At 43.4% G+C, this 72,089-nt stretch overlaps 1 protein-coding gene across 1 annotated transcript; it reads left to right on the top strand.

Moving 5' to 3' along the window:
- Positions 1-37,511: 37,511 nt before the first annotated feature.
- Positions 37,512-52,751, top strand: Mgst1 (microsomal glutathione S-transferase 1). Its single transcript, NM_134349.3, has 4 exons — positions 37,512-37,551; positions 43,745-43,901; positions 46,552-46,646; positions 52,143-52,751. The coding sequence occupies exons 2-4, from the start codon at positions 43,776-43,778 to the stop codon at positions 52,387-52,389; spliced, it is 468 nt and encodes a 155-aa protein (NP_599176.1). The 5' UTR covers positions 37,512-37,551; positions 43,745-43,775; the 3' UTR covers positions 52,390-52,751.
- Positions 52,752-72,089: the final 19,338 nt, after the last annotated feature.

Below are 72,089 nucleotides of genomic sequence, written 5' to 3' on the forward strand. Positions count from 1 at the left end.
GGGCAGCAAGATCTCTCAGGCAAATCCAGAGGTCATTGGTGGGGCTCGTTTACTAGCCTGCTTCCTCTTGGGAGCCCCTGTCTCAAAGTTTCACCTTGTAAGGTTGGACTTTCAGGCTCGCTGCCCCACCTGGTTGGGTTCTGGGAATGTGGAGTTTCCTCCTCACACTTGGAAGGACTTAACCACAGAGCTTTCCCCAACCCAGATTCTGTTTTTATTCCGAGCTTAACTTGAGTTGAAAGAACGCTGCCGAGGGGCACTGATATCCAGTGGCTCAACCCAATTAAAACAATTCAGACTGAGGTATTTGAAGAGTACTTCTGGGATTTTTTTCTTCTTTCAAGAGTCTTAAAGTTTGTTCTAATTCCTTAAGAAGGTATTTGGTTATTGAGAAATGCACAGCACACAAAAGTGAGTGAAAGTCATCCGAATAAAGAAGAACAAGGAAAACGAACAGCACAGAGGCCTGGAGGGAGGAAGAAGTGAGAGGTGATGAGACTTAGGACCCTCCCGGCCTCGTTTTCTCTCATACACCTTCCCAGTCATCAATACTGTTAGATTCATGTATCAGCTTATGTGGCAGTGATCAATTAATGTTTACTCTTGTGTTTTATTTTAGTCAAGTGAACATGGTCTTAGGGTTTCTATTGCTGTGATAAACACCATGACAAGAGTCTCCCTGGGGTGTGTGTTTGTCGGGACCCCTTTCAGCTTACATGTCTCAACCACACGCTGTCACTGAGAGAAGTCAGGGCAGGACATCACCTGGAGGCAGCGGCCACAGCCAAGGCCATGGAGGAGTAGTGTCTATTGGCTTGCTCCTCATAGCTTGCTAGGTCTGCTTTCTTACACAGCTCAGGAAGACCAGCCCAGGAATCACACCACCTACAGTAGGCCAGACCCTCCCACACCAGCCATCAAGAAAATATGCCACAGACTTGTGGATAGCCCAATGTTACAGAGGCATTTTCTTCTCTGAAGTTTCTTCCTCTCCAATAACTCTAGCTTGTGCCGAGTTGACATAAAGCTAGCCAGCATAAATATATCGCAGCTTATTTATTGCTATGCTGAGGGGCAGTGAAGTCATTTTCTGTGTGAGGCTGTTAGGGACAGCCTTGTGTACGACCCCTTCCCTCGAAGGTTAGTTTCTTTAGGGAATTTAGGCAGTGGTTAGGGGCTGTTCAGCTTCAGTGTGGCGTCTGTCTCTATACCACCACCCATCCTAACGTCAAGCTAAACTCTCACCCTGATCTGCAACTCTCTACGTTGTTGCCAGCAGTGTGCAAGAGGTCGACATATTTTGGCACTGCCATTTAAATTTTTCATAAACTAATTTCCCGGTGGTTTTTAATTTTGTGACTTTGTTTTCTTTTTTCTGATCACCACAAGGACAGGCAGCTTTTTTTACATCAACAGGGTCACTTGAGGTCAGCTACGAGATGCCCGTGTTTCCTATTTTATGAAATTGGATGCACACGCATGTGTGCGTGTGCCTGTGGTATGTGTTCCCATGTGTGTGCACATACATGTGCAGAGGTCAGAAGAGGGTGCCAGTGTCTGCTCTATCCCTCTCACAGACACAGGCATCTCATTGGAGCTAAGCTGGCAGTCAGCTAATCTCGGCGTGGCCTCTGTCTCCACAGGCCACAGCGCTGGTACTGACATCATACGTGGATTTTCACATGAGTTTTGTGGATTCGCCCTCGAGTCCTTAAGCCTGTGTACCTGACAAGCCGCATCTCCAGCCCTGAAAGATGACATTTTAGTCATGTTTCTGTTGAGTTGGGTTTTTTTTTCTTCCTCTGATTGACTCTGTGTAGCATTGCTTTAAGAAATACATATGGCAAATGATAGCATTCTTTTATTTGTCTTTTTAACTGTGTATTTTGAGATGAATTCATAGCTTCTTTTAAGTAAGGTGTTTTTAAATAAACACCGGCTATTATTCCTACTTTTATTTATTTTTTCATATAGTATATTTTAATTATATTCCCCTAATGCTTCCAAGAACTTCCCTACCACCTAACTTTGTTGTTTATCTGTGTCTTAAAAAACAAAAACAACCACAAAAAGCCACAAAACAACAAAAAATGAAAATCAAAAGTAACAAAAAAGAAAGAAAATTATCCCTATAATTAAATTATTCCTATAATCAAAATAAAAAAATACCAAAACAAAAGGAAACAAAACAAAAAGTGCACACATTCTGTGTTGCCTAACTGTCCCTGGGCTTGGGGCCTGCCCTGGAGTGTGGTTGATACCTCTAGTGGAAGTTACTGGAGAAAACTGATTTTTTCGTTTCGTTATGATAGTTTCTTTGGTAGAAGTGGGACTTTGTGTCCCTTTCCCCTTCACAGGGCTGGGGTCTTGTCTGGTTTGAACTCAAGCAGGTCTTGTGCATGGTAACAGTCTCTGTGACTTCATACGCATAGCAGACCTGTTGTGTCTAGAAGCCCAAGTCAGTCTTCAGTTTGTGTATGGTGAAGCAACCTCACATCATGGGGCTTGGGTTTTATTGCTAACATTTTCTTTCTGTACTTAGAGGTTTGAAAGGCTGTCTGTACCTTATCCTATGGTTGCTTAACTTGACCTTTTGTGTGTGTCCTACATCTAAAACTGGTAATTGATTTTTGTACGTGATAAGGGTTGAGCATTAAACCTGTTTATTGCCTTGTAGATACACAGTTATACTCTTCAGAGCCGAAGGGCAGGGGACAAGGAGACCAGGGTTAAACTGTTCCGACCCCTCCACTGATCTTTACTTTCTGCTCCAAATTATTTGCTTGAGATTATTTTAGAATTCAACGTTTGTCCTTTATTCTGCTTGGGTAATGCCAATAATATACTGTCCCATTACAGGATATGTGTGTGTGTGTGTGTGTGTGTGTGTGTGTGTGTGTGTGTGTGTGAGAGCTCATGTGGATGTGTGCATAAGGGTGTGCATGTGCACTTATGTGCATGTGTACGGGGAGGCAGAAGGCCAACCTTGGGTGTCAGCCAATATGATCTAGGCAATTGCTCAATTGAGGTTTCTTCTTCCAGATGACCCTAGGTTGTGTCAAGTTGACAATGAAAACTGGGCATACAGTCCACCTCTCATCGCGTTGACAAATAAAGACATCCTTGTTAAACTATAATAACCTTTCCTTCCCTGTGCTAATTCCTCATGTTGGTATTACAATACTAAACAGTCCAGCTTTTAAAAGCCTCACTGTCTTTATTTACAGCCCTTTAAAAGCTGTGTTCAACTGTGGGCTCCTGTAAAATTAAAAAAAAACAAAGACACATATTTTCCATATTCCAAAAGAGGAACCACCATAAGAAAACACTCAGACTTAAGCAGAAACATAACCCAACAGTGTAAATTAAATTATGTAGGCTAATGTTCAGTATCTTGGACTTGCTCCTGTTTTCCGAGCTTCAGAGGGCTTGATCTGGTATCTCTTAAATTTGTCATCCAGCGCTCATGGAATGAATCCTGTAGGTTCAAGCCACCTCTTAGTTCATATTTGCCACAGTCCTTGGCCTGGTGTCTGCCAGGCAAGGGACATGACACGAAATGTCATTTCTTCCTCTGCCTCTTTTCTCTACTAGTGGGGCTGCTTAGTAATTGTCAGCCCGGTGGAAGCTAGAGACACGTGGGAAGAGAGAAGCTCTGATGAAGAGTTGCCCAGATGGCAAGTCTGTGAGCAACTGTATTGTTTGATAACTGATGTGGGAGGCACTCTGGCCCCTGTTGGAAGTACCATTTTGTTAACAAAGGGATATGAAAGCTATCTGAGCATGGGCCAACCAGTAAGCCGACCACTGGTGTTCCTCCATGGTTCCTGCCTTCACGTCCCTCAACGACCTGGAAGTGTGAGATGAAATAAATCTCTCCCTAATCTAAGTTGCCTTTGGTGAAACTGTTCCATCCCAGCAACATAAGGGAAATAGAGATTGATGCCAGAAGTGGGGTTTCCTGTGGTGAACCTGACCATCTTGCTTAAAGAATATGCATACATCCTATACATTTTGGAGAAAAGAAATAGCTTTATATGGAAACAATGAAAATGACAGTCATGAAAGATTGATTTAAGGAGCAAACAGATCCCTTCCCATTTGCATGAAGTGAGGGGAGGCCGAAAGGTCGACCAGCTGTCCCATATTGTCTGGATGGCTCAGCTACACTCTGGAACCTCCCTAAGGGAGAAGGAAGGGTGCTCTGGAGGTAAATACAGAGGGTGAGTTCATTATGTAAATACAGTTGCAAGCCAGATGTTTATAACTGGTGTAAACCTTACTTGCCTGAAGCAATTGTACAATATTTTTGAGCTAGTTTTTAATGTCTTCAGGGGCTTTGCTCTCAAGTTCTAAAATTACTCCCTTTGCTCATAACACTGTAGGGGGGAAGAAAATAAATGCTTAGGATGGTCTCATGGTGAAGACATTTTGGTAAAGTGTGTTACAAGAAAACAGTAACAGAATAGCATGGATTAATCACTCCAGATAATGACTGTCCATGCAGTCTGGATAATGTTTTGTTTTTGTTTTTGTTTTTTTAAAAAGAGGAAAGATTTTGCTTTCTGGCATTCATCCTGAAGGTCACAAAGTGAAGAAAGGATATCGAGGAGCCCATTGTCAAAAAGTAAGTAGCCTTTCAGCCTCTAGGATCCCATAGAAACCAAAAGGACAAACATGACCTAAACTTGCTTTACCGAAGCTAATTTTCACATTGTGGTATTTAAGTCGAGTGTACGGGCACATGAACCCGTGGATAATCCCACAGGCTCTCTGGGATCTGCTATCCACCAACATCTTAGTTTTCTGCTTGGGGATTTGGGATCACAATTGCCAACCTGGGAAAACCACATCACTTACATGTGCTTAAGCCGTCGCTAATTAGTTCTTCTGACCCTTCTGTATACCAATAAATGGCCCATTTACAGAACATTAAAACGAAGTTCTTTCCATTAAAAATGATTTTCTTGCAAGTGAGCATGATCTAGGCTTAATGTGCAGTGTTAGTTAGCATGAGGTTGTCCTAATGTACAGGGGCTGCTTTCCAGTGTGAAGTGATTGGGGCCCTAATTAGGCTTCCTGGTTCAGTCAATTAACTGAGAGGAGGATGAAGGCACTCTACAGCAATCTAGATATTGCTTGCATTCTTAGTTTGTTTTTGGTCTATTACTTTTTGATCGAAAGAGCTGGAGACTAAAGTGAACGTGTGTAAGGAGGCTCAGAAAATGATGAGCCTAAAGTGGCAGTTTTATATCCCCCCATCAGGTCTATGTAAGGTTACATTTTTATATGCAAATGGGGCAGCCACTTCTTTTGGAGTCTGACACACTCCTCATCCTACCCAAAGCACTCTGGGTCCCTTGGTGCACACAGTAGGTGTCTAATGACTTGTCTAAGGAGACGCTAGGGCTTGTCTAGGGCTAATTGTTGTTACAGCACCAGGCCTGCTCTGCCCAATCACAGAACAGTGAGATGAGTAAAAGACAGAGAGCTAATTCATGTGGAGTGAGAGAGCCAGTCTCCACTCCTGCTTCCTGAGGACGAAGGGTGATTGTGGGGTAAAGAAAAAGGATGATATGAGGTGAAGGGAAATGAACTTACAAGTGAGAGAAAGCAAGACTGGTGTCAGCTTCGGGAATGGTCTCTGTGGCCCTTCATAGCAACCACACTCTGAAAGCCCAGAGTCAGCATATTCTGTGGAGGACATTTTGGTATTCAAAGTATGAGGGTCTGTCACTGGACACTTGCACAGGTGTGGGTGGTGGGTTGGTGGTTTCAAATCAGTTTGCACTCCCTTTGCGTTCTTGGAGGCAGTTTAGAGAGCCATGATGGTTGTGGCTCCAGACACCTGGAAGTCATTTCCAGCAAAGCTGATAGGTCAGCTAGGTGGCCTCTAAAATTCTGGATGAAAGCCAGTACCTAAATGTCAGTGCATTCAGACACTTCTAGCTTCCCTTTGGTTGGTTCCATATGAATTTTTATTCCCATGGATTTACATCTGGAATTCAACACTTCTGAAATATTATGACTTTTTCTCTCATTCAGTAGAGATAGAATGTGGGGCCTGAGGCATGGTAGGAAGTCTACTGGCTATATCACTAGCTCTTTTTTTAATTTCTTATTTATTTATTGATTGATTGATTGATTGATTGAGAATGGTTTTCACTAGCTTGTCTTAGCTGCCCTTGAACTTATTCTAAAGCCCTAGGGAATCTGAACACGATGATCCTCTGTGGGTTGTTGTTTATATACAGGTGAGGGCAGGCACAAGATAAGACCTGCGATTGGGCAGAGAAAAGGAGAGGCAGGCGCAGAGTTTTGGGGAGGCAAGAGAGATAGGGGGAGGAGGGAGAAGAACCAAGTTGGAGGAGGAGAAGGACAACCCAGATCTGTGTGGCTTTAAATGGCCATAGGTAGCTGTGAATATCTTATAAGGGCTGGATAATTACAGGAAAATTTGTTCGATATAGAGGGGCAGTTTATACCAATATCAGTTGGCTCTGAGTTCATTGTGTGGACGTTTTGTGGGGTGGGGATTTACTGATATAAATCTGACTGATAAATGACAAGAGTTTTGATTTTACCGGGTTGCTGGGAATGGGAGAAGCAAGAAAGCTTAGATGTAGGCAGTCTCTTCATGGGACTGGCATGGCAGCGACCTTCCATGGGAATTAGATGAGTGGCCACTCGTGGGGCTAGCCATGGAGGCTGAGAGACCGCCGGGGACCCAAGAGTAGCTGGCGCTAATGTGGCATGGTGACTGGAACCACTCCCCATTTGTTTATTATTGCTGCTACAATCCTCCTCCTTCAGCCACCCAAAAAGCTAAAGTATTAAGCCTCTATCACCTACTCTGATGGCACATAGGGAAGATGTGTTAAATACGCCTATACTTTTATTTTATTATATTTATTTTATTATGTTTTTATTACCTATCTTTGTGTGTGCCTGTAGTGAGATGTGGGTGCAGAAGAAGAGGAGTCTGTAGATGTGTTGAATCTCCGTGGAGTTGGCGTGCGAGCCATTGGGAGCTCACCGACATGAATGTTGGGGACTGAGCTGGACTGCTGGTATCCTGACAGTAACGATTGGTGACCCTCAGAGAACTACTTCTAAACAGGTCCACATCTGCCTTGTCCTAGTGGCTATCTTTCTCCCCTACATTTGGTCCTTGGGCTAGCAGGGAGGAAGCCTTATTTAAGCAGGTTTTGAAGAATCAAAGCCTACATACCAGAATAGCTTGTGACCCACTGCCTTAGGAAGCCACAGGAGCTCAGCACTGATGACCAGCCTGAGTGGGCAGTTAAAGCCTCCATCTTCTCCATTTGCAACTGAGTGGGGGGCAGGAAACCAAGCTGGGCAGGTGGGGCTTCACGGTCCTCATGAGATAGAATGGACAGCATCACCAGATCTGCTGCTCTTCTTCTCTTTTCCTGAGCAGAGTCTTGTGGTAAGACTGTCTAGTAGGAAGAGTCATTGTCTGAGCTTCCTAGCAAGGCTGCGGCCATTTCAGCAGCATATGAGCTCATACTTTGTTACCTCCCTCCCTTCCTCAGCTTTATTCGAACCTGCTCTTCCCAGCAAGGTGTTAGTACTCGCGCTTTACACTGAACTCTGATGTCCACAACACCCTGGCTAAGATACTGTCATTGAGTGTCTTTGAAGGTTTGACTCCAGGAGCCCTCATGAATAGTGGTTGGTAGCTGTACAATACTGTCTGGGAGAAGATTTCTGTATTCAGTTTGGAGGAAGATACTAACCCACACAGAACAGGTTAGTGTGTGGACACAGAGTCCTCCCGAACTCAGGTAGCTCTGGGCATCCAGATGCTGACATTCTGAAAGGATGTAGAAATGTGTGCCCTTGGAACTAGGGTGGTGGAGTCAGTAAATGAAAGGCTTGGATCAGCTTGCTGCTGTGTAAATTTTTTATACACAGATTTTTTTATAGCCATTTTCCAGCATAGGTGTGTTTCAGCAGCGAATGGAACACCTTCTGGAAAATAAATCACCCTGTAGCATTTATTCGAATGTCCCTTGCCCTAAAACATTTTAACAACCCTGTCATTTATTTCTTCCAAATCATCTATCATTTATCCTTTCCTGGCTGAGGCCGCATTTATCCACGGGCCTGGCTATGGTGTGCCATCAGAGACAACGGCTTGGCGGCTCTGGGTCCTGAAGGGTCTCTCCTGCCTTGTTTAAGTCCAGTGTTTAAACAAGAGTTTTCTGTTGTTGAAATAGAAACTGTCACCAGAATCCTATGGACCATTAACAAGTGAGGGAGAAGTGAAGCTAGGATCTGAGTGAAAAAGGGGATGGATGAGAGGGAGTGAGGAGTGAGGAGAGAGAGAGAGAAAGAGAGAGAGTGGGGGAGAGAGAGAGAGAGAGAGAGAGAGAGAGAGAGAGAGAGAGGAAAGACAAAGAGGAGGGAGAGAGACAGAGACAGAGATAGACAGAGAGACAGAGATAGACAGAGAGACAGAGGGAGGAAGGAGGGAGAGAAAGACAGAGAGGAGAGACAGAGACAGAGAGAGAAAGAGACAGAGAGATGAAGGAGGGAGAGAGGAGGGAAAAAGGGGGAGGGAGAGGGAGACGGAGAATGTCTCAAAGCATTATGGGTGTGGTAACAGCTTAGCTTCTGTGTCCACCACTGAATGTGGCCCATTCCCTGCCACGTGCACCCAGCTTCACTACCCATCTCTTGAACTCCAGCTCACGAGATCCTATTCGCTACAGACAGGAAACCGAGTAGGAGAACAGCAGATTCATCTAGATTTGCCATGTGTGTGAAGTGAAAAAAAAAAAAGGAAGATTGTTTTATTTGTGGCAGTGTGATTCTTTTACTTTTCTGTTGTTAGACGTGTATGCTATTTCCTCTACAAGCTTCATGACGTTAGATGCCAACTTTCTCTCCTGCTGTCTTTGTGTTGCAGGTGGCAAGGGACCAGGACAGAGGAGGCACTCAGGAAGTGTTTGTCTATTGAGTGAGTAAGGAGTAGAAAGGATTTAATAAGAATACACGTTACAGCCAATGCTGTCTGTCTGCCTACACATCCAGCATGAGTGGTCATGGAATGAGGTGACTAAGATCACTACATGGGAACGGTATGCAAGTTGGTGTGAGTGCCTCCAGGACATTGAACAGGAAGTAAATCTAAAGGACTTTCTGTTGTTGTGTTGTTGGTTTACCTTACTTAATTTGCAATTATATATCTGATATATGAATGTATTTACAAATAAATGTATAAATAAATCAATCGAATTCTCTATGTAGCTAAGGATGACCTTCAACTTCGGATTCTCTTTCTTCTTTCATCTAAGTTCTGGGATCACAGACATCACTGGACTCTATTAATACAGAGCTGCAGTTTGAATCCAGGGTGTCGGGGCGCTTACCAGTGAAGCCACATTCCATGGCCCAATACAAGGAGGCTGACAGCTGAATAAGTGGTATATAATGACAATAAAAATGACTTATTCGGTTCTTAGGATAACACTACAAAGTACAAGCAACCGTTAACATCACATATTCATAAATAGAAATATATTCAATTTATATTTAATTTAATTTATAAATTTATTATAAAATGTAATATGTTATGTGCATGTGCATATGAAAGAGAGACAGAGACAGAGACCGAGACAGAGAGACAGAGAGAGACAGAGAGAGAGACCTCACTGGCGCAGACCACATGTTTTACATGTCTGTACCCTCTTGCCCTATGACCACTGTGCACCTTGTGGTCCCTGAGACTCATACCAGGGCTGGTGAAGAAAGGAAGGTCCTAGGCTTAGCAGTAAAACCAACTACTGAGCTGAGAGAATATTCTAGAGATTAACAAGGGGAAAAAATCGTGGAAATTAAGCACAAATAGGGAGCTTGCTGGTAAATTAAAGAAGTGGAATATTTAATCCATGTAAGTAAAAAGCAGGTTAAGAATGAGTGTGTTTTCAGAGGAGTAGCATTCGAAAGCGAGAGGGTCATCTGACAAGAGAGGACAAATACACAATTAAACTGGCAAACAGAACCCGTCAGCGAAGAGGAATGAATCGCCAAGCTTCGAGGCTGCATGAGGGTAGCCTCTCTGGAGGCCATGCGATTTCCATTTCTCTGATTCCATATTTACCCAGCAGCCTTCAAATTTAAATTCAATTTTTCAGTGTTCCCTGACCTGGATAAGGAAGCAGTGAAAACCAACAACAACGGAAGCCCCCCAAATGTAAATAACCTGCCTGCTTTAAAGCAATAATTCTCATAGAAAACCACTAAATTTGCTCTCTCTTGCTGTCTTGAGAAAGGCTGCCTGGGGGGTAGCGCTATGCAGGGGCCCCTTCCTGCCTCAGAGGGCAGCACAAAAAAGGAGCAAAATAACATGGCTGTCCTCAGCTGTGTCTAAAGTCCTGGTTCCATAAACCTATAGAATTTTTTAGTTAAGAAAATTATATATATATACATATATATAAATTATATAATTCATTTCTATAGTTATATATAATTATGTATATAAATTTTGTTTATATAATTATATATCATTATTTATAATTATACATAAATATATGTTTTATAATTATATATGTCAATATCAGTGTGTGTGTATGTGTGTGTATGTATGTGTGTGTATGTATGTGTGTGTATGTGTGTGTGTATATATGTGTGTGTATGTGTGTATGTGTGTGTATGTGTGTATGTGTGTGTATGTGTGTGTGTATATATGTGTATGTGTGTTTGTGTGTGTGTGTGTATGTGTGTATGTGTGTGTATGTGTGTGTATATGTGTATGTGTGTGTATGTGTGTGTATATATGTGTATGTGTGTTTGTGTGTGTGTGTGTGTGTGTGTGTGGTGCTGCATGTATAGAGATGCCCATGGAAACCCCAGGAGGATCAGATCCCCTAGAACTGGAGTTACAGGTGGTTGTGAATTGCCCAACATAGGAGTGGGAAGCACACTCTCGTCCTCTGTGAGAGCAGCAGAGACTCTTCACACTGACTTACCTCTCCAGATCCATAAATCTTTTCTGTTGTGGCCTCGGGAAAACTTAAGACACTAGGTTTGTATGGTCTTGGAAATAACTTCAACATGGTTTGAGTTCCATCCACAAAATAATAAAATGCAGAAGACAGAAGGATGCTAAGCCTATTTTAAGGTCATTCCATTCTCTCCATCAAGGATGATGTAGTTTGATGGCCTCTTCTTACACCTCCTATCCATCCTCTCCTTCCAATCCTTCTATCTCCCCCACATGCATGCGTGCATGTGCACACACACAGACACACACACAGACACACACACACACACACGCACGCACACACACACATGCACACATGCACAGGCAAACACACACATGCACATATGCACAGGCACACACACAGACACAGACACAGACACACACACACACACACACAAGCACAAACTATACTAATGGTCTTCTGCAAACCATACTAATACACATCTTTCTAAGTTTTTATTTCTCCTATCATAGACTAGAGTCATTTGCATTGTCTGGAGTGAGGATGTTTAGGAGGAATACGATGTTAAAATGATTACAAAATAAACTCAAATAAACGTGTTTCCACCTGAATTATCTGCCTTGCTTATTAGCTTTAAAAAGAGATTTATTGGGGTTGGGGATTTAGCTCAGTGGTAGAGCCCTTGCCTAGGAAGCGCAAGGCCCTGGGTTCGGTCCCCAGCTCCAAAAAGAGGAAAAAAAAAGAGATTTATTTTATGTATATGAGTGCTCTACCTGACTGTACACCTGCATGCCAGAAGAAGACATCACAACACATCACAGTTGGTTGTGAGCCACCATGTGGTTGCTGGGATTTGAACTCAGGACCTCTGGAAGATCAACCAGTACTCTTAACTGCTATTTCTCCAGCCCTTGCTTGTTATCTCTTAATAGCAGAGGGTCTTTGGAATTACCCAATAAAATTTGGTGTATGGGCATCTCCTTGGGTTAGTCTTAAGGTGATAAAAAATCACATTGGTATGCCTGCAATTCTAATACTTGGAAGGCAAGGTAGGAGGGCCATGAGTTCAAGGCCAGCCTGGGCCATGCAGTGAGTTCCAGGCTGAACAGGGTTATATAGTGACACCTCTTTAAGAGAGACAACTTTAAAATATTGTATAGATCTTCCATATCAACTACGGAAAAGACAAGATAAACCCTAAAGCCAAGGGTATAGAGTTGATGCAGGGAGCCTCTAAGTGTTAGAGAGGAAATGAAGGCTTGCTGGCTGTCACCCTTCTGTGTGACCTTGTAACTCTGACTCTGACCCCTGGGCTTGCTAGGTGAGGCTTTGAATACTCCTTCAGTCAAGACTGAAATCAGCCTGAAATAAAGATGAAACCTGTTCTTCCCACCCCCTCTCTCCCCCATACCATTTTTCGTTCACAGTTAATGTCTACGTGGAGCGAACTCACTGCACTGGTTTTCCATTCCTACTCCCCAAAGCCTCCTCCAGAGTCATAAAAACATGAATAAGAGGAATTAGCAAATAGAAAACCCATGACTTTAGAGTATCTGGGGGTAAATGGGAATATAATTAGGCTGGTGCCGGATCATAATTACGAAAGGGCTATACCAGCCTTTACTCACTCTCTGCCAAGGTAACCTGGAGAAAGCCGACTGATTTCGGAGGGGAATTCCCATGTTAGCCCATAGCTCCAGGGCAGCCCCTTGCTCTCCTAGCCAGTGCTAATCTTCCAGGCCTCTTCTCAAAGAAAACTCACCAGTTCCCACCCCTGCTGCCTCCCAAATGCTCTCCTCATCCTGACACGATTGTGCTCTCCTCGTAGGGCAATGTTCATTTGGAAATGGGCTTCCAATCCTGTTGACACACCTCATTAGCCTAGCCCGAACTCTTAAGTCAGGGACTCTCATAAAGGTGTTGAGCACGGCAAAGAAACAAAAACAAACAAACAGACAAACAAACAATTGGAGAAAAGCTTCACATTGTGAGTCCGTTGTTCCAGGTGATTTCAAGGCGTGTCGCTATTGTTATGAATTTTTATTTCACTTTATTTTATTCCTTCATCTCAGGTTAAGAAGTCATCCATTTGTGGGCAGCAAGGATGCTACTAGAGATGGCTCTGCCCTCTGAATAAGAGGGAGGAGGCTTCTGTTCTCTCTCTCTCTGTCTCTCTGTCTCTGTCTCTGTCTCTCTCTCTCTGTCTCTCTCTCTGTCTCTCTCTCTCTCTCTCTCTCTCTCTCTCTCTCTCTCTCTCTCTCTCTCTAAGGCTCCCGACACCTTCCTACGTTGTCAGGTGTACATGCAGCTAAATCCATTTGAATGTTTTATTTTATCAGCTTCTGTGGAAGCTGTCCTTGGCAGCTTACTTTAGTGGTTTACCCAGCGGGCCATTTTTCAGTTGTCTGAGGGAATACATGTGCACAGAGCTGAAGCAGGTGTTTAAACCTTTGGCAGGACTTTGTCAGTTGGAAGAGGATCAACCCAGCTTGGGCCATGTCCTATGGTAGTAAATCTCCACCCTCTTGTAGCTTTCTCCCACTCAGGGCATTGATAATTTAAATAACAGGAGGAACTTCTAGAAGGTTCTATTGAGTCCGATGACTCCGAGGGCCTCAGAACCATTTAATGCATCAGTTCCCATTAAAAGACCTGAGGCAATCGCTTTTCTTTCTTCCTCTGCTTGCCCTCCACAGTTTCTTCCCCAAGGTCTCTCACACCGAAGAGAATTGCTTCATAAATTTGCTGTGTGCAACTAATAAGTGAAGCTTGCATTTTTCCAGACACATCGTTTAATGTTACACAATCAGCTCTTGCTAACATCAGAAATGGGAGAGAAATGCCGGGAGAGCAAAGCCGCCGAGAAGACACTCGTGACAGTTCAGATTGTCAAAGCTTGGTAGAAAGGAACACTATAATCATTGTCGATTGGCCAAGCGGGCAGCACCGGAAGGGCTTGCTCTCCCAGGGGACTCTGCTCACTTAACTCCTTTTAGGCTTTCTTTCTTATATATTATGGTTTGCAAAGTCCATCTTAAAGCCTTACTTGGATAACGTCATAGATTTTAGAGTCTGAAGGTTGTCCCACAGTCAACGCAGCGTCCCCTCCCTCCATGCCACGGAATTATTCTTAGTTTAGCTTTCAGTCTGTCCTTTCCCTTAGTGAACCACCGAGGCTTCATTCCGGTCCTTACTGCCGTTAATGATGCTTTGAGAGCACTCAGAGAACGATTCTCCTCTGGAATTGCACCATTACACCTGAAATAGGCCGTGGAGCGAGTAGCCCACCATGTGATCTGTACGGTCTGCGTCAAAACGTTCCGTGCAATCCCAGTATTGTGACAGTCTTTAGTTGTCCTTTTAAGATCTGGAGATGTTATGTTCTCTGCTAGTTTGTTTCAAACTCCTTGTTATGGAAAGAGGAGCCCCAGGCATTCTATCCGTTGATTTTCTAAACAGCCCTAGCTAAATAAAAAGAATTTCCCTCTTCCCAACATACAAATAACGACCGAAACGCAGTGCCCAGCTACTGATCAATATTCAACATTTCAGTCTTCAATAGCTAAGTAGAATTTTCTTCTTCTTCTTCTTCTTCTTCTTCTTCTTCTTCTTCTTCTTCTTCTTCTTCTTCTTCTTCTTCTTCTTCTTCTTCTTCTTCTTCTTCTTCTTCTTCTTCTTCTTCTTCTTCGTCGTCCCCGTCCCCATCCCCGTCTTCCTCTTCCTCTTTCTCATTATAATTATTATTATTATTGTTGTTGTTGTTGTTTATTGCTGGGGGTGAAACCCAAATGCTGCATTCCAGTATGACAGGGGACTGTTGTGTCACGGAGATACATCCCAGACCTCAGTCCTTTCTTTGGTTTGGTTTGGATTTTGTTCGTTTTAAAATATTTTATTGATGAGCTTAGTTTATCGCCACCTTCACAATGTGTAAAATGCATCCTTATCACTTCCTTATTACCCTCTTCTACCCCTGTCCTTCCCCTTTCCTCCAGTGAGCACTTTCCCCACAGGTCTTCATTTTGCTTGTGACCCGCTAATTTTATCCCGGACTCTCTGTGTGACCACTAGTTGGGAACTTTCTACTGGAGTCTAGCAGGTTCGCCAGTGGGCTCACAACTGAAGACACCGGCTGTTCTTCCCGCAGTACCTATCCGTAGTTAATAGTTGCTCATCTGGGAGGGGGCAAACTCCTCCCCAATCTGTGACTGACGGTTGATCAGTCCATTCCTGCGCAGAGCGTATCCAGGCAACCACAGATGCTGTGGTATCACGCTTACAGTAGTTCCCCGAAGACAGCATTTCCCAAAGCTCCCCTCTTCTTCCAGTTCTTACGTTCTTTCTGTACCTCATCTCCTGAGCCTCAGAGGAATGGATTAGATGTTCTGTTTAGGAGCAGGAGAGCTGGCTCATCAATTAAGAATGCTTCCTGCTCCCGCAGAGGACCTGAGATCAGTTTCCAGCAATTATATCAGGCATCTCCCCAAATGCCTATAACTCTACTCCAGGTGAGTCCAATGCCTCTGGCCGCCGAGAGGACCTTCACCTGTGTGCGTGTAGCCATGCAAATGTGTGCACGTGGTTAAAATAAGTAAATAAACAATATATGACCTGTTGAGGGCTGAGCAGTCAACTCTTCTCAGTCCCTTGAGCTTCACCAATCTCTGCCTTCACCATTGGTCACCTCAGAGAGAACTTCGGTGATTCAGCCCAAGACCAGCATTTTTCTGTGGATATAAACTAAAATATTTAGAAGGTGGCTTGGAGTCATGTCACTTTAGCTAAACAATGGCAATGCATTTCTCTTTAGGGTCTGTGACCTCTCCAGCCATGGGTTTTAAAAGGCATGCACCTCAGTATTTTAATTGAGTTATTCGGGTTGTTGGCGTTTAACTTCTTGAGTTCTTTGTAAATTTTGGACACTAGCACCCTGTCAGATGAAGTGTTGGTGAAGGTTCTTTCCCAATCTGTGGGGGCTGCCAATTTGTCCTATCGACAGAGTCCTTTTCCTTACAAAAGCTTTGGAGTTTCATGAGGCCCCGTGTATCAATTGTTGATCTTAGAGCCTGAACCATCGGCGTTGTGTTCAGGGACTTGTCTCCTGTTTCAATGCATTCAAGGGTATTTACCACTTCCCCTCGTATGAGATTTAGTGTATCCAAGTTTACGTTGAGGTTCTCCACTTGGAGAGGCACCACCCAGCAGCTGACTCAGACAGACACAGACACCCATAGCAAAACAATGGATGAGACTTGGGGATTCTTTTTTATTATTATTATTTAATTGGATATTTCTTTACCTACATTTCAAATGTTATTCCCTTTCCTGGTTTCCTGTTCATAAGCCCCCATCTCCTCCTCCTCCTCTTCTTCTATAAGGGTGTTCCCCTCCCCATCCACCACCCCCCTTTGGCTTGGGGATTCTTATGGAAGAATAGGAGGAAGGATTGTGGGTCCCAAAGAGGATATGAACTCCATAGAAAAACCAACAGAGTCAACTAATCTGGACCCATGGGGCTTTCAGACACTGAGCCACCAACCAAAGAACATACACTGCTTGGACCTAGGCCTCCCTCTCATATGTAGCAGATGTGCAACTTGGCCTTCATGTGGGTCCTGAACAATTAGAGCAGGGCTAACCTGAAAGCTGTTGCCTACGTGTGGGATGTGTTCTAATAGCTGGGCTGCCTTGTCTGGCCTCAGTGGGAGAGGAATCATCTAGCCTTGCAGAGACTTGAAGTGCCATGGTGGGGAGGGGATACTCAGGGTGGACCCCACTTGCCCAGAGGAGAAGGGGGGAAAGAATTGTTGCAGGGGTAACTGGGAGGGGGACAGTGAACAGGATGCAAAGTGAAGAAGTAAAAAATAAATATTAAATTGAATTTTAAAAAAATTAATTTTTATATAAAAAGTCATGCATTCGTTCCTGTGGGGCAAGCCTCAAATTCAGGTGTGGAGCAGTTGGTGATTTCTATAACAATTTTGCCACTCTTGCATCGGCGGTCAGGGTGTAGCAGGTTGGCATGGCGGTCACAGGGTTACAGCCCTGTAGAACTGCTGAAGCCTTTTCTCCTCCAGCAGCCTGCATAGCGTGTTCCAGCACTGTAAGAACTCACCGGCAGGGAGGAGGAAGCTTCCAGTTCAGTTCTGGCTTGATTTCTTCCTATCTCACTACAAGTATGTACAGTATCATCAGCAACAGAAACTCGTCATCTAGTTCTGATGGATGACTGAGAGAAACCAGGCCTCCTAATGAACAACTCCTAAGAACGTATCCCACCTTTTTGATTTTCTTTTAAATATTCAACTCACATATGGGGCATACAGAAGAACAGAGCGCAAGTATTTGGACAACTGATTTTCAACAGATGCCTCACACTGAAGCAGAGAGAGAAGTCTGGACAAAGTGGAGAAGTGATACAGACTGAATAAGCCACGTGAGAACCAAATACCTCACACCACACAGAAAAATTAAACACAAACGCATCTTAGTACCTATAAAACTTCTTTAAAAACCCACAAATTGACTTCATAATGTTGTACAGGCAAACGTGCAACACACAGGACCCAAAAAGCTTTCTTCACACCTAAAACTGCAAAAGGTCATAAGTAGTGACCATAAATAGTGGCTTTATGAAGATTACAGTGTGCTCATCGGGAGAGGTCACGTGAGCAGCCACAGATAACACTTTCAATTCATTTGACAAAGAAAGTGCATGCAAGATAAAGCTCATGACAATTATCCGTAAACAAAAACATACTACTTAAACAGGAAATCAGCAAGACATTTGAACAGACATTTCACCCAAGAAAAGAATACACCTGGCTAAAATGTGTATTAAGACAGACCAGGATACCCTAAGAACTTCTAAGATAGAATTGAAAATCCAGCATTAATCTAGCCTCAGCAGTGGGAGAACAAGGTCATGGATACAGAAACAGATTATGAAGTCAGAGATTATTCAAATGGAGAAGGGATAGATGTAATCTGAGGTTAAAGAGAATCTCACATCCAGAGAACCAAAGAGGCAGATAATCTATGTTAGGAATTGATGTCAAAAACTTAGCTGCATAGACATGATACAAGCATTGGTTCCTATAGAAAATGTGGACTGGGGTATGTGGGCAATAGACCTATTTCTAACTGATTTGGAGGCCAGGAAGTCTAAGGATTTGGTTCATGGCTTGATACATAGGCAGATATTTTCTTGCTAGATCTTTACCCAGTGGAGTAAGACATCATGTCTGATGTCTCTTCTTAAGAGGGCACAAATCCTTGACCTAATGATTTCCATCCCAGATATAATCACACTGAGGATTAGCCTTTAACATATAAATTATGGCAAGAAATGAACAGTACATAGCACAAAATATGAACCCAGGAAGTCAAGAAGAGTCAGCCTAGGAAACAGTCCCTGGGGAGAATTGGTACAAGACTCAAGTGCCATGGAAACAAACTTACTGACCAAATATGGAGATGAAACTTTGTAAATGCGTCCACAGGTCCTGGCTGTTTTCATTGTATGAGCAAGCATTAGCCTACAGTTGAGAGTAAGGTGTCTCGCTTCTAACTTGTAATTCAGTCTGCAAAGGAGAAGCCAAACAAACGTTAGCGATAATGGGGGTGTAGTAGGTGAGAGAAACAGGTAGCAGTGACCTGTAGTGGGAGGGTGCGCCCAGGGATCAGGAGTAGCCTGGAGAAAATGACTCTAAGGATGTGTCAGCACTTTCCCCACACTGCTCCTCCCTGACTCCACCCCTTTCCTCTCTCATCAGCTGCCATCTTCCCTGTAGTATTACCGTGTGGAAGCGTCTCCACATGGCCCCAGGAAAGGGTTATCTCACTTAGTCGATGGAACAAAAGAAACTGTAGAAAACTTAACCTTGCGGGGAAACGCTCTTAAGCAGAGCCAGTGGAAGAGTTGGTAAACTTGCCAGTGAGCCGCTGCCAGAAGGAAGAGGGATCCAGATGCTGACACCCTGGAGAACACGGAGAGCCACCGGAGCCAATCTGAGACTATTCTGTGTTTTGTTACCTGCAGCAGTATTGACTGCTTCCTGCTGCCTTCAGTGGGAGCCGGAGATAATTGTAACAAGACAAGGCTTGGGGCGTGTAGAAGAAGGGGCTTCCTGGTCATTCCAAATGTGGGGGGTGGGCCAGAGAACCACAACCTCTGAGTGTCGGGGGCTCTCTTCTGCAACCTGCCTCTTCCACCCTGTACTCTGGCCGTGTAGATTGTGTCATAATGAAAACCCTTTCTCCCATTCTGGTAAACACCGAAAAGGAGTCCCACCACAGCTGCCTCCTGGTTGCTTTCATTTCTAAATTCTGTGCTAATGAGTGGACTAATTTACAAGCTGGGTTCCTTGTACTCCATGGCTTAACTAAGGCAGGTTTATTTATATCTTTAGATAGTTTCTCCGGTACCCTGTGTTCTGGGAACTGTCACGCAGAGCTCAAGAGGGTGTATTCACCCTGGAAAGACACTTCTGCTTCCTGAGTTTAAATTAAATCCTTGACATTATAAAGCATTACGGGCACATTACCATTGTCAAGTGTGTACTGTTCATATAGAGGCCTTTTCCTTTTAGTATTGCATTATTCAAAAATTAAGTTAAAAATTCTTTTTTTACTGTGCTTTAATATTTCTGGGATGTGGACAGATCAATATTTCTAGATTGTGCACACACTCTCCACCCAAGGGCTTCGAGTCCTATTTGCTTTGAAAGGAATAGCACTTAAGGACTGTCAGTCAAGTCAGTTGTAAAAAACATGGAATTTAAAAAAAATTATTCTGCCTCCTCCTCACATCTAAATATAGCTAACTGGCTGGATGTCTAGGAAAGACAGCTAAGCTGCGCTGAAAATTGCTGCCGTTACAATTGATCAATGCAGAGAAAGAGCTCCAGGATTTTTTTTTTTAATCTATGAATGTAAACTAGGTCATCTTAGATCAAACGTTAAGTAAGATTATGAACAAAGAGCCTGAGTTAGGAAATGGTCCATGTTCTTAAAGTCGCTTGTATATAAAGACTGAAATATTTTAGTTCTAAAACCCTCATACCCTGGTTGACACGGTGTAATTTCTAACCTCAGTTTCTCAACTAACCCCCTCCTCCTCTGGTGTGTGTGTGTGTGTGTTTAAGTGTGTATGTATGTGTGTGTACATGTGTGTGCACATGTGTGTATGTGTGTGTATGTATGTGTGTGCATGTGTGTGTACATGTCTGTATGTGTGTATGTGTGTATATGTGTGTGCACATGTGTGTATGTGTGTGTATGTGTGTATATGTGTGTGTGCACATGTGTGTATGTGTGTGTGTATGTGTGTATGTGTGTGTATGTGTGTGCACTTGTGTGTATGTGTGTATATGTGTGTGCACATGTGTGTATGTGTGTGTATGTGTGTATATGTGTGTGTGTGCACATGTGTGTATGTGTGTGTATGTGTGTATGTGTGTGTATGTGTGCACATGTGTGTATGTGTGTATATGTGTGTGCACATGTGTGTATGTGTGTGTATGTGTGTATGTGTGTGTATGTGTGCACATGTGTGTATGTGTGTATATGTGTGTATGTATGTGTGTGTGTGTACATGTGTGTATGTGTGTATATGTGTGTACACATGTGTGTATGTGTGTGTATGTGTGTGTATGTGTGTGTATGTGTGCACATGTGTGTATGTATGTGTGTGTGTGTGTACATGTGTGTATGATGGAATTACCTGTAGTCCAGGATGACCTTAAACTCGAGCCTCCTGCCCTCACCTACAGGATGTACCAACATGGCATCTTCTTTATCATCAGATTAAAACAAACAACACCCTCCCCCCAATCCCTATCGACTTAATCTCTATCTTACTAAAGCCTGAGTCCTCTGTCATGCTACAGTTTAAAACCAAAATATTGGGAATTATTGGGAGTCTATGCATACAGTTCTGCGACAGAGTATGTGACTGACATGTCTAGGCCGTGAGTTCTATCCCTTGCACCGCTAAACCAAAGAATTAACGACGTACTTTCATATTTGTCTGGCGTATCCCTGAGAAGCCAGAGTTAATATCAACACAGCTTGATACAGGGGAAAAAAATCCTTCCGTAACGGTGAAACTGACTTGCCTAATTAAAATCTGTTTACTGTTTCTGAAAGTAAATAAAAGCAAACTCATTCCTCTCCTAGCTCATCTACTAATAACCCAACAACTGTTTATCCAGCGACTACTTGCTCTGGGCTCATCCTCGTGTGTATATATTTGATCTTCTTGGTGTCTGAGCTTTCATTTAACCACCACGTCATTTATATTTACAAAGTGAGATTTGGATTCTTCTGGTGTATTACCGCCAGGAGTGCCAATAAAGGGAGCCATACTGTGCTCTAATAATCATGATTTTATTTGTATCACCGTGTACGGAGTTCGTATCATCCGACGGAATGACGGACTGTACCATTAAATTAGCACAGTTTTGCTGTGTTGCCTAGCAGAAGCTCACGCTTAATCCAAGAGGTTATTCAGCCCTATCCAATATGATTACTCTATAAATATTTGCCCAGGCTCAGCACCCGCCATTAGATCACTAATCACACAAAGGTTTGCTATCTTGAAGACCCCGAGGAGTGTCAGCAATTTGAGAAACAAAGCTAATTAGTTTTGATTTAGGGGATGGGAAGAGTTAGGAAGTGGAGGGCGAATCCAGGCCTGCAGCACTGTGGCTTTTTAGAGCACTCGTGAATGGGAAAATTTATTGTTGTTTGTACAGGAGTCTGAGGAGGAATGGGGAGACTGTTAGGTGAGAGCTGAGGACATGTGGTGTGGTGTGACAGTCAGTGACGGTAATTAACAAAGACTGGTGAGGCAGGATCAGGGCGGGTGGAAATGCTGCCTTAATAGTGCAGCGTGAAATAAACCCATGTCTAAGTAAAGAGCAAGTCGTCTGCTTCGTTTTCTTCTCATTTTTTTCCTGTGTGTTTATTTTTATGTTTATTTGGAAGACATTCTCAGTTAGCCCGGGTGGTCCTTGAACTCATTTTGTACACAAGGTTGAGACTGAACTCCTGTTCTTTCCAGTCTTTCCTTTGACACATTGGAATGGCATACCTGTGCCATCACCTGTTCTCTGCCAAGCTCCTGACTTCTCGTTCTAACCAGATCATTGTCCCTAACTCCAACCATAAGGAATTCTGGGTACAGCACCAGCATTGGCCCAGTAATGCTCATTTGGGAGGAGTGTAACAAAGGAGACCATTACCATTCCCTGGACACTGTCACCAGTCTCCTGGGACACTTGAGTTTGCCTGTTTTAGTCAAACATCTGCATCTTTTACAAACTGTCTGTCTTAGTCAGGGTTTGTATTCCTACACAAAAGATCATGACCGAGAAGCAAGGAAAGGGTTTGTTCAGCTTACACTTCCACATTGCTGGTCATCACCAAAGGAAGTCAGGACTGGAACTCAAGCAGGGCAGGAACATGAAGGTAGGGGCTGATGCGGAGGCCATGGAGGGTGCTGCCTACTGGCTTGCATCCCCTGGCTTGCTCAGCTTCCTTTCTTACAGAACCCAGGACTATCAGGCTAGGGACAGCACCACCCACAATGGGCTGGGCCCTCCCTTCTTGATCACTCATTGAGAAAATGCCTTACAGCTGGATCTCATGGAGGCATTTCCTCAAGGGAGGCTCCTTTTTCTATGGTGATTCCTGCTTCCATCAAGTTGACACACAAAACCAGCCAGTACTCTGTCATATATCACAATCCCACCCTGCCCCCCAACCTGGGGGAAAAACCAACAGCCAAACACCCTCACTTAGTGACAGTAATTGTTAATATTTACTGTCAAGTTGACTGAGATCTACAATCAAAATGAGACAAGGCTCTGGGCCTTCTGGGAAGAAGTGTCTGGATTATGTAGATTAGGTTAATGCTGGGGGTCGGGGGGGCGATGTTGGGCATGCAGAGGAGAGAGAGCTGCCCGAGCCATTCATCAAACTCCACACTGAAGATGCAGTGTGACCGTTGTCTTCTCGGGCTCCCGATGCCAGGTCACCTCCTTGCCACAATGGTTTGTACCTCCTTGCTGGGATGTACCTCAAACTCGGGGCCAAACTCAATGTTGCTGTACACTGTTTGGCATTTGATCACTGCATTAAGGAAAACAGTTAATAGAATAGCATACGACTTGATAAACGGCACAGATTAGCCTTTTCTAGCTTCTACGAGTCAATGCCTTTCTATGGAATGCTGGGTAGTCTGATTCAGTAAGGGGTAAAAATTCCTATCGGGTGAACCCCAAATTGTGACAAGCATTTTATTGCCCCTTACAATTATGTTCTCATTTAATTTAATACTGACAACATCATCGATATGGCTCTTTAGGTCCACTTATAGCGCAGGATGCAATAAATAGCCTGATTGGCTTCGGAAGTTAAGTGTTCCTGTTGCTCTTGTGAGGGACGAGGTGGCTCACGGTTGTCTGCGACTCCCATCCCAGACAGTCTGATGCCTGCGAATGGCCTCTGTAGGCACTGCACACACATGGTGCACATACATAGATGTAGCCAAAATGTTCACGAACATAAAATAAAAGAAGTCTAAAAAAACTAACCTGACCTCAGAGGTCAGTTTACCCAACTTCATTAGGAGCCAGGTTTCTGCAGTCGCAGTTGAAACCTTTGGTCACGGTTTCTTTTCTCTGGATCACTCTTCTCTTCTGGGAAGACATGACAGGAGAGATCTTCTGAATTTTCTGGTTATATAACTGTATGTATGTATGTATGTATGTATGTATGTATGTATGTATGTATACAGGTATATAGGTATTGTGTATAATTTCCCCCCTACTAGGAATAAACTCTATGGCCTCATACATATTAGATAGACCAGGATTCTCAATGGACACTGCTTTAGAAACTACTAGATTAGAAAATCTGTAGAGTTCATATAACTTTTAAAAATCTATGAATCTTGGCTCTCTGATACACAGACACACATACACACATACACAGAGAGAGAGAGAGAGAGAGAGAGAGAGAGAGAGAGACAGAGAGACAGACAGAGAGAGACAGAGAGACAGAGAGACAGAGAGAAAGAGAGACAGAGGCAGAGACAGAGAGATGGAGACAGAGAGAGACAGAGAGAAAGAGAGACAGAGACAGAGACAGAGACAGATAGAAAGAGAGAAGAGACAGATAGAAAAAGGGCAAGCAAGACAAGGAAGAGAAGGAGTGGGGAAAGCTTAGGAGAGGAAAAAAGAGGAGGGGAGGAGAGGAGAGGGGAAGGGGAAAGGGAAAGGAGCCAGAGAAGCCTGGACAACTTAGACCAAGACAATTTAGTTAGGTCAACGAGTGAGGAGGAGGAATTGCGATAAAAAAGTACGATTGCATAATTACTACCAGGTAAAAAGTGGAGGGGTAAAAAAGGATGTGCTGTCCTTGTTTTAAATGCAATCAATTACCTCATCATTACAATAACTCCACTACATAAGTACCACTGTCCTTGCTGGTCTACAGACTGGGAAAATGCAGGATGGAGAGGTCAAGCAACACAGAGCCATCCCCAGAAGTCAGGGGCAGCAGTGAGAGCCAACCCCGTCACCTGGTTGTTAAACCAGACCTTGAGAGAAAGGAGACTCACAGAGCACTGTGAGTTTTCACATCTTTTTGTTGAAGAGCTTGCTGTGGACCAAGACTGCCCCACGCCCCCATCCTTAAACCTGTTCCTACTTCTCCCCTTTGATGTTCATACGAGAGCCTGACTACCACCCCCGATTCTGCGAGTAATCCCATTTAGTGTAAGAGGCTCATACGAATTCCATTTAACTATTTTCAGAGATATCTACCTGATCAAATTGAAATAAATTCACATCCAGAAGGTCAGTATTATGCTTCCGGGGACAAATGCCTCCCACAAACCTGAAGGGAGATATGGCCTGGGACATAGCCTAGGGCAAAGGAGCAGAGAAGAGAAATGGGGGGAAAAAAGACCCAACATGATTTTTATAAACCTTGATTCAAACCCTGAAAGACACAATTACCAGAATGAATGTAACACTCTGAGTTTGGGTTCGATGTTCTCAGACCTGCCACATGCAATGTTCAAACACGCAGAGGGATGTGAGGCAGGAGGGAGCTAGACTCTAAGAGCCATCTCAGGGTGCAGATGGCTAACCTGATCTTTTATCAAAGGACCAACAGACTATCAGGCAGACCTGAGATAGCACCAGAGATGCTCTCCCGGGTTCCTAGGTGCAAAGACAAGCTTGCCTGTTTTTTGCTGCCAGATGAATGGCTACTTACTGGATGGTTTTGCGAACGTTTCATCTACTGACTAGAGAGACGAAGAAGGCTGGCTGTCCTCCACAATATTAAAACTAGAAATGAAGGAAGCTGATGTCCCCACTGACACCTACTCTCTATACCTTGACCAACCATGAATTTCTGCAGTCACCACCCACTACACCAAGAGACTCCTCTGACGAGGTCTGAGGGATTCACAAAGATAGAATTTAGCGGCCAGCTGAATACTATGTAAGATTATTGACAGGATAGTAGTAGATTCGCTTCTGTGACCTTGGATGTGGCCAGTCATGGGCCAGTCATGGGTTAGAACCACAGTGTCAGGCATGGTGTGTGCTTCCTTCTGCAGAACAGGCCTTAAATCTAGTCAGAAAGTAATTGGGTGCGCCATCATTCTTGTGGGACTATTGCATCTGGAGGTGTACACTGCCATTCTGGTCGTTACTGTGGTCCACAAAGTTCATAGTTGAATAGACCGTTGAGGGTGTTTCTTGGTTTCTTTCTTGTTTCTCTCTCTATATATATACCGCCCTTCCTTCCTCTTTCTTTCTCTCTCTTTCTTCCTTTCTTTCCTCCCTCCCTCCTTTCTTTTTCTTTCTTTTTTTCTTTCTCTTTCTTTCTTTCTTTCTTTCTTTCCTTCCTTCCTTCCTTCCTTCCTTCCTTTCTTTCTTCCTTCCTTCCTCCTCCTCCCCCTCTTATCTCTCTCTCTCTCTCTCTCTCTCTCTCTCTCTCTCTCTCTCTCTCTCTCTCTCTCTCTCTCTCTCTCTCTCTCTCCCCCAGCAGCCTATACAGCACCTTTCAGGACTTCAAAAATGAGGCAGCAGGGAAGGAACTGCCAAGTCAGTAACGTCTTGATTTCACCATGTCCTGTAGGCAATATGCAAGCTGTCCTCATACGTAGGGTTTTATCATAGGATTGTGGTGGGGCAACAAGAGCAATGGTGATAGCAGGTATGTTAGGGGCTCTCCAGGACACCTCTGACCAACCAACAACTCAAGGGAAAGCATCTTATTGTTTTATTTGGCAGCCTGTGGTTTCTGCGATGAGCATAAACCCCGGTGTAAGATAATTTCAGTTAACCCCTTTTATAGAAATATGCCTATTTAGAAATTTTATGAAATAGTAGGTTTTCATACAGTTTCTCCAAACATTACTAGTGATATAGCTATCCACAATGTCTTCTTCTGCCCTCTGCTCCCACTCCTTCCCCCACCTAAACTTTGTTTCTCATTATTCTCCCTTTCTCCACAACTTTATATTGTTTCAATCTCTTTAGTTAAGTTGTTGATTTCTCCTTGGTTTAACTCTGGTGGTTAAGATGTATCTAGAAATTAATTAATTTCCTTTAGTTTTTGAGATTAATGGGCTATAGATATTTTTAAGCATTCCCCTGTAATTCTCTGAATGTCTGAAGTGTATGTGGTAATGTTTTTCCATTCTCTAATTTCATATAGTTTGGGTCTCCCCTTTCTGTGGATGAATTCATCTAAGAGTCTGCTAATCCTATTCTTTGTACTAACCAACTGTAACAAACAATTCACTGGTTCTTTGCTTTTTATTTATTTTATGAATTATATACCTAATTGTATATATTTCTATGTCTCATAATTGACAACATATTACACATTGATTTACATGATATATACATATATTACATACATATATACACATTTGTATATTACATACATATATACACATTTGTATGTAATATATATTTAATGTATATTACATATACACAGATACACATATACAATTTCTTCTGACTTCCTGTTTCAGGGGGGTGGCAAGTTCTTATTTTTTAAAACACTGGAAGTTCGTCATTTTTTCAAACTTTTTCTGATTTTTAGGCGTAGGTATTGACGGTTATAAATTTCCCTCTAAGACTGCTTTTGTTGCATCCCTGAGCTTCGGGTGTGTGCATTTTCACTTTCATTTATTCTCACAAAATTCTTAATTTTCTTCTTTATTTCTTCTCTGACCGATTCATCAACCACTAGCATCCATGAGGTTGCTTAACTTCTCTAAGTTCTTGTGCTCTTGATGTCTAGCTTTAGTCCATCGTGGTAGGATAGGATAAATGAATTATTTCAGCTTCTCTGTATTTCTTGGGATTTGGTTCATATCTCGATATATGACCCATTTTAGAGACACTTCAAGGGATGCTTAACAGATTGTGCATCCTGTGCTGTTTGGTGGAATATTCTACAAATGTATATCAGGCTCATTTTGTGGCAGTTCTCTGTTTATCTTTGGGGGGCAGGTAACCTGTCTACTGAGATCACCCAATAGTATTTAGTTGGGCTTAATTTGTGTCTTGAAGTCTAGTAGTATGTTTTCTTATTAATGAAACTGGGTGTGACAAAGTTTGATAGTTATGTGTTTAGGATTCCAGTATCATATTGTTAATCGTTTTATTGACCAGAATGAAGTGTCTTTCTTTATGGTTTTTTTTTTTTCTGTTTAATTTTGATTCAAAGTTTATTTTGTCAGGTATTAGGATAGTGACACCTTTTGTTTTCTGGTTTCATTTGCCTGGGATTTCTTTCACTTTACGGTGGTTCTTATTCTTGACTAGAAGGTGTGTCGTTTGGCAGTGAGAAAGAGATGGATCTGGTGTCTTAACCTAGTCAACTAAGATGCATCTTTTGATTGAAGAGTCAATGCCACTTATATTTTTTGTTTTGTTTTGTTCAGAAACAGCTACATTTTTTAAAAAATTATCTTTTTTTTTATAACCCAGTCATTATCCCCCTTCATTCTGTTCTCCAACAGTTCCTCATCCCATTCCTCCTCCCCGATCTCCAAGAGGATGTCCCTACCCCACCCCCACCCCCCACACCCTGCCAGGCCTCCCCACTCCCTGGGGCCTCAAGCTGGGCTCTAGGGTTAGGTGCATCTTCTCCCCCCCACCCCCCCCCCCCCGAGGTCAGTGTAGGCAGTCCTCTGCTGTATATGTGTCAGAGGCCTCAGACCTGCTAGTGTATGCTGCCTCATTGGTGGATGTCACAGGTGTTTAAGGCCATTATTTAAAATGTATGTTGATGCTGTCTCTCTCTACCCCTCATGTTTTGCTCCCACTATTCTCTGAGGGCTGGTTTGGTACACATTACTTCTTTAGCCTGTTTGCGTCATGGGACGTTCATCTTTCTCCCTCAACTTTGGCAGATAGTTTTGCTGGGTAAAAGAGTCTGAGTCCACATCTGTAGTCTGTTAGAGTTCAAAGCCCTTCTGGCTTTCTTGGCTTCCACTGTGAGGTCGGCTGCTATTGTGATGGAGTTGTTTTTACTCTGTAAGGTGTGATGCTTTCCTTGCATTGTGCTTACCCTTTCTTTTCTTCTGTGGCTTTACCGTTCTAGCTATAAAATGATGCAAGGTACTTCTTTTCCAGACCTGTCTATTTGGCGTCCTGGGTGCGTGACTTCTGTATGGGGTTGTCATCTATGAGCCTATTGAAGATACAGTCTATGCCATTGATCTGAGATTATGATTTTCATGCATGTCTATAATTTACCATTCGGCCTTTTTCACAGGTCCCTGTATATTCTTTTCATGTATTTATTTATTTATTTTGCTTAATTTTCTTTGAGCAGTCCAGTGTTCTTTGTCTTGAAGTGCTAAGAGTCTGTCTTCTGCAAGACCCAGAGGAAGACTTTTGAGTGATTTTCTATCGAGTTACTGATTTTATTTCTAATCCCACCTTCATTCCAGCCTAAATTTTCTTTGATATTTGTGTATATTTATTGAATTCACTTTTCTAATCCCGAGGTTCTTCCTTCTTTCATTGAATGGCTTGCTTGTTTGTGCTTTCCTGGACTTTAATCTGGGGTTTATTTCTCTTCTCTTTAAGTTTATGCAGGGCTTTGTGACCTCATTAAACTCCTTCAATTTTTGATCATTTTAAAAATCGTTATTTGAAATTTTGAGTTTCTGAGGTTCGCCTTGGTTATTTCTCATTGTAGAACATTTCTATATCCCCGGCAGTCTTTGCACAGTTTCAGTTTGCCTCAGTCTTTTATATTTTTGATGGGTTCTGGGCAACTGGAGCTATTTCATTGGCTGTGTGTCTAATACGGGAGCTTCTTGCCCACATTTGCTGACTGTGAGTTTCATCTTAGGTCTTCTGTCTAAATGTGCTGTTTGAGGTCCTCAAGGAGAAGTGAGTAACTCACGGTCTTTCAAACAGCTGCTACCAAGTATTGGTTGGAGAGGCTGGAGTGATTCCAGTTTAATGGCAACTTATCTACTGTAGGGGTCCTAGGTAATAGCAAGTTTTCTTAAGTAAGGTCCAACAGCGGTTCCGGGTGAAGTTCCCAGTTGGGTCTGGGTGTGAAAGGGTGGTGGCAGGAAAGGCACAGGACCAGGCAGAGTCACCAAGAAAGCAAATGTCTATTGTGGAATTTTTTTAAACAGGTATGTGACACTACAAAGTTATTTAATCTCTGTTCTTCTGTTTCTCCGTCTATGAGTAGAAGATTATATTTGTCTCTAAATGTTATTTTGAGGCTCATAAGATGAATATGATAAGACGAAACCTGAGAGGGTAAAATGGATGTGCTTTAAATTTTTAAAGGCACTGGGGGAATAGAAATTATTTAAACCTATGTTCCTACGTGAGCCATCTTTGTCAGTGCTTAAAAGAAAAATGACATTTAATTTACATAAAATATATGTTCCTTCCTATAAATGTTTGTAATTTGGTGTTGTACTCCCAGGGTTTATAACATACTGGCAAATATGAGTATTTGATGCGTGAGAACAAATTTTAATTGAGTATAAATGTATAGTTCCATTAACAACAAAACAAACCTTCCTTGGCAGACTGGGAAGGTTCTGAATGACAGGAGTCAAACCAGTTCTCAATTTGGGGTTAATTATTCTCTGCTCGCCACCAAAACTCTTAATGCTACTTAATAATCTCAGCGCCTGTCATTTCTTTCTAGCACAGAGGCCGTTCCTTGGTTATTCTTGAAAATCTGTACTGTTGCTACGATGTTTCTTTTTCTAGAGAGAAACAGTCTTTCATTTCCCGGGCTGTCAAATGAGGAGCTTCCCAAGCACACACAGATTCACTCCATTATTGCACATCAAGAGCTCATGCCTGTAGCTTGAAAATAGAAATCTTTGGTGGAAGCGTTTGCCTGTTTGACAGCTCTGTTCTAAATTTTGAAACTCGTGGTACTGCAAAGTGCCTGTCTGACAATGGTGTACCAGAACTTAGTCGTGCAAAATAATTACTGTTCGCGGTTCCTTGGCTGAAGTCAATAACTCCCGGTGAAACACAACAGAATACACAGATCTAAGTTACTAAATCAAAACGGAGAAAAAGGAAAAACATTTAAACACGTTTGGCAGAGGAAAAGCCGGTCTGTATGAGATTTACCAAGCGATTTCTTTTTACCTATGGATAGTTCTAATCTAAGAGGACCTTTCTGATAGAAAAGATGGTCATTTCCATTAGTCCATTCTCGTAATTGTGGACAGTAATCTTATTGCTGTCAAAGAAACAGGTTATTACACAGAAATAAAAGCTGCGTGCTGCCTGCTTTCTGAATTTGAAATATTTTGTAAATTCAAATATTTGAGAGTCACCAGTATGTTGTTGTATATCGCATTTTTATATACATATTGCATTAATCAGTGTTCTGTGTAGTCATAGAACTTATGAAATGAAAATCTATCTACATGTTGATCTACCTGTATCTATCTATCTGTCTATCTATCTGTCTGTCTATCTATCTATCTATCTATCTATCTATCTATCTATCTATCTATCTATCTATCTCATATAAAGAGAAATTACTGGAATGACTTACAGTCTGCAGTCCAACTAAGCCAACATGGGCAGCTGTGAATGGAAAGTCCAAGAATTTAGCTGTTGCTCAGTCCCACAAGACTGGGTGATTCAGTTGGACTTCTGTATGAGCTGGAATCCAGAGAAGTAGGCTCCAATAGATGTGTTGGCAAAATGAGTGCAAGCAGGTGTAGAACAAACAACTCGTTCCCTCTTCCATTGTCCTTATGTAGACCTCTAGCAGAAGGTGTATCCCAGACTAAAAGTGTGCCTCAAAAATCTGGATTAAAAGTGTAGGATCTGGAATGGAAGTTTATGTCATCCCACCTCAAGAGCAGAATCAAAGGCATGCTGGCTTCTTGCCTCAAGATCTCAATCACAGGTGTTCCCTCCATCTCTGGATTGTAGTTCATTCCAGATATAGTTGAGTTTACAACTGAGAATAGCCAATAACGAACACACACACACACACACACACACACACACACACACACACTCATGTTTATAACTTGTATAACTAAAATTTATAATTTATAAATATATGTGTACATAGAGCCCTAATCTTATTTACTTATTTCAGTTTTACTTTTGGAGCCTGGAAACCCTAGCTGTTTCCCCCGCCCCCCAGATCCTTACTTAATACAGTACAAAAATCAGGAGTGCAGCAGGCCTTAGAAAAGTCAGTATTGATCCTGTAAATGGTGGTTCTGTATCGATGTTGCCTGAAGCCTTTGCCAGAGAATCCTGGCAAGACTGAATGGTGTTGCTTGATGGCTTGCATGAGGAGAGCAATCGCAGAACCCTCTGTAGTGGCCCTTTAGCATTTTCTCTCTTGAAATAGCCATTGGGGCTTTTCACCAACTCCTGTATGGCTGATTCGCCTGTATTCCCTTCTTTGCTTTCAACCCAAGGTCAAGGCGGCATGAGCTTTGATCAAGATGAAACCATTATGCTCACAGCTCATTGTTACCTTCTACACCGACTCTTAAAAGCTGCTCTTTGTGGTGTGGTTTGTATGTGATGAGATGTGCCCATTTTAAGTGTGCGAACCACCAAGTATCATAAATATATATCCCCACGGACCAAATGCTCTCATCTGCACCATTCTGGAAAGTTCACGATGCTCTGCTATGGGTCTGAATACTTGTGTCCCCCAAATCCATGTTGAAACTCAGTTCCTACTGTGCTGGTATTAAGAAGACAAGGCTTAGGGAAGCAATTAAATCAGAATGGAGTTGGTGCCTCTGTAAAAGAGGTTGGAGAGGGCTGCCTTGAGAATGACTGAGGCTCTGTTTTACAAGCAGTGCCCAGTCCTCATCGACACCAAATCTGCTTGGAATCAGGGCCTCAGACTTGCCAGTCTCCAGAACCGTAAAGTCCAGTTACCTCTAACTCCACACCCCTAAAGCCTTTTATCATAAGAACAGACACATTCTTTATTCCCAGCCAGTCTCCACTCTTTCTAATAAAAACAGCCACTTTCTCGTTTCTATTATTCTAAATTAGGTTTCTTAAAAAAACAAGCTTCCATGTAAATGAAGCCATATGGTTTGTGCTTGGTCTTCTTTTGTTTAGCATGATAATGAGTTTGAATGGTGCCGCCACGTGACCAGTAGTTTACTGCTTTCTCTTATGTTACAGTCAGTAGAATGTTGTGTGAATAAAGCCTAATTAGTTTTCCCATTCCTCTGCTCATGGATTGTTCTTGGATATCTTTCTTTGTGGCCATTCTCACTTCTCAGGTTACTATCTAGGAATAGTCTTGCTGGGATAAGACATTTGTTAATATTTATGAGAAACTTTGAGACAGTTTTCCCAGATGCACGGTACTCAATAAGACTTCAATATTCTCTGCCACGTTGTGTCTAATTGTGACTGTCTTTGCACTTTCCCCTCTTTTAATGCATAGAGAGTTAAGCTTTGGACGGTATGCACAATTCAAAAGAGTAAATTATGAAATCCAGGAAAAGTGTTTCTCTCAGGCCACTGGTCATAACAAGCAGGGAATGTAGAGCAGGATAAAACAGGTGTGCACGACTAAAGAATGACTGTCCCTCTGCATGCTTTATCTGCCACAGTCACATTCACGTACACACACACAAACACACACACACATACACACAACACACACATCACACACACATCATACACACCACACACACACCACACACACACACACACATACCACACACACACACCACACACGCCACACACACACATATACACAACACACACCACACACACACACACACATACCACACACACACACCACACACGCCACACACACACACATATACACAACACACACCACACACACACACATACCACACACACACACCACACACACCACACACACACATATACACAACACACACCACACACACACACACACATACCACACACACACACCACACACACCACACACACATATACACCACACACACACACCACACACACACATACCACACACACACCACACACACCACACACACACATATACACCACACACACACACCACACATACCACACACACACTACATACCACACAAACACACACACACATCCCCCCAATACATACATACCACACACATACTACACACACATACACACACACACACACCACACAAACACACAGGCACACACCACACACACACCACAATACACACACACACACGCACACGCACACACACACCACACACGCCACACACACACACATACCACACACACACACCACACACAACACACCACACACACACATACCACACACACACCACACACCACACACACACATATACACCACACACACCACACACACACACACATACCACACACACACAACACACACACATATACACCACACACACACACACCACACACACACACACACACATACCACACACACACCACACACACACATATACACCACACACACACACCACACATACCACACACACACCACATACCACACAAACACACACACACATTTCTCCTTATTTCCATTCTCCAATACATACACACACCACACACACACTACACACACATACACACACACATCCCCCCAATACATACACACCACACACATACTACACACACACACACACACACACATACACACCACACAACAAACACACAGGCACACACCACAACACACACACACACAAACACACACACACACACACATCTCTCATAGTCTTGTCTGATGAGACCACACCAGGCAGAATCAATTAGAACATTGTTAAATTCTACAGAAGGCTTAGAATGGACTTGCTTTAAGTTTGGAACCAAACACCCTACTTGGTGTTCTGCAATGAGTTACAGAGAGTTTTACAGTCTTAAAGCAAGACCAACAGTCTTAGCTTTGTACCTCAGACTACCGCAGGCATCGAGGCAGCCTGCTAACACTCCAGTTGATGTCAGGCAGATCTAGCTCTTTGGAGGCACCTGTAGAAACGTTTGGGAGAATAAGTCAACTGATGGATTTTGATTTTTATATTCCTGGTGACTAGCGACATGAAGTGCTTTTTAATGCACATTTTAGCCAGGTATATCTTTTCTCTGGTGAAGTGTCTGTTCAAATGTTTTGCTAATTTCCTGTTTAAGTAGTATGTTTTTGTTTATTGATAATTGTCATGAGCTTTATTTTGCATGCACTTTCTTTGTCAAATTGAAAGTGTTTTCTGTGGCTGCTCACATGACCTCTCCTGATGAGCACATTGTAATTTTCATAAAACCTAATGATCACTGTTTATGACCTTTTGCAGTTTTAGGTGTGAAGGAAGCTTTCTGGGTCCTGTGCATAGCATGTTTGCCTGTACAACATTATGAAGTCAACTTGTGGGGTTTTAAAGACAGTTTATAAGTATTATGATACATTTGTGTTTAATCGTCTCTGTGGTGTGAGGTATTTGCTTTCCAAATGGCTATTCAGTCTGTGCCACTTCTCCACTTTGTCCAGATTTCTCGTTTCTCCACGAAATTGCTTCAGTGTGGGGCATTTGTTAAAAATCAATCATCCAAATACTGTGGTTTGATGTCTGGACTCTGGTCTGTTCCTTTGACCCGTTTATCCATCCTCATGCTCTCCCATGTTCTCTTGTCTGGTTTCAGTTTGCTCTTGGTGGACACTTTTCCCTTCTTGTGGGTCTTTTTTTTTTTTTTTTTTTTTGGAGCTGGGGACCGAACCCAGGACCTTGTGCTTGTTAGGCAAGCACTCTACCACTGAGCTAAATCCCCAACCCCTCTTGTGGGTCTTATAAATCAGATTGAATATCAGTGTTCATACATTAACCAGGAACAACGACAATAACAACAACAACAATAACAAAAACAAACAAAAAAACAGCCTTTAAATGGCTTTTGGCATATAAAGTATACTGTAGACTGGCGGCATGGCTCAGTGGTAGAACATCTACCTAGCATGCACAAAGCCGTGGGTCTGATCCTCAGTACTGCCTAATGAGCACATTCTAATTCTATAGAATCGTTTGCACATTTAGACTGCTGCTTGCACTCATCATGAACTTTGGTGCCCTCAAGCTTAAAGGCACGTTTCATACTTGTTTACTCAAATCTCCAGGTGCACCTTCTTACAAGCTAATAATAATCCTTATCTTCTTCAGTCATCTAGAGTGCACCAGGGATTCGAGAGGAAGAAAAGATCCACGTGGGTCCTCACAGGGACCCCCAAAGCTATAGCATGAAACTCCTTTAAAATTTACCATCAAACCAAATTAAAATGTTTGCTGAATTAAATCTATTACAAGCAAATATTATACTAGAGAAAGCAACAGATCTATGTGTAGCCTTTCTGTTATATATACATACATAAAATCACATTTACCAGATGGCCAATAATTATTAGGGCATTATAGCACAAACCCTGTATGTACTGATTCACTAGCTGATAGTTTGGACACATTTCAATGAGATCATTAGATGACTCGGATGGTCTTCGTAAAAGTGTGCTCTGGTCTTTCCACTGGCTTTCTGAAGACAAGAGTTAAGAATTCTTCTGCACCCTTCTTTGTGATCTTGCCTTTAGGATTTGTGTTGTCTTCCTTGGCATAAATGAAGCGCTCTTTAAGCCTTTGCTGTACTAACCGTCCTCAAAAGAATTCAAAATGGCGGCACTTCCTCTCACGCTCTGCTCCATTTCAGTCAGGGTTCCTGCACGGCCCCAGAGACGGAGAGGTGACTGAACAATATTTTCAAGTGTAATGAAAAGTTCAGCCAGTCTTTCTAGATGGTCTACCAATCACACCTCTGAAGAAAGCATCTTCAGGACTGACTAACTTCAGCTTCGGACAGCAAGCTGCTCTTTAATTCCTTTTAGTTTTGGAAGGGATATAAAATCTTGTCTATTAAATCTTGAAAGTCAAAATCAGAGTGGATCCTGGGGAGCAAATCTTAGTACTTGGGGTCAGAGACAGGAATGTTCATAAGTTTATGTCCAAGTTCTAGCAAGTGCTAAGTAACAACATCCTCTCTAAAACAAACACAGAAAACCTAGCAGAAGAGGCACACAGACAAAAATCTGAAAGTTAAGTGGTACATATTGAAGGAGGAGGAGGAGGAGGAGGAGGAGGAGGAGGAGGAGGAGGAGGAGGAGGAGGAGGAGATAAAAGACGAAGGAAAGTGTAAACGAAAGGAAGAAAGACAGACAGAAAGACAGAAAGACAGAAAGACAGAAAGACAGAAAGACAGAAAGACAGAAAGACAGAAAGACAGAAAGACAGAAAGACAGAAAGAAAGAAAGAAAGAAAGAAAGAAAGAAAGAAAGAAAGACTCCCAGAGCAATGTGGGGCACAGTGTAAACTGGTAAAGATCTTGAGTGAAGCAATGCAGATGGGAACCTATCACCCTTAGAACTTGCCAGGAAAGCCCTCAGAACTGGTGCTCAGCCGTTACTGAACGGCTGTGTGCAATAGCTTTGATGTTGCCCCAAGGGACCCTGCCCTCTTGCAACACTTTTCTAAGTCACTGTGAAAACCACACAACACAACGTTAATTGTTAATTGCCTAACAGACTCAGAATTTCTCTGGTTTCACTTTGCACCCTGAAGGTAGTTACAGCAATAGAGCTCCTCCCGGGAGATTTAAATTTTCTTAAAGCATTTTTTTTTTTTTTTTTTAGGTTTTCCGAATTCAACACTAAGGTGTTTTGTTTCCAGCAACATAAAATTTAGCAACTCCTTCCTTGCTCTCCTTCTCCAGAGCAGGAACAGAACTGCCTAGATCCTTAGAGAAAGACCCTCACCAGCCACAGAGCAGCATCTGGGATTCCTAGAGTAGGTGGGTGGCTGCAGTGGCTGAGCCGGTGATTCAGGGGCGGGGCTTGGTAAACTCAGGAGGCGGGGCTTGGCGAGCTCAGGAGGCGGGGTAATTAATAAAAAATTAGCCTGAAAGAGGGTGGTGCCAGCGCGGGTCCTCTTGGTGAAAAGTCCCAGAGGTGGGCAGGCTCCGCAGGACAGCTAGCAGCGCTTCCTCCTGGGATTCAGGTGGGTGCAAGACAAGGGGTTCTGCATGGCCACGGTGCTGCTCCCAGTCTAGGAGTGGGTGTTGGGTGCAAGGGGCCAGTGGGTGGCAGGTGTAAGGCTAGAGAGTGACTGTGTCTGTCTGAAAAGCCTTTGTTCCCTTTAGCTGTTTAAATGTCCTCCCCCGCACCGCCCCATTTTTGTGGCCTGCTCTAAAAGAGAATTATGCCTTTCTGTTCTGGCATTAAATTTTTTCTTTCTGCAACTCTGAGAAGAAACTTGGGAGCACGTGTCTTTTCATGTTTAAGAGATGGTTTTCTTATTTTCAAGCCCAAAGTAGCATTCCCTTTGAAAGGGTCTCTTGATCTTGAGGGGAGGAAAAAAAAACGCATGCAAGTTGTATCAAGATGAGAAGCCACTGAGGTTTCAGCAACTTCTGTCCATTCCTAGGGGGATAAAACCCTACAGTGTCCCTGGTGACTCGGACATGCAGGCCTTTCAGCTTGTTGAAAGGCTGTTTGCTTTTCTAGATTCTCCTTTGGTAGGCAAGAGAAATCTCTAGAAGCCTTTAAAATAATACTTTTGATGTCACAGGACTTAAAGATTGAGGAGTGCATGCTTCGGTGTGACTGTAGTCAGTTAACCAAAAGTGCTGATGGTGCAACCCTTGGGAGGCTGCTTCCGGGAGCCGCCCTCCCCTGTGTCCGCCATAATCTGGCTGCAGCGAGAATCTGTGCCTGGGAATCTGATCATGCATATATTTCTTTTTTTCCCCCCTCTGTTGCATCCTTCTTTTCTGTGATCACAATAAATGTGTTTGCTGTTTTCAGTCGGTTCAAAATTGAAGAGTCATGGCCTTGTGGCTTCGTGCCCAGACTCTCGGTGTTTCACAATAGTGTGCAGAGAGGGCACATGGTTTTGAGAAGAAAAGAACTTTGCTTTTCTTGGCCGAGGGCCCATGAGGAGAAAGAGGAGTGTTTCTCAACTGGAGATAGCACTAGGGGAAAAAATAAGGCAACGGGAGTTACGGGAGGAGCTTCCAGGAGATAACAGCGCTGGACAATTCCTGGCATGGAGAGTAGAGAGTTCAGGAATCACAGGTTGAGGACAGGACTCCAGCCTGGTGGGCTCTCCAGTCTCTACTGTGCTTCCTGGGCTTATTCAGACCCTACCCACGCTTCTTTTCTTAAAGTAGAGGGACATCAGTTCTGTGGTGGAGTCTTTCATCCCAAGCTGGCTCCAGTCAACTGGCAGGCATCCCTTTGCTCTCTCCTGACAGCCATCCTGGGTCGATGAAGAGAACCCTGTGTGGCAGTGGCAGTCCTGGGAGAGGACCTAGGGCTTAGAGGGTAGACTAGCAGGCCAGGCAACCCGTAGCTACAAACACTTTGGAAAGCAGAGCCCCACTGTTTTAGGCTCTCGGTGAAAGGTTTAGCCATCAGCATCATGAGACTTGACACTTGTCAGCTTTTGCTGTCTTCAGCTTCTGGCAGAGGTCAGGGAAAGGCAAACTGAGCAAGCGGCAGTTGGGAGTACCGTCTACTGCTGCGTCTTCTGCAGTCTCGAGTTCTGGTCCTCTTAGCCCCACAGCAACAGTGGACAGCTCTAGGGTTGATGACGGTGTCTTCCTCAGCGTTGACAAGGGTTAGTGTTCTAGCCTCTGGCCTTGGACTTGGGAGTCTGGACAGCGGCTCCTGCAAGTGTTTCTGAGTTCAGCGTCTGGAGTTTCTGCCTTTGGTTCTTGCTGTCTTTGTCATGCCTACTCCACATTGGTTCTGCCCCAGTGGCCACAGCTATTGTCCTGCTGCCTTGGGACTCAGTGGTCTCCCTTGGCTTACCAGGCAGGCCGCTGTGCTAATGGTGAACAGCTCACACAGTCAAGAAACCAGGTGTGAAAATGGAGGCTTGTAACCCCAGCACTTGGGAGGCCGCTGTAGGAGTGTAGTGAGTTTGAGGCTAATCCGGCCTCCATCTTAAGACTCCATCTCAAAAGACCACACGCACAATACAGACAATAAAAGGTTATTCAAGAGAAGGCTTTTGATGCTGTCATACCAGGAACCAACACAGAAGGTGCCTCTATATTGGCTTACAAAGTAGTCCAGGAAAGGAATGTTGGCACAGATCACAGCGGGCATTCTTAAATGAAGGGCAGGGCTGTGTTCCCACCCATTGTGGAATAGTCCCCCGTGCAAATGAGAAGCTCCGTTTGCCCCAATCGCAGCAGTCCACGTGCAAAGATAAGACTGTGTTCACCAGCCAGGCTCCCGTTGGGCTCCCCTCTCATCTGCGAAGGTTTTGAGGTTTCCAGAATTCACCCGGCTTGTGGTGACTAAGCATGGCTGGGACAAGGCCTTCCGGAGCCAGAGATGTGCGTTGGTAGCAAGCAGCTGTGGTGCTGTGTTGCTTACTTGATGTGTCCTCAAGTAAAGTCCTCAGATGCAGGTCCTGGGTGACTGACTGATGGTCTTGTGACGCAGGCAACCTGGGAGGTCTACAGCTGCCAGTAGGAATTCAAATCACCCTATCCACCAACACGTTTGCTCACATATGAGAAAATAAATAACAGTGGGGACTTACTAAAGTTAATACTGATGTTAACAGTGTTTATCAGGGTTTCAATATGGTTAACAGCTTAATAGCACTCAAGGGAGAGGTGTGTCCCTCACCTGTCTGACAGGGAGGTCTGGTATAACAAGCCTTTTGAAAATCCTTCTATGATGTCCTTACTGATTAAAACTCTGCCACGGTGAGAGCATCTTTATCAAGAACTCGCCTGGCACCAGTGGTTATTAAAGTGCCTCACAGTCACTTAATGCACACAGAACAATCTTCTGAGGTAGGATTCTCCAGTATCATTGTTTAGGGTGTGGTGGTGCACGCCTGTAATCTAAACTTCAGAGGTTGCGGCAGGATGATCAGGAGGTCAGGGCCAGCAGGGGCTACATTGGAAAACTTGTTTTACAGGTACGGTAGTTCAGTTAGTTTCTGCCTGGTTGGTGGTCTGTTGAAATCTGCTGGAACCCCAGGCTACTTCCAGAATCTGTGTGAACTCAGTATCCCTGTGTTCTTTCAGGGCATAGCCAACTTCACACCGTGGGACTGGGCGTGCTGCCAGTCAGGATCAGGATAGCGGAAGGGATGGGTGATTACAGGAAAATTCATCCTTGTAATTATGTTTCATTTAATTTATGATCAAAGACCTTGATCCCTCGATTTACTAATCTGTCTGTCTATCTATCTATCTATCTACCTACCTATCTATCTATCTATCTATCTATCTATCTATCTATCTATCTATCTATCTACCGACCTACCTACCTTCCACCTCCTGGACCCTTCCCTAGCAGCAAGCTTTCAGTGAGTTTTTCCTCCACAGAGCCTTGGCATTATTCCAGTTTTGATTAGGTGTACCAGGCTCACGACAAAGAGAAAAGATCCAGAATTATATTGCTTTCCCTTATGTTGTCAATGCTGCCTATTTCTCAGTGTCCTTACCATTACTCCCCACGATATGCTTCCCCTATATGTGGGAAGTGGGAAATGTCTGAGAGAGGAGACTCACAGGCCCATGGCATAGACATGGCCTAGACTTGGTGCTGACTGGTCTCCCAGACTCACAGGCCTGAGGAGTTAGCCTTCATCCCAAGCAACCCCACCGTGTCAGCTTCACGTGTATGGTTTGCAGATGCAGAAACCCCTCATTGCCCTTTCGTTCCGACTGCTGATACTCCTGCATCTTCCCACCAGAAGGTGGAAGGTTCCTGATTTTTCTCTCCTCCGACACTGATTTCCATCAATGAAAAATCAATCAATCAATCAATCAATCAATCATTCAAACAAACAAACAAACACACAAAAAGCTAAAACCTTTCTGAACTTCTTGTTCCAGTGTCTAATAAGCTTTGTTCTGGGGAAAAAAAAATCACAGAGGCTTTTATTTTGAAGGTATTAAAAAGTAGAATTTTCTACTTGATAAACTTCCTGAGCTTTTTTTTTTTCTTTTTAGAAAAATTAAAGTCCTTGTTGTATTTCTTCAGATCTATGTTCAGAGGCAAGGACCATAGGGATTCTTTATTAAGCTAATTAACTTTACAAGAGCTCTGAAGGATAGGGCATTTTACCATGACTTTTATTCCCCCAATACCAGAGCAATAGCAGATATATTAAAAAATACGGAAAGTATTATCTTGCACCGAGATAACACGCTATGCTTTCAAGAGCATGAACTCGTAGACGTGGATCGATCAACTCTCTGTCATACGTGGAATTTAAAAATAATCTAGGGCACAGTGAACCCTTTATTTCGTGAATTTCATCCAAGTGTAGATAAAAAAAAATGCATCTGGGTTGAAGCTGTACAGAAGGTTTTCTCCTCACTGATTTCTAATCAGCTCTCCATAGCAATTTGTGTGGCTTGTAGGTGGTATCCAGTATTACAAATGGTGACAGATGTGTCCTGGTGTCATTTCACACCAAAAACTAATTGGGAAGGAAGGGGTTTGTTTAGCTTACATTTTTGGATCACAATTTGTAACTGAGGGATGTCAGGGTGGGGACTGAAATAGGAGTTGTAAAGGCACTCCTCTCTCTGTGTGTCTCTTCATCTCTGTGCCTGTCTCTCTGTCTCTCTGTGTCTCTGTCTCTGCATCTCTCTGCCACTTGGTCTCCCTTTCTCTCAGCTTTCTTGTTCAGCCCTGACCTACCTGCTTAAGGATGGTGCTGCCTATAGTGGACTGGGCTCTCCCACTCATCAATGAACACTTCCTCACACACACACAGGCCAATCTGGTTGTGGCAATCTCTCAGCTGAAGTTCCCACTTCCCAGTGAATTTAGGTTTTGTCAAGTCCACAATAAAGACTATTGGAAGTTATATGGGAGGTGTGCTTAGGCTATATCATAGAAGAGACTTGAACATCTGTGGGATGTGGTATTCCCAGGAAGCTCCTAAAAGCACAGGACCCCCTGGGATGACCATGTAGTATTCACTAGACTACATGCAAAAAGCACACTTTTTTGAAGGAGACAATATTCAGAGTTTTTTTAAGGGACCTTCAATTTCCTTATCATTAGAATAGGCCAGGCCCCAGCGCATGGTATAAGTGGAAGAAGGGAGAATGTAAGGGGTAGGAGGTATGTCCGTTAGGTCAGCCACAAGTAGACATCCAGTTTTTAGTTGAATGAGGACTAAACAGAGTTTAGACGTCGAAAGGCAAACAGAGCAAATCTCCTCAAAGAATCAGCACAAGGTGTTATTAACATGCAGGGAGAGACATTAGAGACTTGGTTTGTGTCTCCATTCCCATATTTTGTCTCTACGGAGTAAAGGACAATATTATGTTTATAAATATTATGTAGGGTTTTACAGTAAAGTCCAAGGTATTGCTGGACACAACAAACTCTTACAAAATTAAATGTTTGTGGAGATGGGTTTTATCATATTGCCCAACAGCACACAGACAACTGTCTGTCTGGGAGCAAATGGGAGATAGATGTACCCTGTGGACTGTGGGTAAATGGAGGAAGTTTCTGGAGGCTAAGCTAAAAGGCTACAGGAAGGAATTTAAAACAGGAATGGACATCGTGGGGAAGCCAAGAGGATTAGATGCTGCTTAAGAAGGATGTGTGAGAAGATGCATGCTTTGGGGAATGGATAAAGGCAGGGGTCAGGGGTCAGAGGGCACTGAAGAAGGTGAGGAGTTCCGATGTTAAGCCTTAGCCTAAATTCCCATCAGTTTTGACTTACCGCATGCTTTCTTCTGAGCACAGTATAGCTTTACCTCCTTCTGTTTACCATTTACTTTACTTGTGTGTTTGCTTGCTTGTTTGTTCACCGTTTGTTTAGTGTGTCTGTGTCTGTGCTTGCTCATACTTCCTGGTGTGTATGAATGTGTTGGATAACCATCAGGACGTGATTCTCTCCTTCCACCATATGGGTTCTAGGGATTGAACTTGTGTTGTCAGGTTCAGCAGCGAGCACCCTTGCATATTGAGCCATCTCCCCAGCCCCCCAGTTTCCTCTTGACAGCTTCGATGGATGTGAAGTCAGAATGTGGCACCATCCTCTCTGTCCTGCCAGGCTGGTCCCCTGTCCCTGGCTCCTCTTTCCACATGTACCTTCTCCTCACTGTGGGCTCATGGGTCTGGTCCTGGGGCATTTCCAAGTGATCACCAAGTTACCTGGGGTGTTCCTGTCTCCCCCTTCTTGCCTACAGTCATTTAAAGATTGAGACCAAGATTGAAAGCATGGCTGACCTCAAGCAGCTCATGGACAACGAGGTGTTGATGGCCTTTACCTCCTATGCAACGATCATTCTTGCCAAGATGATGTTCCTGAGCTCCGCGACTGCATTCCAGAGGCTAACCAACAAGGTGAGGCTTCAGAGGCCACATTTTCTCACTTAGAAGGGCTAAAATTCTGGAAAACAGCCTTGTCTGTTTCCATTTTGATGTGTGTGTGTGTGTTTGTGTGTGTGTGTGTGTGTGTGTGTGTGTGTGTGATCTGTCTTCTATCTATCTATCTATCTATCTATCTATCTATCTATCATCTGTCTGTCATGTATCTATCATCTAAGTTCTATGTATCTATGTACCTAACATCTTTCTTTCTATCTATCTATCTATCTATCTATCTATCTATCTATCTATCTATCTATCTATCTATCTATCTATCTATCTATCAGAGCTCATTCAGTAGCCGAGTGTGCTGTGCTGTGCTGTGCTATGCTGTGAACAGAGTCTGAAATGGGTTGACCATGTTTTGCTTGCAGGATGACACCATTGAGAGTGGCATTGTTAGTAATCTCAAGGGAACTAAAACCTGATCTTGAAGGAAACTGAACGAGAGGGGACAAGTACCTGCTGAAGCAAATGTGGTCCTCTGTTAATGTGGTCCTCTGCTACAGAGTGTCACAGAAGGGGAGGCTTAGATAACAGACACTTATTCCTCATTGCTCTGCAGGGTGGCAAGCCCAAGTTCAAGCTGCCAGATCTGATGTCTAGTGAGGGATGGATTACTGCTGCATGGGGCTGCCTCACCTGTGTCCATAGTACCTGAAAGAAAAAGAGGGAAGCAGAGGGTTGGCCTTGCTTCTTTCTATAAAGGCACTGATCCGGGTCACGAAGGACCCATCTGCATAACCTGATGCTAGGGCCACATCCCACTGGGAAATTGGCTTCAGCGTATGCATTTTGTGAGGATAGAAATATCGGTCAATAGCAGTAGCTCACTGAGCCCTGCCTACCAAGGAAGGAGGGATTGAGGTGAAAACTCACCTTGGGAAACAGGATGCTGCCCAACGGTAGGGCATTTGCCTGAGGTGCAGAAGGCCCTGACTTCAATTTCTAGTGCATTCCTCCCCAATTTAAATCTGTTTAACCCCCAACTTTGTGTTGTGTTTTCATTGTGTTTTGTTTACTTCTTTATTTGAAGTTCATATGTTGGCTATCCAGTGTGATCCATCGTAACATGAGGAACAAGGGCTACCAGACCTGACCTCAGGAGCTGACTCTATATCTTGTCTGCCCTCAGCAGTTCTCCTTAACAACTCTATTAGTGATAAATACTTATATATTAAGAAAATATTATAATATTTATGAGTTTTCAAGCTAAATCAAAACTATTTTTTATAGTTCGTATTTTTCTTTACTATAAATTATTAAATGGTAAAGCCTACTTGAGTATATCTTAAATGCATATTTCAAGTTTCAGGGGATGGGGGAAGTAATTTCAAACAACATAGTAATTATACGAAGGAACCCATGAACAGAGGCTCCCAGATGTGGTGACCTGGTTGTCCACTGGGGAGCATTTCATTTTCTTCTGTGTTACTGCGTTAGTCAACATGACAGTTTGTACGTTCTGAGGAGACAGGGCATTCCCACGTGTCCATGACGTCAGAATGTTCTCTCCACTCCTCACTAATTCCTACTGCTTGCCTCCTCTGACAGCCTTGGGCAGCAAAGGCATTCCTTGCTGAGAATGAAATACCTGGAATATTGATACACTTGAAGGAAGGTGTGTCAACAGCCCTGTGTAAAGGATGCCAGGGTAGCTACCGTGTTGATAGTCTGCTGTGGCTGAGGAGTTTGTCTCTTTTCAGTTTTACTTCCTTGTTAACTATTTTTTTAATTATTTGATTTATCGTGTGTGTGTGTGTGTGTGTGTGTGTGTGTGTGTGTGTGTGTGTGTGTGCAGGTGATTTTTAGGGATCAGTTCTTTCCTTCTGCTGTGAGTTCGTAACTTACACTTACTCATGTGATCAGATTTGAGCAGCTCTTTTACCATGGAGCCTTCTTACCGCTCCCCCTTCAGGACTTTCATGTCTAACCTTTGCTAAAGGTTTTATTCGTGCTGCTTTGTAAACGTTTTCGTGTCGATGAAGATTCAGGTTTAAAGCGTTCTTGTTCTCCCTCTTCCTCCTCTTGTGTCTGATTTATTGATCTATAATTTCTTTCCATAAGGGTCAACCAGGATATTTGTGTTTCTTTTATTAAAATTCAAATGACTGGGGCTGGAGGTATCACACAGCCGGGAAAATGCTTGCCGTGCAAGCATGAGTCCTGTCTTCAGTATTCATATTAGAATAGGAATATTCATATGTTGAAATGACATCATGATCTCACCAATGGGGAGGTGGAGGCTGAGGACCCCTGCGGTTTGATGGCAGACAGGCCAGTCCACTCCGGGAAGCTCTGGGCTACTAAGAGGAGCTGTCTCAAAAACAAGGCTAACAGTATTTCCCAAAGGAAATGAAACTTGAATGCACCCATGTGTATATGCATATGGGATCACATGTACATATACAGACATGCATACACATACACACATGCCCAAATGCAAACTAGTAACTAGGTGGACTCCCCTACTGCTGTGTCACATCCCTCAGGTTTTGGAATCGGGGCGCTCTATCTCGTTTGTTTACGTTGTTATGTTGATGCTTAGTTGAACACAGGGGCTAGAGCTCTATCATCAAGGTTTCTTTTTTTCAATTGTTCTTCTTCTTTCTGGTATTTGGAATAGGTTTTTGCCAACCCGGAAGACTGTGCTGGCTTCGGCAAGGGGGAGAATGCCAAGAAGTTCCTTCGGACTGACGAGAAGGTGGAACGCGTGCGAAGGTAAACCAGCGTCTCCGGAAATCTCTCACTCAAGAACCGTGGTCATGGATCCCAGACGGGGTATCAGAGTCTTAGAGGAGAAGGGGGGAGTTCAATCATTCTCTGGGGTGGATATAACGGACTACAGCAACTTAGGCACATGGGGTTCTCCACGTGGCCTCACAGTCGATCCTGTCAACATTTTGTAGTAATTCTAGACTTCATTGGAGGTCGGTGGTTGTGCTCTGCTTACAGACACATACAAACAATGGTGTGCGGGAGGCAGAGTCGGGCAGTAGATCCTTGCCGCTGTTACTTTTCTCTCAAGTTCAGATAGTCAGTTCACATAAAAGGACAACGATCTTTTGTAGAAGGGTTAAAATATAAAAGTTGAAACTTTTCAGAGAAATAGGAAGATCTTTCTTTTGTCCACTTTTAATCTATCCATCCATCCATCCATCCATCCATCTTCTATCTGTCTGTCTGTCTATCTATCTATCCATCCATATATCATCTATTTGTCCATCCATCCATCCATCCATCCATCCATCCATCCATCCATCCATCCATATCTATCTATCTATCTATCTATCTATCTATCTATCTATCTATCTATCTATATTCCTTTGTATCTGAATGTCAATTGAAGCTATTACATTTAATATGCTGCAAGCCCAATAAGCACTAAAGAAAGATAAACCAGACACCATCCTCACAGCTTGCAGCACCATTAATATCCTTTTTCCCAAAGCACTTGAGACGATAGGTCTGAAAGTATGTCCTTACCCTTTGCTGTAAAGTCACGTAGTGTGCCATTTTTATGCAGACATTCAATGTGGAATTTAAGTAATAGTTGCCTCCCTTTCTAGAACATGTGGGCTGTCAGAGCTACATGCTGTCTCCCTAGTTACCATTTTCTAGAGCTCATATGAGCCGTGGGACAATCCCAGTGGTATTTGAGCCAGTGATGTTCGGAGCTCTAAAGCATCAGGGAAGAGTTGCAGGCACTAAGCAGTCCTGTGATGGAGACTGAGGAAAGCAGATGTAATAGGCACTTGAAGAGATCCCCTCAGTGTGCAATGACGTAGAAATTGAGAGTTTTCCTTCGCAAATGGGATGTCAGACGAACGCTCTAGATCACATGAGCACCATTCTTTCATGCCTGTCTGGAAAGTCTGAAAGCCTCTGAGGAGATCTACAGATTCTCTCAAGCCAGGAGGTATATGCTCTCCACATGAACCCGGGCCTGTGTTCATACACTCATGCATGCTTCCAAATCCTGCATCGTGTCATGTTGGATGTAAAATCAACTCATCCCCCAATTCTCCCAACAAATCGACTGAAACACCATGAATAGAGACAGAATGGAGTCCATCAAAGCATGAGGGAGATTTCACTGTGCACTATAGACATTTCTCAAGCAAGGATATTTTTTCTCTGAAAAGGAAGTGAGTGCCTGATACTTTAAACACTCACTCCCAGCTCTGCAGGTTTTCTGTAGGATACTCAGTCCCCTGAAGCAAGCCAGTCCTGAAAAGAGGCTATGCCAAAAGCATGCATCGGAAATAGTTTCAAGGCAGTAGAACCAACGTGCAAACTGTGTCAAGTGTTATGACGGGAGAGTCAAGTTTAGAGAGAGGCATTGGGCACTTTGGAGGCATTAAACCATTTAAAGCTCATCTGCTCTTTCTCAGCTTCTCCTGGACAACAGGCAGTTGCACCATTGATGCTAAAGATAACTTTCTACCCATAGCGTTGACTAGGACTAGAAAACATTAACAGCATCATGGTGGCTTTACCAGCAAGATGGAGAGGAACATTCAAGCCTTCTACACAGAAGCTTTAAAAACTGAGAGATCAGATTCTCTTTACTGTTTATCCTGTCTGCCATCCTGACCCTCCTGTGGGTTGTTCTAGAAGAGAAATCTATAATCTGGTCTGATGTTCTTCTTTTCAGACTACAAGTGAGTGTTACTGACATTTAATGCCTTAGCTCTGGTTGCCTAGAGGAGCTATAAGGCCAGTGTGCAGCGCGCCCCCTGGTGGTCAGAATCTGAACTTTCGGTGTAGCAATAGGCTACCTTCTACAGAAGGGCCAAGGATCCCATTTTTAGCCACATATTTTTGAATTGTTGAGAATTGATTGGCTTCATCAAATAAAATACTAACATCACAAAAGTGGAAGAATTTTTAAAGGAAAATCCCAGAATCTCCCTTTTCTATTTTTAACGTAGACTTTCCACCTCCTTCTTTCAACATGCAATTTAAATCCCGTTGCTACCTCCACAGTCAAAAGGCAGGGACTGAGTGAAGCCACTCCTAAAGTGGAAGCTGTCCTCGCAGGTACTCAGAAAATTAACACATGTACATGTAGGGCAAAGAGCTCCGAGTATACGTAGTATGTGTCGACACGTCAAGAAATGTCACTCAGTGCCAGTTACCAGAGTTCCAGACAGACACAAACCAGTGGTAATTGGACAAGACTAGACATTGACTTATCGACTTAATCCTATTTCGCCTTATTCTGAGAGGAATTCAGGACCATAGTTCCACAAGATAAATGAAACGTGAAAGGTAATCAAGAAGCCTAGGAAACAAAGCGAGTTATTCTAAAGAGCTTGGGTTTGGTTTTAAGGAAACACAAGGACTCTGTAACACACCATCTTCTGAGGTGGAGAGCACCCTTTCCACAGTGTTCGGTGGATGGTGAGTGACCAGAGTGTGAAATCTGTCAAGAGACTGAGCTGTGGGTTAGAGGCTCATCCAGATGATGCCCTCTGTGGCCCTTATTACTGAGCAAAGCTGTCGTTACATGGGTCTTACATGTTCTTATCTTGGCCCTACCTTCCTTGGGATGTGTTCAAAGACCATCCAAGAAGACATGAGATCAACATACATGTAGTCATCAGACAATGCATGAAGAGTGATCTGTGCTTGTGATGGGGAGGTGGGATACAGGAGTATGTCCCTACGGCCTTTAGAAATCTTTCGTGAAGGAAGAAATGATGAGAAATTACATGAATTTGAGAGAACTGCCTTGTGAGAATTTAACCATGTCACTGAAGGCTTAGAATTAGAGCCCTGCCTGAGCAGAGGGAGTGTGGTTGGACACCCTCACACACATCGTAGTTGGTCATGCCTTGATAATTCATTTAAAACGATCAGAGCAACTCTAGTTCAGGTCAGGAGGGTGGTGAAAACCACGAGAGTCTTAAGTGAGAGAGCGGCCTCCAGAGTGTGTGGAAAGGTCTGCCATTGCGTGGGGTACCACTCATAGGGCCTGTGGGGACTCGAATGAGGCAGAAAGCAGTCATCCCTGGGAGGGAGGAAGTGCATCATCTACCTGGTAAGAGGGCCCAGGAGCTGCCTATAAACGGTGCTGACAAAATTAATCTGGCAGGTTGGGCAGAGTCACAACAGAAGAGCTAGGGGAAGAGCAGTGTAATAACAGCATATTGCCAGGGCCTGCTACGTGCGTGCTGCCTGGGTGAGATTCATATGCAGCCTGGAAGTCTTTAGCCACCAGGACTTTCTGGATAGCAGCAAGTTTTATCTGTGAAGGCCTCAGGGAGAGTACTAGGATGGGGGATTAAATTGGAGAGAGAAGAGACTTAGGGCCCCATAATTCCAGTCAGTTCCCCAATTCCACTTCTTTCCCTCCATCCCTAATTTCCTCACAGTGAGCCTGACTCTGCTTTAGTATCACAATGCTTGGTACCCACTGACTGTGGGCTCAGAAGGGGGTGGTGTAATTGGCTGCAGGGTCTTCCTTTTGTAGCTTCTTCCCCAACTTTAAATCTTTCCTATTAAAACGTTGGGGAGGGAAACCCTGATATGCGCTGAGGTGGAGGTGAAGGGCTGGGGAGATGGCTTGCTCAGCAAAGTGCTCTCCTACAAGCATGAGGAGTGGAGTTCATTCCCAAGAAGGCAAATTAGGAGAGTTGGCAGGAGTGGAGTGAACTCAGAATCCCAGTTTTGGGGAGGCAGACACCTGCAGATCCCTGGGGCTCACCGGCCAGTCAGCCTAACCAACCCTGAGAGTTCCAGTCCAACAAGACACCTTGTCTTAATTAAAAGAAAAAGTGAAGGTTGACGGTCTCCAAAGGACAGCAGCAGAGGTCTCCATATGCACCAGCATTTTCTGTGCATTCATGAATGGCCTATAAGAAGGACCAAAGCAGGAAAAAGTTCTCTGTTCCCTTGGCTTGCTTCATGAGAGAAGTGGGGTGAAAATGTCTAGGTTGTCTCTGGGTCTTTGTTTCCTTCTTTATAGCATTATGCTGTCAGATTGCTTTGTCTTGAGCTCCTGGGAAAGGCAGGAAGAGAAGTAAAGGAAATATTACCCAGAGGTCACTGTGTATTTCTGTCAAAACAGGGCAGTAACATGACAAACAAAACCTTCCCATTCTGAGATGTGTAGCAATATGGTCGTTGACACTGCCCAATTCTAGGTTGGGTTGTAAATCAATTACTCATTCTGTGCTTAATAAAGGATACTGAATTTAATAATTAGGCACTTAAAACTTTTCAGGTCAACAGTGGATCTACTGTTCATCACATGCTAAGTCAGAAAAGCCTATGGTTCCACAAGCCAGAGAAAAAAATTCTGACTGAAATAAGTTTTTTCTGTTCTTCTAATGATGGTTCACAGATAGATTTTTACGGAATCATATTCTTCTTCCACTTCTTTTTCTCCCCCTTCTCTGTCTCTCTGTCTCTGTGTGTCTCTGTCTTTCTCTCATTCCTTCTGTGGTTTGAATATAGAATGCCTGAATATCTCCCCCATATCTAGGAGGATAGTCCTGCGTTTTATCTGGATATGAAAGAGCATGGGACTTGATGCTGGTTTGTGTAAAGAAATTTCTACTCAACCACTCTGAAGTGAAGAAGTAGTTCTGATACAGACCATAAAAGAAAGGATATTGTTGGGGATTTAGCTCAGTGAGTTGGGGATTTAGCTCAGTGGTAGAGCGCTTGCCTAGGAAGCGCAAGGCCCTGGGTTCGGTCCCCAGCTCCGAAAAAAAGAACCAAAAAAAAAAAAAAAAAAAGGAAGGATATTCTTGAATTGCAAAAATGGTATTTGTACTTACAAAAATGATATGTGTTTTTCTGGATAGATGCTATTTTGATATTCTGGAAGCAACAAACTGCCTTTTCAAAATAAAAAAAAATAATCAAAATGAAATGCTCTAAATGGAAACCATGTTAGAAAGAAAGCGAGGGCCCTGGGAAGACAATTGGAATTCTTTCTTCATAATCTAAAGATCCACAAGCATTTCTGGGTGTGGGGGATTTTCACCTGAAACCACAGCACTTGTGGGCAGAGTAAGGGGGACTGTAAGCTTGAGGAGAGTCTGGCTACATAGTAAGTTCCAGGTCACCCTCAGCCAACCTTGACTACAACCCAATCCAACGTAACCCAGACATTCATTAAGACTATATTTTGTTTTGGAAGAGAGGGAAGGTTCCATGCATTCTCACTGATTTTGAAACCCATGATGTCATCTTCTCTCACAGAGCCCACCTGAACGACCTTGAAAACATCGTTCCCTTTCTCGGTATCGGCCTCCTGTACTCCCTGAGCGGACCGGATCTCTCTACAGCCCTCATTCACTTCAGAATCTTTGTGGGCGCTCGGATCTACCACACCATTGCTTACTTGACTCCCCTTCCTCAGCCAAACAGGGGCTTGGCATTTTTTGTTGGCTACGGAGTTACTTTGTCAATGGCTTACAGGCTGCTCAGGAGCAGACTGTACTTGTAAAGAGATTTGTGACCGTCACCCTCTGATTGATTTAAAAAAATAAAGGATTCTATATTTCTAGTGTATTAAAAAACTTTCTAAGGTTTTATGTATGAAAGGAGCAGAGAAATCAGGAATCAGGGAAAATTCTGTTTGAAGACTACCATCCACAGGCTCTACCCTTTTGTACCTGGGTTAGACATTTAACATGACCGGCCTTAGCTATGCTGTCTAACTCCTAAAGTACTTTGTCCTAAGTCTTGAGTGCCTTATAAATTGTAACATTCCTTCTACATTTCCTGTGGTGCATCTATAAAAGAGTGCTCACACCTGTGTGAAGCCTGGGTTTCATTGGCACCTGAATTAAAAACATTACAAATGAATTTTGTTCGTGCTTTTTCTCCTTGATTGATGTGTATAAATGTGTGTCTGTGTATGCATGGCGTGTGTGTGCTCTCAGGTATCTGCAGAAGCTCCTGGACCTGAAGTTACAGAATGTTGGAAACTGACCTCAAGTCCTCCAGAAGAGCAAGCAGTATGTGCTCTTACCTGCTGAGCTGTCTGTCCAGCCCACATTTGGTTTTATTTTCAACAACAACAACAACAACAACAACAACAACAACAATGCAATCTATGGAAATGTTGAACAACTGAATAGCAAACCTTTCCACACCCTTCATGTTGATTCACTGGCTTTCAAAGTCTTGCCTCCTTCAAGTTGACCATTCTCAGGTTGTATTTTTGGACCATGGGAATGTAGGTTGTAGACACCAGACTACTTTTTCCCAACCTAGATGTTTCTTCCTTGAAGTAGACTGCAATATTTAATATCCATTTGTAGATAATTATTAGGAAAAAGGAATATTAAATGTTATATTCTTTGAGGTCTAAAAACTATGTATAAATATAAAACCCACTTAAAAGAAAGATAAAGTGCCCAAGATTCCCTAATTCAGTAATAGTGGCATGTAAGTTCAGAACGGTTTCTAACTAAATTTTCAATGCACAGGAGAGAAGCTGTTTGTAAAAGTAACATTCTCCAGATGTAATCATTGTCTTAGATATTACTGCTAAATAAACCTACCCTTTCTAATTCTTTCTGAATTCTGGCTGGCTGTTTCAACTCGGCCATTCTCAGTCAAACTCCTTTCCAAGCTGACTGATTCAATCTGGCTTCTTTCACCTTCTCACTAAATTGATTTGCTTGGCCTCAGACTAACTCTGGCACTTTGTTCTAAACTGGCTCCTTCTTATTCTCTGCCTTCAACTGCCTTTGCTGGCCTGCAGTGACCTACATGACCTCAGGAATGGACTCACCTTTACCTCACTGCTCTTCCTGTGCTGACTCCCAACTCACTGACTTTCTTGGGGTGTCATTTGACTTATTCTGTCAAATCTTTCTCTGCTTCGTCACTTTGCTCCTCTATTCAATGCCTCTTTCAAACATGGCTGCTTTCTCTACAAACTAATTTTATCTTAAAAGTATATACTAAGGGTGTGTGTGTGTGTGTGTGTGTGTGTCCAGCCAGAACAATCAAAGGTGTGTGGTGTGTCTGCATTCCAGCCTGGTCACGCAGACTTAGGTCTTTGGATGTGATTCCTTGACAGAGCAGCCATGTTACTGGATTAAAATTCTCTACAGATGTTAAGTTTTGAGAGATTTATTTGTGAAACTGCTTTTACCGGGAAGGACGGAGGATGGAGTGTGTGTGAACATTTACTGATCTTGCCTTTCCTGCCTCAAGGAATTCCCATCCAGCCACATGACATCATTTTGTCTACATTTGTGGTTGGTGACTTTAACCTGTGGTGAGAAACTAAGGGACCTCACAGTTTACATTAAAATTTAATATATACCTACGAAGGATGTTCATGTTAAAAAGCATTTGGACACTAGAAGGCAGGTCCCTTGAAGAGAATATTTCAACCCTAACCCTTACCTCTCTTCTTTCCTACTACTGTGATGTGCACAGAGGAGACTTCTTGGATCTTGCTGACCAGAAAGCCAGTATCATATCTGTGTTTGGTTGTCATCTGTCAAAGGATAATTGAACAACCTCTGGCCCCGTCATTAGAGGAGCCTTTTAAAATTCCGAAGAACTACTAAGAACTACACCCACGATCAACATTCTCTGATTCTATGTCTAGAAGTTTCTCTAGGCGGCAAGCCGAAGAGGAGTTTCTAACTGTCCATGCATTACATGGACGCCCAGAGGACCAGTCGTAGGGGGGTCTTGTTTTGCTTCTGTGAACCATTCATCCAAGGGCTGTACTTTGTAATTTATAATTTAATACGTGTTTTTTTGGGTGTTGCATAGCTATATCACACTGACTTTTAGCCCCTTGCCTTGGGAGTTTCCAACAATCCATTTAGAAAGAGCAACACGAAAATCCTCTGATCATCTCCCCCCTGCCTGCCTGAAATGTCAGCCCTGTGGGACATTGATAGGTGTTCCTGCTAGGAGGGAAAGCATTACTGCTGCCTGCGTGCCTTTCAGGGTCCTTGATTCACTGTAAATCCCATGTAAACTGTTAGATTTGACAAGGAGGAGTTGTTGAAGGCAGACTACTGGGAAGGGTCGATGTTGGGTTGAATTTGGCACCAATCTCTCATCTGTGACAGCTCAAGTGCAAGATGGTGGATGAGCTATAGGACCCATGAGCCTCCTCAGTCAGCAAATGCAGGCCCCGAGTCACATTTAATTCAGAAAACCCTGACAGCCCTGCATAAAGTGTAAAAATGGAGAGATTGAGACCGTGTGCATGAGTGAGCCATTATTTCCTTTCACTGGACTTTAGGAAAATACAAAAAGGGACAATATGGGACTCTGGTACGTTACCAAGAGATCAGCATTAGGGACTTCGGGAAGATATTTCTGGCATATTTATTCCGAGGCCACGTGATTTTAATGATTAAAAGTTGAGAGGAAAATTAACGTAGAGTAAGAAGATGCCTAAAATTCTACATCATTAAGCTAAAACTATGCACATCTACATCTGTACACAAACAAGATAAACTGCCTACAATTAAGAAAATGTTGGGCTGGCAAGATGGCTTAGCAGGGTTAGGCACCTAGTAGTCACCTACTAGTCAGGCTGATGACCTGAATTCAAACCCTGGAACTCATGTATTAGACAGAGAAAACAGACTCTGTTGTTCTGTTACCACCATATGTGTACACACGTGTCAAACATGGATGCACACACACATATAGTAAATATTAAAACCTCTAAATAAAGAAAATACTAAGTCCAGGAAGTAGTAGCACACATCTTTAATCCCAGCACTTGGGAGGTCCAGATAAGTCGATCTCTGTGAGTTTGGGGCTAGCCTAATTTATAGAGTGAGTTCTAGGATAGGAAATACATAGAAAAACCTTGTCTTGAAAAACTGAAGAACCACCCCACCAAATGTTAAGTACCGAAATCGTTTGGGATGTGGATAGAATCCTGGGTGTGTACAGTCATGTCTATGTCCTGTAGTTTATGTCAGTCATGACCCTGGGACTTTATTGTGCCCGAGATACTGTCAAGGTTTTCAGCTGCTTTGCAAGCCCGATCTCTAACCCTAAACATATCGGCACATGGCCCACTGGGTTAGTGGTTGATGGGATACAACAGAGCTTTCACAAAGACCTCTATGGGGTTGACAGGCCTTGGAAGAATCAGCTCCCGTGTCTTCTATAAGTTGCTTGTTGTCCAGGAAGTTTGTATGTCTGAGCACACCCACGTTTTGGGAATCAGTGAAAGCCAGAATGAGCTGATCCAGAAAGATCTCAAGGAAAACTAGTGGAGCCAATTCAGTGATACGCTGAGTCTCCTCCTCCATGACAGGGCTTGGTGAACTCTGGCCTCTGGGCTACATCTAGCTACTGATGGTATTTGCGAATGGTGTGTTCTTTGAGCACAGTTGTGTTTATTTATTTTAGTATTTTCTCTAACTACTTTGTTGCCATAGTGGCAGAATCAAGTAAGCTGCTGTAATAGAAAACTCCAGAGCTCACGAAACAAACATATTTACTACTATCTGATCATTCGTAGCATAAGGCGGCCCAGTCATCAGGCCTAGACAGTATCATGACCGTGACAAAGAAACAGGGAGGAAATGGAATCCTATGGCTGCCTTCCAGGAAAACCTCTGTTCATTCTCCCTGGTAACATACCAGCAGACAAAGAAAGCCACATGTCACACCATTGACCTCAGAATCAAAGTGACGAGACTCAAGCTCCCAAGCGAGAGCGGCCTCAGTATCACAAGACACAGGGTAGGTATGCATGGAGGAATGACTGACAGGGAAAATTGTTCACACCCACTCTGTGTGGGCTATGATGCCACAATGAAGTTCAATCCAGACATAGAAACAGTGTCTAAATTTAAAGCTTCATGCCCTGAAAGCAGCCTTTGGCCTAATGTGTCAGTCATCTTTTGTCCGATTAGCTGTAACCCATGGTAAGCTCGGTGTGACAGCAATGGTTACAACAAAGCTTGAAAAATGTGAGCACATGAATTTGGTCTTCTCCCTCCCATTTACAGCATGCCACCTCAGGAAGACAGATGGGATAAGAACAAATATTTGGATAGCCTTATCGCCTCTATAACCAAGTTGTTTCCCAAACTGTGCCCCCGTCTGTTCTCTTGAAATTATAATCTGCACCCTGCTCCCAACCCAGTTCTTCATAAAATTTAATACTTTTTACTGTTGGTGTAGTTAATGTGAGTCAGAGAACACCACTGGCCTAAATGTGACTGACCACGTTGGCGTTTGCTGAAATGATTAATACTAGTCCATGACTTCTGTTAATCATGGAAGCAAATGCTATATTAATTTTTTGTTATTCAATCTATTAGCTTAATGGGATAGCTTTCCCCGTTTATAACTTATCCTTTGTAACATTATATTTAGAGGTTGGATCCAAGAATTCATTCTAATGATGTCTTTCTCACCAGCCTACTATAACACCAGGCGAATCCCCTCAATCTCTCTTTATTATTTCACATCTAAAATGGAGACAGTAAAGTGGATGATTGAGAGAATCAATGACTGAAAATTCTATTTGTTCTGGAGGCAGGTGTTCTACTCATTTCTAGTGATAGAGAGTGAACATCAATATGTGGGAGTAATTACAGGAGAAATCTCCTAACCTCATTAATGGGGTCGAAGACGATTGGTGAGCTAAATAGCATTTTGTGAATTTCATGTCTTAGAATAATAATGCTTAAATTAATTTTCCCTGAGTCACTAATGTCATGTCACCAAAACAACATGAACACCCCAAAGCATTAAATTAATATTTTATGATTTAAAATAAATCCACATTTTTAACATTTTCTCTAAATATTTTTCTTCAAACGTGAACATACTGTCACTGGAGTAGACCAGTCACTGATAGGTATTAGTGTCGGGGGTGGAACAGGCAGAATGGCCAGAAGTAAATTCCTTGCTCTATTCATTATGGGTTCCTAAAATCTCAATCCTGAGAATTAGAGTCCTGAAGGCCAACATCGCAATACATAGAATAGAAGGGCACGATCAATTAAAGTATCTACTAAGGTTCTTCCATGTGATATGTGCCTTGTGTACACCATTGAAGAGCTGGAATTAGACATGTTTGCAAAGAAATCAAAAGAGTTCATTGAAATAACTGAAATCCAACTATAATTGGATCCTCTGGCAGAGGTCAATTCACTATAGCCTGTGGTTAAATCTGCCTTGGCATTCTTTAGTAGAGACCACTGGGTGAAAAGGTGTTTCACTGATGAACATTTATAATCAGTTTAGTGACCCAGGGCATTATCAATGAACCAAGATTAAGGCAGAGTGACATCTGCTGAATTAAAGTTTCAATTTTCTTACTAGTAGACATGAGAGAGAGGAGGAAGAGGAAGAGAAGGAGAAGGAGGAGGAGAAGGAGGAGGAGAAAGAGGAAGAGGAAGAGAAGAGGAAGAGGAAGAAAAGGAGGAGGAGGAGGAAGAAGAAGAAGAAGAAGAGGAAGAGGAAGAGGAAGAAGAAGAGGAAGAGGAGGAGAAGAGGAAGAGGAAGAGGAAGAAGAGGAGGAGGAGGAAGAAGAAGAAGAAGAGGAGGAGAAGAGGAAGAGGAAGAGGAAGAAGAGGAGGGGGAGGAGGAAGAAGAAGAGGAAGAGGAGGAGAAGAGGAAGAGGAAGAGGAAGAAGAGGAGGGGGAGGAGGAAGAAGAAGAAGAAGAAGAGGAGGAGAAGAGGAAGAGGAAGAGGAAGAAGAGGAGGGGGAGGAGGAAGAAGAAGAAGAAGAAGAGGAGGAAGAAGAAGAAGAAAAGACAGATTCACTTACTTCTAGACCAGCTGCATCTACATAGTGAGTTTCATAGTAAGCCAGCCATGGCTATAAAATGGGTGAGACAGAGTCATGATAAACTAAAAGAGAAAGAAAGAATGCAAGGAGAGGAGGAAGGAAGGATGGAAGTAAGTAAGTAAGAAGGAAGAATGGAGGAGAGAAGGAAGGAGGGAGGACGACATCATTGTAATCACTGCACTTAGAAGCACCCATTGCTGTTGTAACCATTAGTCCTGCTCTTGTTTTCTGGATTCCTTTGTGATGCACTGGCTTCTGTCTCTTAACTCACAAAGTCTGAAGTGTTTACTTGGGCTTTTTACAACACACATCGACCTGTGACCCACACAATTGCCTTAAGTTGTTAATAGGATAACGAGTTCTCTAGTTTATTCGCCACCTACTGACTTGTAAGACTTAATCAAAAGCAATTACAGTAATAGAAAAGACCCTCCCTCTCCAAATAAGAGTGGCTCCAAGTATAGAACCCAAAGCCATTTATTTCATGACCTCACAAAGTTGGCATGTATCTAGAGTAAACGAAAGATGGTGGTAATTGAGGGAGAAAGTGATTCTCATAGTTCCTGTTCCTGAGGAATTCTGCTGCTCTTTGCCTTACTGTGTTCTTCAGGGAGCTGCAGTCTCTCTCGCTTGACTATCATAGTCTCTGCTCCAAATTTCTCATCAAACCGTGCTCGAAATCTCTCTTCCCGATATGTGGGCCCAGTCATATAATAGATTGTGATAACTTCTTAGCCATGATAAAATGAAAAGGCACCCAGGCAAGAAGCTACCAGCTATTAGCTTGGAAAGACAGAGGCCTAGTGATTCCTGTTTCTCTGTAGTTCTTTGATGAGTGCTACATGTATACCATACTAAAAATGGACCTTCCATGCCAGTGAGATAACTCAGTTTTTAAAGCCCCTCGCCACCAAAATTTGACTGAATGATTTCCTGTGCTACTAAAAATAAACACATTATCTTCATATATATCTCCTTCTCTTTTAACTCAAATTATTTCTGTTCTATATCATTATACATTATGTGCTATGGGAAGATGTTTGACTATGTCATAATTTCTAAGCATTTGTCTAATTGTTTAAAAAATGAGATAATCAAGGCTGGGGAGATGAGATAGTTCACAGTGTTTGCCTGAATTTTAAAACCCACACTTAAAAAAATCTGGGTATGGTGGCACACACTTACATTCCAAGCACTGGGGAGGTGGAAACAGGCAGACCCCTGGGACTCAATAGTCAGCCTGCCCAGCCTACATGCACATGTGAGCGCACACGCCCACACATAAACACAATGAGACGCTCTTTATTTTCATAGTGGAAGTGGGTTTCTCAAGTGTCTGAACTTTGGTTTGCTCCCCCTGGTGGTTGAGTTTTCATCCCAGGATGAAGTCCCACTGACGAAAACTGGAGTTTTATTTAATGCTTGGCTGGCAAGGTCTCCTTTTGCTCATAAAAATCATGGCGCCCCCAGTTTAAGGCAATCCAATGACCCCTTTTTCATAATTACGTCAGAATATCTTAATGTCAACAGAACAGAACACACGAGGACGAAATGACACCAAGCAGATGCTCAGAAAGAGCTGACGATATCAACATCTAATTTAACACGGGCCCATGGTGATGGGGTTATACCGTTCACCCTTAGTGCAGTCACAGTGATGACTTCTGAAAATCTGGGCCTAGTTTCTTTGATGAGTTTACCTTACTGCTTTTATAAGGGGACGTAATAGGTGATTCCACTTGGGGCAGCATGTCTTCTCACAGTTCTGCCACAGAAACAGGTTCTGAATCTGTTAATTCAACACCCTACCCAAATCCCTCTACTCAAAACGAAATCAGTAACCATTATTAATAGAATCCTGATTAGAGTCTGAGATGGATTTCTAAGTAAAAAAAAAATGACACGATTAATGCTTTTAAGGGACTTACTCCAAATGAAATACTAGAAAACATGAAACTGATTGCAAATGTTTGTTGGGGGTGCCATTTACTACAGAAAAGCGCTAAAAGTCCTTAAAGTATTCCCAGGTTAGAAATCTGACGACACACACAGTGTATTGTTATGTGGCCATAACACGCAGAAGACCTTGTATATGTTACCATGTCTACCATGAAGGTATATTAGGGAAACAAGCCGATTCCCATGCCTGTGTGCAGGTATGCTTCCTTTAGGAATGAGAAACAAAGGGAGTTTCCTTAATGTCTCCTTTGGGAGCTGTGGCCTTTGGAAGCACACGCTACATAGTAATTAAATAGTGTTACATTGTAATGAAATAATGTTACATAGTAATTAAATACAATACAGATAGCCATTCATACACAACACTAAAAGATAAAGGAAGATTTCACTGAGAGCTGGTAACATAGAGTCCATCCAGAACCTGTCCCACGTGACTTTAAAAGAAAACATTTAACTCAGAAAGCAACAACAGAACAGGAAGAATATCAACAACCGTTGAGGCAACATCATACTGAGACTGGAATATTCCACCTAAAGTAAGAGAAAAAAGTAATTAAGCTAGAGTTATTAAAATCAGAATTTGAGGCAGGCATAAATGGGTTATAGAAATACACTTGAAATGGTGTATAGATATCTGTTAAGTCCATTTGTTTCATAACTTGTTAGTTTTACTGTGTCTCTATTTAGTTTCTGTTTCCATGATTTGTCCATTGATAAGAGTGGTGTGTTGAAGTCTCCTACTACTATTGTGTGTGGTGAATTGTCTGCTTTGAGCTTTAGGAACGTTTCCTTTATGAATGTGGGTGTCCTTGCATTTGGAGCATAGATATTCTCTGAATTGAGAGCTCATCTTGGTAGGTTTTTCCTTTGATGAGTAAGAAGTGCCCTTCCTTATCTTTTTTGATAACTTTTGGTTGAAAATTGATTTTATTCGATATTAGAATGACTACTCCAGCTTGTTTCTTGGGACCATTTGCTTGGAAAATTGTTTTCTAGCCTCTACTCTACTTGTCTCTGAGGTGTGTTTCTTGTATGCAGCAAAATGCTGGTCCTGTTTACATATCCATTTTGTTAGTCTATGCCTTTCTATTGGGGAATTGAGTCCATTGATGTTGAGAGATATTAAGGAACAGTGATTGTTGTTTTCTGCTATTTTTGTTGTTAAAGGTAGAATTATGTTTGTGTGGATCTCTTCTTTTGGGTTCGCTGAAAGACCACTCTGGTGGTTACTTAGAATATTGGACATAGTGCTATCCAAGGATCCAGCTACACCACTCCTGGGCATATACCCAAAAGCTGCCCCAACATTTAGCAAGGATACATGCTCCACTATGTTCATAGCAACCTTATTTATAATAGCCAGAAGCTGGAAAGAACCCAGATGTCTTTCAACAGAGGAATGGATACAGAAAATGTGGTACATCTACACAATGGAGTACTACTCAGCTATTAAAAACAATGACTTCATGAAATTCTTAGGCAAATGGATAGATTTAGAAAATATCATCCTGAGTGAGGTAACCCAGTCACAAAAGAACACATACAGTATGTAGTCACTGATAAGTGGATATTAGCCCAAAAGCTTGAAATAGACAAAATACAATTCACAGACCATATGAAACTCATGAAGAAGGAAGACCAAAATGTGGATGATTCAGTCCTTCTTAGAAGGGGGAACAAAATACTCACAGAGGAAATGCAGGGACAAAGAGTGGAGCAGAGACTGAAGGAAAGTTCAGCCAGAGACTGCCCCACCTGGGTATCCATCCCATATGCAGCCACCAAACCCAGTCACTATTGCCGATGCCAAGAAGTGCTTGCTGACAGGAGCCTGACATGGATGTCTCCTGAGAGGCTCTGCCACAGCCTTATTGATACAGATGAGGATGCTTGCAGCCAACCATTGGACTGTGAGCACAGGGACCCCAATGGAGGAGTTAGAGAAAGGACTGAAGGAACCAAAGGGGTTTGCAACCCCATAGGAAGAACAACAATATCAACCAACCAGACCCTCCCACCCCCCTAGAGCTCTCAGGGAATAAACCACCAACCAAAGAGTATACATGGAGGGCCCCATGGCTTCAGCTGCATATGTAGCAGAGGATGGCATTGTCTGGGATCAATAGGAGAAGAAACCCTTGGTCCAGTGAAGGCTCATTTCCCCAGTGTGGGGGAATGCCAGGGTGTTGATGTGAGTGTGGGTGGATGTGAGTGGGAGCATCCTCAGAGAGGAAGGGAGAGGGGTGATGGGAGAGGGGTGAACAGGGAAAGGGGATAACATTTGGAATGTCAATACATAAACTGCCCCATAAAAAAGAAGTAGACTTGAATGGGTAAGATAAAAAAATGAATCAATATTCTTAAGTTGACATCTAAGGAATAGTCTGAACTGATGCTGTGCTTTAAGGTGTATGTGTGTGTAGTCTGTATGTCTCTGTGTTTGTGGTGTGTGTTGTGCATGTTTGTGTGTGTGAGTGGTAGTGTTGTGTATTGTGTGTGTGTGTTGTGTGTGTATGTGTGTGAGTGCATGTGTGTGAGTGTGTGTGAGTGTGTATGTGTATGAGTGTGTATGTGTGTGAGTGGTAGTGGTGTACGTGTGTGTCTGTGTTTGTGTGTACATGAGAGAGAGAGTGTGAGTGGTAGTGGTGTGTAGTGTGTGTATGAGTGGTAGTCATGTATATTGTGTGTATGAGTGTGTGTGTTGTGTGTGAGTGTATGTGCGTGAGTGTGTGTGAATGGAGGTGGTATATTCTGTATACGTTGTAAATGTGTGCTGTGTGTGAGTGTGTGTGAATGGAGGTGGTATATACTGTGTATGTTGTGTGTGCTGTGTGTGAGTGTGTGTGAGTGGTGGTGTGTGTATATGTGTGTGCGTGAGTGATAGTGATGTGTATTGTGTGTGTATTGTGTGTTTGTGTATTGTGTGAGTGTGTGTGTGGTGGTAGTGTTGTTTACTGTTGTTGGTGTTGTTGGTGTTGTTGTTGTTGTTGGTGGTGGTGTGTGTGTGTGTGTGTGTGTGTGTGAGTGTATTTACCTACTAGAAAAAACTAGTAGCCAGATACAAGAAACAGAAGATGGAGTGGTGAGACTTGTCATTTAAAAAAATAAGAATGCTATTCAAGATTTCTCGTAGCCTGTCAAAATCACAAATAAAATATACAGATAAACCGTCATGTGAGAAAAATCATTATCTCTATACCTATTTATCTATATAATGTGTGGTATACATGTATGTTATATATCTATGTGGATGCACATATACATTGTATATGCACAGACACACAATTACACACATGATATATATATATTTATGTATCTATGCATCTAAAAAGATATAGAGACTTATTTGAAGAATGTTGGGGGCTCTTACTCTTTTTGAAAATCCTTCAAGAATTTATCTTACTTTCCCTATATAAACTAAACCCCAGCATGACCAATAGTTGATGAGAGGGAAATGTTTTTTTGTAGAAGCAAACCAGCTAATAATTGAAGAAATAATTTATCTTTTCAACACCTAATGAGATAATAGATTTAAGCAAAGATTATCAATGGCTGTTAACATAAGACAGCCAGAAGTTATTTATTCCAGAGAGACTCACACAATGTCATCCATAAAACTATGCAGATGAAAGGCCAAGAAAACCCTCTCAAAGTCTCTGTTTTTTATTTAACTTTTTATTGATTCCCTGTGACTTTCACACCATACTTTCCAGTCCCACTCATTTCCCTGTCCCCTTGTAGCCTCATCCCCCTCCCCCACCAAAGAACAACATATATCACTGTGGAAGCTGCAGTGTCTCAGGGTGTCCCACAGTGTACCCTTTTGTCCACACTCTTTGCTTGTAGATGTTCACTGCACTGAGTCATTGGTCTGGTTTGAGGCCTCTGGCTTCTGCTGCCCGATCAATAGTGGATCTGCACTGGGTCCTCTCAGACGTCCTGTTGTTTCCCTGTCATGGAGGTTCTGCAGCTTTGGATCTGTGTCTACCAGAGCAGAGGGAGCTCGATTGTGCTGCCTAAGTAAGGTACAGGGCCTGCTCTCCAGAGTGCTGTAGCAGGCCAGGGTCTGGGCCAGCTCTCCCACCTGCCATGCCATCCCCTGTTCATACCACTATAGAGCATACGAGTGGCAGGACAAGCTTTCCCACCTGCCCTCCTGACCCCCATCCCCTGACATCAGGGCCAGCTCTACCTTCTGCTCAAGTGGAGTGCTACAGCAGGTGAGAAGCAGGGCCAGCTCTCCTGCTCTCCTGACCCTGGGGTCAGCTCTCCTGCCTGCAGCAGGTGGTGAGGGGTAAGGGGAGGGGAGGTGTCTCTCCCTCACCCTCCCTCTGCCACCACACAGAAGAGGAGTGGTGGGGTTAGCTCTCCCATGCTCACACCCTCAGGCTGGCTCATCCTCAACCCCTGTAAGCAGGGCCAGCTCTGCTATGTGTGCTGGGCTGGTGCAGCCTGCTTTCCTTAGAACTGCAGCTGGGCAGGAGAGGGATGGCTCTCCTGTTCACACACCTTTGGTGCCAGCCCTCCCATGATGCCCAGTCGAGGGGTGGGGTCAGTTCTGCACAGTCCTCAGACTTCAACATGGCCCCAGATGGCACCCCAGACCAGGGATGTCTGTCTGGCTCTTGGTTGTAACAGACTCCAGTTGCTGCAAGGCCATCCAGACTTGTCCCTGAGTGGCAGCATGACACCAGGGTTCCAAGAGGCTTCATCAGCTGCTCACATCAAGCTGTTCCCCACTACCCTCCATTTTCCCGTTTTTTCCCTCTTTATTGTGCACACACCCTTCTGTTTCTCTTTCTCTTTTATCTCTCCATCACTTACCTGCTCATCTTGGTGTCCCCTGGGACCTCTGGATGTCTGAGATCATCTCAGGAGTGGCCTCAGAAATGTTATGCCCCGCCCCTGCCACATGGTACAGGGCAGAGGTCATCTCTGGCTTGCTCCCTGCCTGGCCCTGGGGCACCAGACTGGTGGTTGTCTCCTGAAGTCTCTAACTTTGAATGTGAGATTTATACAAGATTTTTACAAGTGGGGCCAAACCCCATGAAGTCAGAGAAGATAAGACTGAGAAAAACTGCCCAAGAAAGGAGTTCATGTTTTCAGTAAAAGATTATGGAGAGAGATGGGGAGAAGAGAGAGAGAGAGAGAGAGAGAGAGAGAGAGAGAGAGAGAGAGAGAGAGAGAGAGAGATCCTGTAGATAAAAAGTAGATGAAAAGAAATGAGACAATGTGAATTGTTTGAGGTCTAATTCCCAAACAAAACTATGAAAATATATGCATTCATATTAAAAATTTGATATTAATCACTTAAGAGTTTTCTGTAAATGTGGGAGAGGTGTGCATGCCTGTGCACAGGAAAAAACCAAGTGTCTTCTGTTACTCTCTGTCTATGCTTTTGAGGCAGGGTCTCCCTCTCCCTCTCCCTCTCTCTCCCTCTCCCTCTCTCTCCCTCTCCCTCTCCTTCTCCCTCTCCCTCTCCCTCTCTCTCCCTCTCCCTCTCCCTCCCTCTCCCTCTCTCTCCCTCTCCCTCTCTCTCCCTCTTCCTCTACTTCTCCCTCTCTCTCCCCTCCCCCTCCATCCTGTCCCCCTTCCCCTCCATCCTCTTCCCCTCCCCTTCTCTCCCCTCCCCTCTCCCTCCTCCTCCCTTTACTCTTCTCTCAGCCTGTACTCTAGAGGCTAGAGCCAGCAAGCACTAGCAATCCTCCTGCTTCTACACCTTTGAAAACTGGGGTCACAGACACAGACGCCTGGCTTGTTTCCTGGGTATGTAGAAAGCACTCAACTGCTAGACCATGTCTCTAGCACCTGATTTTGTTCCTTAGGCCAATGTCTCAAGTAACTCAGGGTGAACTTAGCCTCTGGCTACAGCCAATGCCGATCTTGAACTCCTGATCCTCCTGCCTCCACTGACTGAGGAGTACAAGAAAGCACCATAGCTCCTGGTTAAAGTGTGGGGCAGTTTGCCCCAGGCCTTCTAACTGAGTACATCCACAACTGACCTATATCCTCAGCTCCAGGAGGTCTAACTTCACAAGCTTCCCAGACTGCTTAGAGCTCATATAAGGTATGAGGACCTCAAGGGTCAGGTAGAGTCTGGAACAGAGTCTGAGTGTGAAGGCACGGAGGCCATGCATGAGTTCTTCCTTGCTGACTCCCAGTGATGGGCACAGTGAGAATAGTCTTCCTCCTCTTATCCTTGTTTGAAATGTTCTGGAAAAATGTTAAGATGTAGAAGGGAAAGGTGAGTGGCTTCTTTAAAGGTCTAGCGCTATGATTTATTTAATCCTGCCAAACCAATATTTAGAAAACATTCCGTAGCCCACAGAAGAAGGTTTTCTCTCATCCCGAGTCCTTTTCAGCTGGTGCTGGTGCTGGTGATTAACATTTGTCTGCATAGCAAAGCTTCGCACTCCTCCATGCCTCTGTTTATCTCTCACAGTGTGTAGAGGTCCTGTGGGGTGGATATTGTAGTATATAATGTTCTGCGTGTTTCCACATGAATAACGCACATCATAGCTTTGAAACATATCCATCCAATAACATAATAGCTGTCTCGGAACTTCTCTGGATATTTATTTATTTATTATCGATGTTATGCACCAAGACTTTAACGACTGAAAGGAAGAGGAGACTGTGAACTTCGAGAAGCAAAAGTTCACAAGTCAGAGGGAATGGACACGGCACGTGCATAAGCTCTTCATTTACAAAACACCGGAGTGCTCAGTTGGTAAAATGCTTGCCACTGAAATTCGAGAGCCTGACACTGATCCCCTGGAACCATCAGAAAAGCTGGGTACAGTATTGCATCAATAATCCCAGCACTGCAGAGGCAGGGACAAGTGAATCTCTGGGTTTTCCTTGCCAGCCGGTCTCACAAACATCGTGGAGAGTGATGGAAAGGGACACCCAGCATTGACCTCTGGCCTCAATGCACTAGGTGGTCCTGGGGTCCACTGAGGATCCTCGCTCTTGGAAGCAGGCAGAACTCCCACTGCTCAGGACTGTGTCTGCATGTGATTGTGTGGTGGTATTGTCCTCCCAATTACGACTCCCAGGATCTACATATGCAATGCTGTACAGAACAAGAGTTTGAGAAGATGTGATTAGAGATTTGCAGACGCGACTAGGACAAGCTGCAAATTCACTGGTAAATCTTAAGAGAAGAGATCAGCAGAGAGGCTCAGAAAGCCTGGAGAAGGCAGCAAGTTGGAGATGGACAGCCTTTTAGCTAAGGAAGTCAAAGAGTTTCGGCTGGGCAAAAGACAGGAACAAAACATGCAGTGGATTCTTCCTCAATACGCAGGCAGAACTAACTCCACCAATAGCAGGACTTCAGTTTTCTGGCCGCCAGAACTCAAAGAGAACAAATTTCTTTTTAGGCCACCAAGTTCACGGTCCTGTGTTCTGAGGGAGATAGGGAATGGATCTGCCTCACTTCTAGAGCCCACGCTGGAAGGGCCCATCTCACAAAGCCCCTTTGAGTTCATTTTGGTTGCCATCTTGACTGAAGTGAAACACCATGAAAATATACCTGTGAGTATGTCTAGGAGTTTGTTTCCAGAGAGGTTTAATGAAGGAAGAAGAACCACCATGAATGTGGGTGCAACGTCCCATGGGATGTGTTTTTGATCCAATAAAACTGAGAAAAATAAATAACACTAGGATCCATATTTCTTCATCTGCTTCCTGACTGCACTTACAATGTTACTAGCTGTCTCAGGCTTCTGATGCCTCTGCCTTCTTTCCAAAATGGACCACATGCTCTCCTAAATCATGCACCCTAATGAGATCTGTCTTCTTTAACTATTTCTGTTGAGTATTTATTACAAAAAGGGGAAAAATCACTGATACAGAACGCAAATATGAGGATGGCCAGAGTAGAGTAACAGCACAAGGGTGTTTTGGGAGGGCGGGTCTAAAGCTCACAAGCACATCTTTCATGGTTCTCTTCACAGATGCTTTTCTGGAGACCAGAGATGATCTCTAGGGGATTCCTGAGACAGCCAGTGTCGGGGGACCAGTCAGGGCCATCTGTCCTGAGGTATAACCTTCATGAAGTTTTCAGGGGACATTGTAGGTGGATATGACCATTACAGGTAGAGACCAGGGAGGGAACAGGTTGTAGAGGAGAGGGAGATAGACCCAGGAACTAAATATACTAATAGATTTGACCATGGGTTTCCCACAGCCCTGGACTTGTTTGAATACAATCAGGTGTAATCATGAGTGTGGCTAGAGAACTAGAGAAATGGAAGTCAGAAGAGTAATTGACTGTGGGGACTTCAGACAAGACTCTCCAGGGACAACTTCTTCTTGCATTACAGTTTATACTGAAGAGAGGAACTTCAGAGAATAAGATGTAGTGGGTGGTGACCAGCACAGTAAGACCAGAAGCAGTGAATAGCAAGGATGAGGAATTGGTAAAGCAAAGGACTTTTCTTATGTCATTGAAGTCCAGTTAGTGTTGGAGTGCTGGAGTGGGAGATTTGAGGTTATGCTAGGTAGACATGTCTGAGAACTCCCCCTACGGGGCTCTGGCAAAATGGCTCTGCAGGAAAACAGGCTTGCAGTGAAGTCTGATGGCCTGGATTTTATCCCTGGGACATATATGGTAAAAAGGGGAGAACTGTCTCATACAAGTTCTCTTCTGACCTTCGCATGGATCCTGTGGTGGACACACACACACACACACACACACACACACACACACACACACACACACAAGAAAGAGAAACAGACAGACAGATAAACATACACACACAGACACACAGACACACAAACAGAGACAGACAGATAAACACACACACATAGACACACACAGAGAGATACACACAGATACACACAGACACACACAGAGACAGACAGATAGACACAGACACACAGACACAGACACAGACACAGACAGACAAACACAGAGATAGATAGATACACAGACACACAAACACATACATACATACAGACAGACAGACACACACACAGACACACAGAGATAGATAGATGGAAAGACACACAGAGACAGATAGATACACAGACAGACACACACAGAGACACATACAGACACACACACACACACATAGACATACACACACACGTACGAGAGAGAGATAGAGAGGGGTGGGAGGAGGAGAATACATGTTAAAAACACCCCTCCCTTCAGGTACATGAATTGTGATACATGTTTGATCTCGTGGTGCATAAAGATAGCAGCAAGATAGAGACTCTCACTACTATTCTTAAACAAAATCAATTATGATTTTAATAGTTGATTTAGACTTATTTTCCATCTGTCTTGCTGTGAAAGAGTCAAGTTCAGGCTGCTGTGACTGGACCTAAAGCGGCTTCCATTTCTCCAGCAAAATCGGGCAGAAACCTGAACCCTGGGTGACTTTCACTGGGCCTCGCTTGCTGCGGCAACATTTAAGTCACTCTTGTGAAGAGTTTGGGGGACGCGGACCCTACAGTCAGGATAAATGGGGGATTGCTTTTTAAAATGTGCAGGGTATTTTGGAGCTTCGTAGCTCACAAGTTCCACATCTGTGTGTAGCTTGCTAGAACGAGGAGGAACACAGCTGTGTGTGCAGAAGGGTTCGCTCCATGGACCCTTTTCTCAGTGCACATTCCTAGAAGTTTTGCTTTCTGTCCTTACTCTCTGCCTTGCTTGGTTATTCAGTGACACGGGAGACAAAGTTTCTTGGGCGAGGACGTTGACTCTTTTCACCCAGTGCTTGCTACCTTCAAATGCGGAGAGGTGCGTGCTGGGGAGTGGGCGAAGCTCAAGAAGTCTATCTAGAGCAGGGAGCAGTGCGGAAATTCCAAAACTCTTTAGGAGCAGATTGGTGACTTCCCACTGCCACTAGATGTCCCTCTGTGGCTTTTCTTTTGGACATCAGTGCTATACACAGGGCAAGTTATTTCTGCTCTGCTGGATAGAAGAAAGTACTCTGTGGGCTCCAAGAAGAGAAGCGGTTTACACTGGGATGTTATCCCAGCGGTGACACACCACTGTCACGTAGCCCTGGCGCATGCCTGTAAAGAACTAGGCTTTATGATGCAGGAGTCAGGATGCTCTCTGCAGAGGTCAAGAAGGCTTTCCAACTCCCACCCACTAAACTTTCCCAGCCCACTCTTGATAGCCCCGGCTAAAGCACATAAAACCATCTTGCATGGATAACTAGGTTTGTGTTTGCATATGCTGGGGTGTGTTTGCTGGTGTGTGTGTGTGTGTGTGTGTGTGTGTGTGTGTGCAGGCATGTGTGTGAAGGCAGGTTTGTGTTTGTATATGTACAGGTGTCTGTGTGTATGTGTGTGTGTGTTTGTGTTATGTGTGTGTGTGTGTGTGCAGGTATGTGTGTGTATGTGTGTGCAGGCATGTGTGTGTATGCAGGTTTGTGCTTGTATATGTGCAGGTGTCTGTGTGTATGTGTGTGTGTTTGTGTTATGTGTGTGTGTTTGTGTTATGTGTGTATAGGCGTGTGTGTGTGCAGGTTTGTGCTGTATATGTGCAGGTGTCTGTGTGTATGTGTGTGTGTGTGCAGGTATGTGTGTGTATGTGTGTACAGGCATGTGTGTGTGTAGGTTTGTGCTTGTATATGTGCAGGTGTGTGTGTGTGTGTGTGTGCAGGTATGTGTGTGTGTATGTGTGTATAGGCATGTATGTGTACACAGGTTTGTGCTTGTATATGTGCAGGTGTCTGAATGTGTGTGTGTGTTTGTGTTATGTGTGTGCAGGCATGTGTGTGTATGCAAGTTTGTGCTTGTATATGTGCAGGTGTCTGTATGTGTGTGTGTGTGTGTGTTTGTGTTATGTGTGTGCAGGCATGTGTGTATGCAGGTTTGTGCTTGTATATGTGCAGGTGTCTGTATGTTTGCATGTATATATGTATGTGTGAAGGTGTGTGTGTGTTGTGTGCATGTGTGTGTTGTATGTGTGCAGGCATGTATGTGTGTTTATGCTTGTGTGCTGCTGAGTGTAGATGCCATAGGTCAACTTCTGGTATCATTCCTCAGGCACCGTCCACCTCGCTTTGCAGATAGTCTCTCACGGGGACCTGAGGCTCTCTGTGATTAGGCTGGAACATATCTGTTTTTACCTATCCAGTTCTCAGGTAATGGGAGTGTACAGTCGCAGCAGGCTTCCCGTGTGGTTGCTGGGAACTGGACTCCGGTTATCATGTGTGTAGGGTACACATTGAACTGAGTTATCTCTGCAGAGTCTTACTTCTACTCTGATTTCTCGCAGACCAATAAATGGGTGGTTTGTAAGCAGAAGTTCTGCTACATGCAGTTTCAGCACAGGAGTTTGGATTCTCCCTCAACGGGTTTCCTTATTAATTAGCCCTGCCCACTGCCTCTGCTCTTAGATTCTCACATTGCTTACTTCTCCTCTTGCTGTGACCTGACAGGAAGTAACTGAAGGGAGTTAGGGGTTTATT

The sequence above is a fragment of the Rattus norvegicus genome, chromosome 4 (assembly GCF_021556685.1).
Source record: "Rattus norvegicus strain SHRSP/BbbUtx chromosome 4, alternate assembly SHRSP_T2T, whole genome shotgun sequence".
Classification (NCBI taxonomy): domain Eukaryota; kingdom Metazoa; phylum Chordata; class Mammalia; order Rodentia; family Muridae; genus Rattus; species Rattus norvegicus.

Excerpts from the sequence above, each read along its gene's own strand:
- Mgst1 (NM_134349.3), top strand. The coding sequence starts at position 43,776 with ATGGCTGACCTCAAGCAGCTCATGGACAACGAGGTGTTGATGGCCTTT. Across the intron at positions 43,902-46,551 it reads TCCAGAGGCTAACCAACAAG|GTTTTTGCCAACCCGGAAGA; the intron begins GTGAGGCTTCAG and ends TATTTGGAATAG. Across the intron at positions 46,647-52,142 it reads AAGGTGGAACGCGTGCGAAG|AGCCCACCTGAACGACCTTG; the intron begins GTAAACCAGCGT and ends CTTCTCTCACAG.